Source organism: Salvelinus namaycush, unplaced genomic scaffold, assembly GCF_016432855.1.
Source record: "Salvelinus namaycush isolate Seneca unplaced genomic scaffold, SaNama_1.0 Scaffold725, whole genome shotgun sequence".
Classification (NCBI taxonomy): domain Eukaryota; kingdom Metazoa; phylum Chordata; class Actinopteri; order Salmoniformes; family Salmonidae; genus Salvelinus; species Salvelinus namaycush.
In genome coordinates this window covers 71164-127632 of record NW_024061448.1, presented here as the reverse complement: position 1 = coordinate 127632, position 56469 = coordinate 71164, and the positions used below count along the sequence as shown (strand labels likewise).

General features: G+C 46.8%; 3 protein-coding genes and 3 non-coding genes across 7 annotated transcripts in view; 2 read left to right on the top strand and 4 right to left on the bottom strand.

The window, feature by feature from the left end:
• Positions 1-1454: 1454 nt before the first annotated feature.
• Positions 1455-1526, bottom strand: trnae-uuc. Its single transcript has one exon. It is a non-coding gene; the product is annotated as a tRNA-Glu (tRNA).
• A 9311-nt stretch (positions 1527-10837) lies between these two features.
• On the top strand, positions 10838-27395 carry LOC120042595 (general transcription factor IIF subunit 2-like). Of its 2 annotated transcripts, XM_038987419.1 has the most exons (10): positions 10838-11021; positions 11205-11278; positions 11413-11431; positions 11571-11715; positions 12173-12184; positions 15842-15901; positions 19749-19830; positions 21403-21502; positions 21857-22000; positions 26428-27395. In XM_038987419.1, exons 1-10 carry the CDS (start codon positions 10956-10958, stop codon positions 26557-26559), a joined length of 834 nt encoding a protein of 277 aa, XP_038843347.1. In that variant the 5' UTR covers positions 10838-10955; the 3' UTR covers positions 26560-27395. The 2 variants fall into 2 exon arrangements, with proteins under 2 accessions (XP_038843347.1, XP_038843348.1); XM_038987420.1 differs by lacking the exon at positions 15842-15901.
• Positions 27396-29663: 2268 nt separating this feature from the next.
• LOC120042597 (translationally-controlled tumor protein homolog) lies at positions 29664-36955 on the bottom strand. Its single transcript, XM_038987421.1, has 6 exons — positions 36823-36955; positions 36276-36349; positions 35845-36032; positions 34857-34962; positions 34274-34390; positions 29664-30141 (listed from the first exon to the last, which is right to left on the bottom strand). Exons 1-6 carry the CDS (start codon positions 36848-36850, stop codon positions 30139-30141), a joined length of 516 nt encoding a protein of 171 aa, XP_038843349.1. The 5' UTR covers positions 36851-36955; the 3' UTR covers positions 29664-30138.
• Positions 32058-32193, bottom strand: LOC120042602. Its single transcript, XR_005476176.1, has one exon. It is a non-coding gene; the product is annotated as a small nucleolar RNA SNORA31 (small nucleolar RNA).
• On the bottom strand, positions 34557-34634 carry LOC120042600. The gene has a single exon (XR_005476174.1). It is a non-coding gene; the product is annotated as a small nucleolar RNA SNORD58 (small nucleolar RNA).
• Positions 36956-47346: 10391 nt separating the features above from the next.
• The window catches only part of LOC120042593 (RNA-binding protein 26-like), a 21188-nt gene continuing 12065 nt past the window's right edge, over positions 47347-56469 (top strand). Inside the window, exons 1-8 of the mRNA XM_038987416.1 lie at positions 47347-47729; positions 48034-48152; positions 48487-48635; positions 48914-49002; positions 49987-50273; positions 50517-50813; positions 54342-54579; positions 54839-54987. Of these exons, the coding sequence (XP_038843344.1) occupies positions 47671-47729; positions 48034-48152; positions 48487-48635; positions 48914-49002; positions 49987-50273; positions 50517-50813; positions 54342-54579; positions 54839-54987 (1387 nt within the window). The 5' untranslated portion in view covers positions 47347-47670. The remainder of the gene's footprint in view (positions 47730-48033; positions 48153-48486; positions 48636-48913; positions 49003-49986; positions 50274-50516; positions 50814-54341; positions 54580-54838; positions 54988-56469) is intronic.

The following is a 56469-nucleotide window of genomic DNA, read 5'->3' as shown; positions in this document are numbered from 1 at the left end:
CTGGAGACTAGACCAAGATGTCTACTGACCCGGAGACTAGACCAAGATGTCTACTGACCCGGAGACTAGACCAAGATGTCTACTGACCCGGAGACTAGACCGAGATGTCTACTGACCCGGAGACTAGACCGAGATGTCTACTGACCCGGAGACTAGACCGAGATGTCTACTGACCCGGAGACTAGACCGAGATGTCTACTGACCCGGAGACTAGATGTCTACTGACCCGGAGACTAGATGTCTACTGACCCGGAGACTAGACCGAGATGTCTACTGACCCGGAGACTAGACCGAGATGTCTACTGACCCGGAGACTAGACCGAGATGTCTACTGACCCGGAGACTAGACCGAGATGTCTACTGACCCGGAGACTAGATGTCTACTGACCCGGAGACCCTAGATTGTCTAACTTGACCCGGAGGACTAGACCGAGATGTCTACTGGACCCGGAGACTAGACCGAGATGGGTCCTACTGACCCGGAGACTAGACCGAGATGTCTACTGACCCGGAGACTAGACCGAGATGTCTACTGACCCGGAGACTAGACCGAGATGTCTACTGACCTGGAGACTAGACGTCTACTGACCCGGAGACTAGATGTCTACTGACCCGGAGACTAGACGTCTACTGACCCGGAGACTAGACCGAGATGTCTACTGACCCGGAGACTAGACCGAGATGTCTACTGACCTGGAGACTAGACGTCTACTGACCCAGAGACTAGATGTCTACTGACCCGGAGACTAGACCAAGATGTCTACTGACCTGGAGACTAGACCGAGATGTCTACTGACCCGGAGACTAGACCAAGATGTCTACTGACCCGGAGACTAGACCAAGATGTCTACTGACCCGGAGACTAGATGTCTACTGACCCGGAGACTAGACCGAGATATCTACCGACCATTAGTTGTCAAAATGACTTTGTCTTTCTCTCTCCTCTCTGTTAGGAAACCAAGCGTGGCGAGTCTCTGATCAGTCTCCACGAGAAGCAGATGAAGAAGAGGAAACTGGACGAGGGAGCCAAGCTGGTGGAGAGACGAGCGTTTGACCGGGACCAGGACTTGCAGGTCAACAAGTTTGATGAGGCTCAGAAACAACGTCTGTTGAAGAAGTCCCAGGAGCTCAACACACGCTTCGGACACAGCAAGGAGAAAATGTTCCTCTGAGACAATCCACACAGGATTGGGCATTTCTGGTCACCTGACCCAGTCAATTATGATGGGAACGTTCCAGGTTGACTTTTATTGCAGTCCAATTGCTCAGATGATCAGAACACATTGTACTGAATATGATCTGAGCTGAACAGAGGTAGTTCAGGTATAAAGTGTATGTATTTTGATAAGTGTGAATATCAGTTTGATAGTTAAATTTTAGTAGTCACTCTTATCCAGAGCGACTTACAGTAGTGAGTGCATATATGTTCTTACTTATTACTTCTCTGTGCTGGTTTCCCCGTGGGAATCGAACCCACAACCCTGGCGTTGAAAGCTCCAATGCTCTACCAACTGAGCCACACGGGACCTCCCTCATCCTTTTTAGTTTTTAAAGGTCCGATGCGCAGCTGTTTTTTAAAATCTTAATAGCAAATCATTTCTGGAGAACAGTTAAGTACATTACTGTGATTTTGTTTTCAATTAAAACGCAAAAGAGTCATTTTTCAAGCAAGTATTTTGCTAGGACTATCTGGGAGTGGTCTGAGTGGGGAGAGGACAACTCTCTGTTATTGGCAGAGAGGTTTGGAACTCTCTTTCTTATTGGTCTACTAACTGGTCAAAACTCCACCCCCACCAAAACAGGCAGACATTTCAGGAAGTCTTTACAAACAGCTCTTACACTAAAATGGCATTGTCATATTTTGTCACAATTTCACAGTATAATTCCAACCTCCATATTGGTAGAACTATATAAAACACTAGAAATCATGTTTTTGATTGGACTGGGCCTATTGTTTGAGGAGCATACACAATAACAAAACTTAAATCATGGAAACTGGTTTGTTTATTCCTGGGAGTGTGTAAACTTAAATTGTTTTATTACCATATCATTGTTGTATGTTCTCTATAGTTATGTACTTGAAACTGTATCAATTGACCCGATTCAGCACATTTGGGCAGACTCGATACAACATTTTGAACAGTCATGCAATGTTTCATTGGATCAGTCTAAAACGTTGCACATACACTGCTTCCATCTAGTGGCCAAAGTCTAAATTACGCCTAGACTCCTGAGTCATAATGGCTCTTCTCTTGCATTTCAAAGACGGAACAAAAAAAAATGTTTAAAAAGCATTTCCTTCCCCCCCCCTTTGTATTATCTTTTACCCGATCTAATCTGTTATATTCTCCTTTACATTAATTCACATTTCCACAAACGTCAAAGTGTTTTCTTTTGGGGGGGGGGGGGGGGGGGGTCCGATCCTTAAGAGGTTTTAAGTGTTTGTCACTGAACCTTTTCTCTAAAGGCTATGTAGGCTAGTGCTGCCCCTTTTATATGGTGCTGCCATGTTTTTAATTGTGAAGATTTTTCATGTAGCCAATATTTTGTGAGATACATGTTTTTTTTCATAGGTTTGCAGGGGCGCCGCCAGGGATTTTGGGCCCCATGGAAAGATATCACATTGGGGCCCCACCACCACAGGCCACACCAACCCTGCGCAATTACCTGTAACCGCACACCTCCAGAACCCAATCGACCCGTTCAAAGCTTTAAATAACTCTCTACCTGTAACCGCACACCTCCAGAACCCAATCGACCCATTCAAAGCTTTAAATAACTACCTGTAACCGCACACCTCCAGAACCCAATCGACCCGTTCAAAGCTTTAAATAACTCTCTACCTGTAACCGCACACCTCCAGAACCCAATCGACCCATTCAAAGCTTTAAATAACTACCTGTAACCGCACACCTCCAGAACCCAATCGACCCGTTCAAAGCTTTAAATAACTCTCTACCTGTAACCGCACACCTCCAGAACCCAATCGACCCATTCAAAGCTTTAAATAACTACCTGTAACCGCACACCTCCAGAACCCAATCGACCCATTCAAAGCTTTAAATAACTACCTGTAACCACACACCTCCAGAACCCAATCGACCCATTCAAAGCTTTAAATAACTCTCTACCTGTAACCACACACCTCCAGAACCCAATCGACCCATTCAAAGCTTTAAATAACTCTACCTGTAACCACACACCTCCAGAACCCAATCGACCCATTCAAAGCTTTAAATAACTACCTGTAACCACACACCTCCAGAACCCAATCGACCCGTTCAAAGCTTTAAATAACTACCTGTAACCACACACCTCCAGAACCCAATCGACCCATTCAAAGCTTTAAATAACTACCTGTAACCACACACCTCCAGAACCCAATCGACCCATTCAAAGCTTTAAATAACTACCTGTAACCGCACACCTCCAGAACCCAATCGACCCATTCAAAGCTTTAAATAACTACCTGTAACCACACACCTCCAGAACCCAATCGACCCATTCAAAGCTTTAAATAACTACCTGTAACCACACACCTCCAGAACCCAATCGACCCATTCAAAGCTTTAAATAACTCTCTACCTGTAACCACACACCTCCAGAACCCAATCGACCCATTCAAAGCTTTAAATAACTCTACCTGTAACCACACACCTCCAGAACCCAATCGACCCATTCAAAGCTTTAAATAACTACCTGTAACCACACACCTCCAGAACCCAATCGACCCGTTCAAAGCTTTAAATAACTACCTGTAACCACACACCTCCAGAACCCAATCGACCCATTCAAAGCTTTAAATAACTACCTGTAACCACACACCTCCAGAACCCAATCGACCCATTCAAAGCTTTAAATAACTACCTGTAACCACACACCTCCAGAACCCAATCGACCCATTCAAAGCTTTAAATAACTACCTGTAACCACACACCTCCAGAACCCAATCGACCTATTCAAAGCTTTAAATAACTACCTGTAACCACACACCTCCAGAACCCAATCGACCCATTCAACGCTTTAAATAACTGTCTGTAACCACACACCTCCAGAACCCAATCGACCTATTCAAAGCTTTAAATAACTACCTGTAACCACACACCTCCAGAACCCAATCGACCCATTCAAAGCTTTAAATAACTACCTGTAACCACACACCTCCAGAACCCAATCGACCCATTCAAAGCTTTAAATAACTACCTGTAACCGCACACCTCCAGAACCCAATCGACCCATTCAAAGCTTTAAATAACTACCTGTAACCGCACACCTCCAGAACCCAATCGACCCATTCAAAGCTTTAAATAACTACCTGTAACCGCACACCTCCAGAACCCAATCGACCCGTTCAAAGCTTTAAATAACTACCTGTAACCACACACCTCCAGAACCCAATCGACCCATTCAAAGCTTTAAATAACTCTCTACCTGTAACCACACACCTCCAGAACCCAATCGACCCATTCAAAGCTTTAAATAACTCTCTACCTGTAACCACACACCTCCTGAACCCAATCGACCCATTCAAAGCTTTAAATAACTCTCTACCTGTAACCACACACCTCCAGAACCCAATCGACCCATTCAAAGCTTTAAATAACTCTCTACCTGTAACCACACACCTCCAGAACCCAATCGACCCATTCAAAGCTTTAAATAACTCTCTACCTGTAACCACACACCTCCAGAACCCAATCGACCTATTCAAAGCTTTAAATAACTACCTGTAACCACACACCTCCAGAACCCAATCGACCCATTCAAAGCTTTAAATAACTACCTGTAACCACACACCTCCAGAACCCAATCGACCCATTCAAAGCTTTAAATAACTACCTGTAACCACACACCTCCAGAACCCAATCGACCCATTCAAAGCTTTAAATAACTACCTGTAACCGCACACCTCCAGAACCCAATCGACCCATTCAAAGCTTTAAATAACTACCTGTAACCACACACCTCCAGAACCCAATCGACCTATTCAAAGCTTTAAATAACTACCTGTAACCACACACCTCCAGAACCCAATCGACCCATTCAACGCTTTAAATAACTGTCTGTAACCACACACCTCCAGAACCCAATCGACCTATTCAAAGCTTTAAATAACTACCTGTAACCACACACCTCCAGAACCCAATCGACCCATTCAAAGCTTTAAATAACTACCTGTAACCACACACCTCCAGAACCCAATCGACCCATTCAAAGCTTTAAATAACTACCTGTAACCGCACACCTCCAGAACCCAATCGACCCATTCAAAGCTTTAAATAACTACCTGTAACCGCACACCTCCAGAACCCAATCGACCCATTCAAAGCTTTAAATAACTACCTGTAACCGCACACCTCCAGAACCCAATCGACCCGTTCAAAGCTTTAAATAACTACCTGTAACCACACACCTCCAGAACCCAATCGACCCATTCAAAGCTTTAAATAACTCTCTACCTGTAACCACACACCTCCAGAACCCAATCGACCCATTCAAAGCTTTAAATAACTCTCTACCTGTAACCACACACCTCCTGAACCCAATCGACCCATTCAAAGCTTTAAATAACTCTCTACCTGTAACCACACACCTCCAGAACCCAATCGACCCATTCAAAGCTTTAAATAACTCTCTACCTGTAACCACACACCTCCAGAACCCAATCGACCCATTCAAAGCTTTAAATAACTCTCTACCTGTAACCACACACCTCCAGAACCCAATCGACCTATTCAAAGCTTTAAATAACTACCTGTAACCACACACCTCCAGAACCCAATCGACCCATTCAAAGCTTTAAATAACTACCTGTAACCACACACCTCCAGAACCCAATCGACCCATTCAAAGCTTTAAATAACTACCTGTAACCACACACCTCCAGAACCCAATCGACCCATTCAAAGCTTTAAATAACTACCTGTAACCGCACACCTCCAGAACCCAATCGACCCATTCAAAGCTTTAAATAACTACCTGTAACCACACACCTCCAGAACCCAATCGACCCATTCAAAGCTTTAAATAACTACCTGTAACCACACACCTCCAGAACCCAATCGACCCGTTCAAAGCTTTAAATAACTACCTGTAACCACACACCTCCAGAACCCAATCGACCTATTCAAAGCTTTAAATAACTACCTGTAACCACACACCTCCAGAACCCAATCGACCCATTCAACGCTTTAAATAACTGTCTGTAACCACACACCTCCAGAACCCAATCGACCCATTCAAAGCTTTAAATAACTGTCTGTAACCACACACCTCCAGAACCCAATCGACCCATTCAAAGCTTTAAATAACTCTCTACCTGTAACCACACACCTCCAGAACCCAATCGACCCATTCAAAGCTTTAAATAACTCTCTACCTGTAACCACACACCTCCAGAACCCAATCGACCCATTCAAAGCTTTAAATAACTCTCTACCTGTAACCGCACACCTCCAGAACCCAATCGACCCATTCAAAGCTTTAAATAACTCCTACCTGTAACCGCACACCTCCAGAACCCAATCGACCCATTCAAAGCTTTAAATAACTCCTACCTGTAACCACACACCTCCAGAACCCAATCGACCCATTCAAAGCTTTAAATAACTCTCTACCTGTAACCACACACCTCCAGAACCCAATCGACCCATTCACAGCTTTAAATAACTCTCTACCTGTAACCACACACCTCCAGAACCCAATCGACCCATTCAAAGCTTTGAATAACTCTCTACCTGTAACCACACACCTCCAGAACCCAATCGACCCATTCAAAGCTTTAAATAACTCTCTGTCTGTAACCACACACCTCCAGAACCAAATCGACCCATTCAAAGCTTTAAATAACTCTCTACCTGTAACCACACACCTCCAGAACCCAATCGACCCATTCAAAGCTTTAAATAACTCTCTACCTGTAACCACACACCTCCAGAACCCAATCGACCCATTCAAAGCTTTAAATAACTCTCTACCTGTAACCACACACCTCCAGAACCCAATCGACCCATTCAAAGCTTTAAATAACTCTCTACCTGTAACCGCACACCTCCAGAACCAAATCGGCCCGTTCAAAGCTTTGAATAACTCTCTACCTGTAACCACACACCTCCAGAACCCAATCGACCCGTTCAAAGCTTTAAATAACTACCTGTAACCACACACCTCCAGAACCCAATCGACCCATTCAAAGCTTTAAATAACTACCTGTAACCACACACCTCCAGAACCCAATCGACCCATTCAAAGCTTTAAATAACTACCTGTAACCGCACACCTCCAGAACCCAATCGACCCATTCAAAGCTTTAAATAACTACCTGTAACCACACACCTCCAGAACCCAATCGACCCATTCAAAGCTTTAAATAACTCTGTCTGTAACCACACACCTCCAGAACCAAATCGACCCATTCAAAGCTTTAAATAACTCTCTGTCTGTAACCACACACCTCCAGAACCCAATCGACCCATTCAAAGCTTTAAATAACTCCTACCTGTAACCACACACCTCCAGAACCCAATCGACCCATTCAAAGCTTTAAATAACTCCTACCTGTAACCACACACCTCCAGAACCCAATCGACCCATTCAAAGCTTTAAATAACTCCTACCTGTAACCACACACCTCCAGAACCCAATCGACCCATTCAAAGCTTTGAATAACTCTACCTTTGCAGGCTTGCAACTCTCTTGTCGTCCCAATATTTACTGTATGATATTTACTGACAGTGAGCTGTGATAATATAACACTGCAGACAGACATGCATGCAACATTCTGCATACAGTGGAATTCACTATTCGATGCAGGACTGATACCTTCTATAAGAAATGTGCTAAAGGACTTTTTTTTTTTACAGTCTAAATGTCTTTTTAAATGGTCAAATTCTTGAATGGAAAATTCTCTTAACGTTAATGAATAACGTAAAAATAAATATAACTGAAATATACATTATAACCTCTTCAAATAAAATAAATGAACATTATCATCTATTGAATGATATAAAAATGAAAATAATACAATCAGCAGCAAATTTTTTTTTAGTAAGTATAGATACCAACGAGACAATAAGCAGCTGGAAAAGGAAAATGGGAAAACAAAATGGAAATGAAAATCAAATCAAAGTGTATTTGTCACGTGTGCCGAATACAACAGGTGTAGTAGACCTTACAGTGAAATGCTGAATACAACAGGTGTAGTAGACCTCACAGTGAACTGCTGAATACAACAGGTGTAGTAGACCTCACAGTGAAATGCTGAATACAACAGGTGTAGTAGACCTCACAGTGAACTGCTGAATACAACAGGTGTAGGTAGACCTCACAGTGAAATGCTGAATACAACAGGTGTAGTAGACCTCACAGTGAAATGCTGAATACAACAGGTGTAGTAGACCTTACAGTGAACTGCTGAATACAACAGGTGTAGTAGACCTCACAGTGAAATGCTGAATACAACAGGTGTAGTAGACCTTACAGTGAAATGCTGAATACAACAGGTGTAGTAGACCTTACAGTGAAATGCTGAATACAACAGGTGTAGTAGACCTCACAGTGAAATGCTGAATACAACAGGTGTAGTAGACCTCACAGTGAAATGCTGAATACAACAGGTGTAGTAGACCTTACAGTGAAATGCTGAATACAACAGGTGTAGTCGACCTTACAGTGAAATGCTGAATACAACATGTGTAGACCTTACAGTGAAATGCTGAATACAACAGGTGTAGTAGACCTTACAGTGAAATGCTGAATACAACAGGTGTAGTAGACCTCACAGTGAAATGCTGAATACAACAGGTGTAGTAGACCTCACAGTGAAATGCTGAATACAACAGGTGTAGTAGACCTCACAGTGAAATGCTGAATACAACAGGTGTAGTAGACCTCACAGTGAAATGCTTACTTACAGGCTCTAACCAATAGTGCAAAAAAAGGTATTAGGTGAACAATAGGTAGGTAAAGAAATAAAACAACAGTAAAAAGACAGGCTATATACAGTAGAGAGGCTATATACAGTAGAGAGGCTATAAAGGTAGAGAGGCTACATACAGACAGATTCAGGGGTATGGGGATGTGGAGATAGGGCAGGTTCAGGGGTATGGGGATGGAGAAACAGGGCTGGTTCAGGGGTATGGGGATGGAGAAACAGGGCTGGTTCAGGGATAGGGGGATGGGGAGACAGGGCTGGTTCAGGGGTATGGGGATGGAGAGACAGGGCTGGTTCAGGGGTATGGGGAGACAGGACTGGTTCAGGGGTATGGGGAGACAGGACTGGTTCAGGGGTATGGGGATGGAGAGACAGGGCTGGTTCAGGGATATGGGGATGGGGAGACAAGGCTGGTTCAGGGGTATGGGGAGACAGGACTGGTTCAGGGGTATGGGGAGACAGGGCTGGTTCAGGGGGATGGAGAGACAGGGCTGGTTCAGGAGTATGGAGAGACAGGACTGGTTCAGGGGTATGGGGATGGAGAGATAGGGCTGGTTCAGGGGTATGGGGATGGAGAGACAGGGCTGGTTCAGGGGTATGGGGATGGAGAGACAGGGCTGGTTCAGGGGTATGGGGATGGAGAGACAGGGCTGGTTCAGGGGTATGGGGATGGAGAGACAGGGCTGGTTCAGGGATATGGGGATGGGGAGACAAGGCTGGTTCAGGGGTATGGGGAGACAGGACTGGTTCAGGGGTATGGGGAGACAGGGCTGGTTCAGGGGGATGGAGAGACAGGGCTGGTTCAGGGGGATGGAGAGACAGGGCTGGTTCAGGAGTATGGAGAGACAGGACTGGTTCAGGGGTATGGGGATGGAGAGATAGGGCTGGTTCAGGGGTATGGGGATGGAGAGACAGGGCTGGTTCAGGGGTATGGGGATGGAGAGACAGGGCTGGTTCAGGGGTATGGGGATGGAGAGACAGGACTGGTTCAGGGGTATGGGGATGGGGAGACAGGGCTGGTTCAGGGGTATGGGGATGGAGAGACAGGACTGGTTCAGGGGTATGGGGATGGGGAGACAGGGCTGGTTCAGGGGTATGGGGATGGAGAGACAGGGCTGGTTCAGGGGTATGGGGAGACAGGGCTGGTTCAGGGGTATGGGGATGGAGAGACAGGACTGGTTCAGGGGGATGGGGAGACAGGACTGGTTCAGGGGTATGGGGAGACAGGACTGGTTCAGGGGTATGGGGATGGGGAGACAGGACTGGTTCAGGGGGATGGGGAGACAGGACTGGTGAGCCTGAAGCTGCATCTGTTGGGCCTGGCACCAGACAGGGACAACTGATTTAGTATGAATAGCTTGCTAAAAGTTTGCCTGCATTGATTAAATGTTGGTTAAAAGAGGAGCGAAATTGTAAACACTCAGAATTATCTGTGAATATATTAAGTAACTAATGTTAGGGGAGCAAAAGTAGCCTTTTCACTACGGACTAAGCTGACAGGATAATTTCCACCACTGACTACACCCTCCTTCCTTTGTGAAAAATTGTCTTTATTTTCTTTCGTTTAGTTTTTGGAAGCCAGATTTTTCTTTAGGAATTTGAGACATGATGCTCACACCAGCACTCCTCACTCGCAATTCAATTTATTTACATTGTAAATAAAATATTATATTAATGATGATAGGTTAATAATTTAATATAGATTTTTTTTAAACCTAATGTTCTAATAATTTTTTAGGGCCCCTGTCAGTCACAGGTCCTTAGAATCGGCGCCCCTGTAGGTATGAATATGAGTTATTTGATTAAAATATATTCGAACAATACATTTTTTCATTGACCACCGAACTTCGAGTTCTTGTATTTTTTGTTTCGCGCGTCCTTTCTGTCTCTCTTGCGCCTCCGTAGTTATGGTTTGTTCATTTTACCGGACCGTGTGTTGTTTAGGTAACGTTAGCTAGCCTACCTCATAACGCCAAACGAATTGTAATGGTAACGTGTAAGAGGTGATTTCAACGTTTTAAACATGTCAGAGAAAGGCGAAGTGGATTTAACTGGTGCTAAACAGAACACGGGCGTGTGGCTGGTCAAGGTACGTTGGAAATGTAGGGTATAAACAGTAGCTAGCTAGCGGCTAACACGTTAGCAAGCTAGTGGCAGCGCGGATGGATGAGGACGAGACAAGCGATCTATTGAAGTAGACTACAGTAACTATCATTATCATCACACTGCACAAGTTGGCTAGCTAGCTAACAACCAGTGTCTGTGCCCACAGGTGCCCAAATACCTGTCCCAGCAATGGGCCAAAGCATCAGGCAGGGGAGAGGTGGGGAAGCTCCGGATCGGCAAGTATGTAGAATTGGCTCGTTCCTGTATTATTGTTTGTTGGTAATCACCATCGTTGTTTACTTTCTCTGCTGGCTAAAAAGAAGTAGCTAGCTTAGGGGATTTAGCTAATCAGTTGTTTTCTTCTTTTGCGTTAGGAACCAAGGGAAAGCAGAGGTAATAATACTGACTATGGTGTCTGACGAGTCAATGCACAGACACGGATGAATTGCATTTCTATGGAATATTGATCCCAACTCAGTCAACAGTGTCCTGGCCCCAAACTGATATAACTTACACTCTGTTGTGGCACCAGGTGGAATTCACTCTGAACGAAGACCTGACGATGATTGACGGCCTGGGGGACAAGCCATCGGGGGTGCAGGCACCCAGGGACCACCCGTTCACCATGCAGACTGTAGGAGGACAGACCCTGGCCGTGTTCACCGAGACCCAGTCAGGTAAGGAACAGTTCCCTGGCCTCCAGTTGTAAACATGATGATGATGATGATGATGAAGAAATGTTGGTCTATTTTGGTGCACCCAGGAGCTGTGTGCTAAATGGCGCCATACCATCTAAGTGTGCGTGCCGCCTGTGTGCGCGGGGCGCCGTGCCGCCTAAGTGTGCGCGGGGCGCCGTGCCGCCTAAGTGTGCGCGGGGCGCCGTGCCGCCTAAGTGTGCGCGGGGCGCCGTGCCGCCTAAGTGTGCGCGGGGCGCCGTGCCGCCTAAGTGTGCGCGGGGCGCCGTGCCGCCTAAGTGTGCGCGGGGCGCCGTGCCGCCTAGGTGTATGGGGGTAAAGTGCTGTTTGAGTGACCATAACCTGAAAGCCATGTTGTTTGAGTCATAACCTCTATTTGAATGTGTAGTCAGATAATATTCACTGTCTAAATACCTTGTGTTGTCCTTTCACCCATTAGAGTCATCTAAGGGTAAGTAGTTCTGTGTGTATCCCTCCGCCTCGGGGTAAGTAGTACTGTGTGTATGTGTGTATCCCTCCGCCTCAGGGTAAGTAGTACTGTGTGTATCCCTCCGCCTCTCTCTCCTTCTCCATCTCTCTCTCTGCCCCTTCCCGTCTCTCTCTCTGCCCCTTCCCGTCTCTCTCCATCTTTCTCTCTGCCCCTTCCCATCTCTCTCTCTGCCCCTTCCCATCTCTCTCTCTGCCCCTTCCCGTCTCTCTCTCTGCCCCTTCCCGTCTCTCTCTCTGCCCCTTCCCGTCTCTCTCTCTGCCCCTTCCCGTCTCTCTCTCTGCCCCTTCCCGTCTCTCTCCATCTCTCTCTCTGCCCCTTCCCATCTCTCTCTCTGCCCCTTCCCGTCTCTCTCTCTGCCCCTTCCCGTCTCTCTCTCTGCCCCTTCCCGTCTCTCTCTCTGCCCCTTCCCGTCTCTCTCTCTGCCCCTTCCCGTCTCTCTCTCTGCCCCTTCCCGTCTCTCTCTCTGCCCCTTCCCGTCTCTCTCTCTGCCCCTTCCCGTCTCTCTCTCTGCCCCTTCCCGTCTCTCTCCATCTCTCTCTCTGCCCCTTCCCGTCTCTCTCCATCTCTCTCTCTGCCCCTTCCCGTCTCTCTCCATCTCTCTCTCTGCCCCTTCCCGTCTCTCTCCATCTCTCTCTCTGCCCCTTCCCGTCTCTCTCCATCTCTCTCTGCCCCTTCCCGTCTCTCTCTCTCTGCCCCTTCCCGCCTCTCTCCATCTCTCTCTCTGCCCCTTCCCGCCTCTCTCCATCTCTCTCTCTGCCCCTTCCCGCCTCTCTCCATCTCTCTCTCTGCCCCTTCCCATCTCTCTCCATCTCTCTCTCTCTGCCCCTTCCCATCTCTCTCTGCCTCTTCCCATCTCTCTCCATCTCTCTCTGCCCCTTCCCGTCTCTCTCTGCCCCTTCCCATCTCTCTCCATCTCTCTCTCTGCCCCTTCCCATCTCTCTCCATCTCTCTCTCTCTGCCCCTTCCCATCTCTCTCTGCCTCTTCCCATCTCTCTCCATCTCTCTCTGCCCCTTCCCGTCTCTCTCTGCCCCTTCCCATCTCTCTCCATCTCTCTCTGCCCCTTCCCGCCTCTCTCCATCTCTCTCTCTGCCCCTTCCCATCTCTCTCTATCTCTCTCTGCCCCTTCCCATCTCTCTCCATCTCTCTCTGCCCCTTCCCGTCTCTCTCCATCTCTCTCTCTGCCTCTTCCCATCTCTCTCCATCTCTCTCTGCCCCTTCCCATCTCTCTCTGCCCCTTCCCATCTCTTCCCATCTCTCTCTCTGCCCCTTCCCATCTCTCTCTGCCCCTTCCCATCTCTCTCTGCCCCTTCCCATCTCTTCCCATCTCTCTCTCTGCCTCTTCCCATCTCTCTCCATCTCTCTCTGCCCCTTCCCATCTCTCTCTGCCCCTTCCCATCTCTTCCCATCTCTCTCTCTGCCTCTTCCCATCTCTCTCCATCTCTCTGTCTTTGTTGCGGGCTGCGTGTTTAATTTATGTTGCCACAGCAGAACAGATGAAGGTCCTCTGCTTGTCTCAGTAACTCCGCTGGCTGTCTCTCTGCTCGGATCAGTAACTCCGCTGGCTGTCTCTCTGCTCGGATCAGTAACTCCGCTGGCTGTCTCTCTGCTCGGATCAGTAACTCCGCTGGCTGTCTCTCTGCTTGTCTCAGTAACTCCGCTGGCTGTCTCTCTGCTTGTCTCAGTAACTCCGCTGGCTGTCTCTCTGCTTGTCTCAGTAACTCCGCTGGCTGTCTCTCTGCTCGGATCAGTAACTCCGCTGGCTGTCTCTCTGCTTGTCTCAGTAACTCCGCTGGCTGTCTCTCTGCTCGGATCAGTAACTCCGCTGGCTGTCTCTCTGCTCGGATCAGTAACTCCGCTGGCTGTCTCTGCTTGTCTCAGTAACTCCGCTGGCTGTCTCTCTGCTTGTCTCAGTAACTCCGCTGGCTGTCTCTCTGCTTGTCTCAGTAACTCCGCTGGCTGTCTCTCTGCTTGTCTCAGTAACTCCGCTGGCTGTCTCTCTGCTTGTCTCAGTAACTCCGCTGGCTGTCTCTCTGCTTGTCTCAGTAACTCCGCTGGCTGTCTCTCTGCTCGGATCAGTAACTCCGCTGGCTGTCTCTCTGCTTGTCTCAGTAACTCCGCTGGCTGTCTCTCTGCTCGGATCAGTAACTCCGCTGGCTGTCTCTCTGCTCGGATCAGTAACTCCGCTGGCTGTCTCTCTGCTTGTCTCAGTAACTCCGCTGGCTGTCTCTCTGCTTGTCTCAGTAACTCCGCTGGCTGTCTCTCTGCTTGTCTCAGTAACTCCGCTGGCTGTCTCTCTGCTCGGATCAGTAACTCCGCTGGCTGTCTCTCTGCTCGGATCAGTAACTCCGCTGGCTGTCTCTCTGCTTGTCTCAGTAACTCCGCTGGCTGTCTCTCTGCTTGTCTCAGTAACTCCGCTGGCTGTCTCTCTGCTCGGATCAGTAACTCCGCTGGCTGTCTCTCTGCTCGGATCAGTAACTCCGCTGGCTGTCTCTCTGCTCGGATCAGTAACTCCGCTGGCTGTCTCTCTGCTTGTCTCAGTAACTCCGCTGGCTGTCTCTCTGCTTGTCTCAGTAACTCCGCTGGCTGTCTCTCTGCTCGGATCAGTAACTCCGCTGGCTGTCTCTCTGCTTGTCTCAGTAACTCCGCTGGCTGTCTCTCTGCTTGTCTCAGTAACTCCGCTGGCTGTCTCTCTGCTCGGATCAGTAACTCCGCTGGCTGTCTCTCTGCTCGGATCAGTAACTCCGCTGGCTGTCTCTCTGCTTGTCTCAGTAACTCCGCTGGCTGTCTCTCTGCTCGGATCAGTAACTCCGCTGGCTGTCTCTCTGCTTGTCTCAGTAACTCCGCTGGCTGTCTCTCTGCTTGTCTCAGTAACTCCGCTGGCTGTCTCTCTGCTTGTCTCAGTAACTCCGCTGGCTGTCTCTCTGCTTGTCTCAGTAACTCCGCTGGCTGTCTCTCTGCTTGTCTCAGTAACTCCGCTGGCTGTCTCTCTGCTCGGATCAGTAACTCCGCTGGCTGTCTCTCTGCTCGGATCAGTAACTCCGCTGGCTGTCTCTCTGCTTGTCTCAGTAACTCCGCTGGCTGTCTCTCTGCTTGTCTCAGTAACTCCGCTGGCTGTCTCTCTGCTCGGATCAGAACCACTGTTAATCGATCAGCTCAGCAGTGTGGATATGATCTACTGCTGAATGATATGTGGAGCTCGTTAATAACGTAAACAAACCAATCAATATGATGGTATTGATCTGGTGTGGAGTGCTTGGTTTGACGTCATGATTTGTGCATGATCTTGATGCCTCTTCTAATGTGCACGTCCCCGTCCTCTCCGTCCTTCCTCTCTCCTCTCCCTCCCTCGAGGGTGTGTCAGTGTGTCAGTGTGAAGCTCATGGTTTATCCTTGTATGTGAGTTGTAGACAGTTTCTAAAGTTCTGTTTGAGATACTTCCTGGTTTGAGTGTGAAGTCTGGCCACCGTCAGATGTGTTGTTCCGCAACGCGTTGAAGACCAACCGTCGTTGCCGGGCAGTTCATCTCCGTGGTTACTGCCTCTTCGCCAGAAAGCGGCTAGTCTAAACCCTGGTGTTGTTTCTTATTGGCCCACCCTCTCCTCCCTCCCTCCCTGTAGGCCAGTCAGAAGAGAGATCTGATGGCAGCATCTCAGTTTCGCGGGCGGGGACAGGCCCAGGTGAGTCCCTTCAGTCTCTTCCCCACTGAGAGGTGTGGAGCCTGGGCATGAGGCTGGAGGTTGGGCCTCTGTCTGGTGGAGGTTAGGCCTCTGGCTGGTGGAGGTTGGTGAGAGGTGTGGAGCCTGGGCGTGAGGCTGGAGGTTAGGCCTCTGTCTGGTGGAGGCTAGGCCTCTGTCTGGTGGAGGCTAGGCCTCTGTCTGGTGGAGGTTAGGCCTCTGTCTGGTGGAGGTTGGTGAGAGGTGTGGAGCCTGGGCATGAGGCTGGAGGTTAGGCCTCTGTCTGGTGGAGGTTGGTGAGAGGTGTGGAGCCTGGGCATGAGGCTGGAGGTTAGGCCTCTGTCTGGTGGAGGTTAGGCCTCTGTCTGGTGGAGGTTAGGCTTCTGTCTGGTGGAGGTTGGTGAGAGGTGTGGAGCCTGGGCATGAGGCTGGAGGTTAGGCCTCTGTCTGGTGGAGGCTAGGCCTCTGACTGGTGGAGGTTGGTGAGGTGTGGAGCCTGGGCATGAGGCTGGAGGTTGGGCCTCTGTCTGGTGGAGGCTAGGCCTCTGTCTGGTGGAGGTTGGTGAGAGGTGTGGAGCCTGGGCATGAGGCTGGAGGTTAGGCCTCTGTCTGGTGGAGGTTGGTGAGAGGTGTGGAGCCTGGGCATGAGGCTGGAGGTTGGGCCTCTGTCTGGTGGAGGCTAGGCCTCTGACTGGTGGAGGTTGGTGAGAGGTGTGGAGCCTGGGCATGAGGCTGGAGGTTGGGCCTCTGTCTGGTGGAGGCTAGGCCTCTGTCTGGTGGAGGTTAGGCCTCTGTCTGGTGGAGGTTAGGCCTCTGACTGGTGGAGGTTGGTGAGAGGTGTGGAGCCTGGGCATGAGGCTGGAGGTTAGGCCTCTGTCTGGTGGAGGCTAGGCCTCTGTCTGGTGGAGGTTGGTGAGGTGTGGAGCCTGGGCATGAGGCTGGAGGTTAGGCCTCTGTCTGGTGGAGGCTAGGCCTCTGTCTGGTGGAGGTTGGTGAGGTGTGGAGCCTGGGCATGAGGCTGGAGGTTAGGCCTCTGTCTGGTGGAGGTTAGGCCTCTGACTGGTGGAGGTTGGTGAGAGGTGTGGAGCCTGGGCATGAGGCTGGAGGTTAGGCCTCTGTCTGGTGGAGGCTAGGCCTCTGTCTGGTGGAGGTTGGTGAGAGGTGTGGAGCCTGGGCAGGAGGCTGGAGGTTAGGCCTCTGTCTGGTAGAGAATGTTGATCGGTTAGACGACCCTAGTGATCAGTTGGTCTCTCTTCTCCCGTTAGACGACCCTAGTGATCAGTTGGTCTCTCTTCTACCGTTAGACGACCCTAGTGAACAGTTGGTCTCTCTTCTCCCGTTAGACGACCCTAGTGATCAGTTGGTCTCTCTTCTCCTGTTAGACGACCCTAGTGATCAGTTGGTCTCTTCTCCTGTTAGACGACCCTAGTGATCTGTTGGTCTCTTCTCTCGTTAGATGACCCTAGTGATCAGTTGGTCTCTCTTCTCCCGTTAGACGATCCTAGTGATCTGTTAGACGACCCTAGTGATCAGTTGGTCTCTTCTCCCGTTAGACGACCCTAGTGATCAGTTGGTCTCTTCTCCCGTTAGACGACCCTAGTGATCAGTTGGTCTCTCTTCTCCCGTTAGACGACCCTAGTGATCAGTTGGTCTCTCTTCTCCCGTCAGACGACCCTAGTGATCAGTTGGTCTCACTTCTCCCGTTAGACGACCCTAGTGATCAGTTGGTCTTCTCCCGTTAGACGACCCTAGTGATCAGTTGGTCTCTCTTCTCCCGTTAGACGACCCTAGTGATCAGTTGGTCTCTCTTCTCCCGTCAGACGACCCTAGTGATCAGTTGGTCTCTTCTCCTGTTAGACGACCCTAGTGATCAGTTGGTCTCTCTTATCCTGTTAGACGACCCTAGTGATCAGTTGGTCTCTTCTCCTGTTAGACGACCCTAGTGATCAGTTGTTCTCTCTTCTCCCGTTAGACGACCCTAGTGATCAGTTGGTCTCTCTTCTCTCGTTAGACGACCCTAGTGATCAGTTGGGCTCTCTTCTCCCGTTAGACGACCCCAGTGATCAGTTGATCTCTCTTCTCCCGTTAGACGACCCTAGTGATCAGTTGGTCTCTCTTCTCCAGTTAGACGACCCTAGTGATCAGTTGGTCTCTCTTCTCCCGTCAGACGACCCTAGTGATCAGTTGGTCTCTTCTCCTGTTAGACGACCCTAGTGATCAGTTGGTCTCTTCTCCCGTTAGACGACCCTAGTGATCAGTTGGTCTCTTCTCCCGTTAGACGACCCTAGTGATCAGTTGGTCTCTCTTCTCCCGTTAGACGACCCTAGTGATCAGTTGGTCTCTCTTCTCCCGTCAGACGACCCTAGTGATCAGTTGGTCTCACTTCTCCCGTTAGACGACCCTAGTGATCAGTTGGTCTTCTCCCGTTAGACGACCCTAGTGATCAGTTGGTCTCTCTTCTCCCGTTAGACGACCCTAGTGATCAGTTGGTCTCTCTTCTCCCGTCAGACGACCCTAGTGATCAGTTGGTCTCTTCTCCTGTTAGACGACCCTAGTGATCAGTTGGTCTCTCTTATCCTGTTAGACGACCCTAGTGATCAGTTGGTCTCTTCTCCTGTTAGACGACCCTAGTGATCAGTTGTTCTCTCTTCTCCCGTTAGACGACCCTAGTGATCAGTTGGTCTCTCTTCTCTCGTTAGACGACCCTAGTGATCAGTTGGGCTCTCTTCTCCCGTTAGACGACCCCAGTGATCAGTTGATCTCTCTTCTCCCGTTAGACGACCCTAGTGATCAGTTGGTCTCTCTTCTCCAGTTAGACGACCCTAGTGATCAGTTGGTCTCTCTTCTCCCGTCAGACGACCCTAGTGATCAGTTGGTCTCTTCTCCTGTTAGACGACCCTAGTGATCAGTTGGTCTCTCTTATCCTGTTAGACGACCCTAGTGATCAGTTGGTCTCTTCTCTTGTTAGACGACCCTAGTGATCAGTTGTTCTCTCTTCTCCCGTTAGACGACCCTAGTGATCAGTTGGTCTCTCTTCTCTCGTTAGACGACCCTAGTGATCAGTTGGGCTCTCTTCTCCCGTTAGACGACCCCAGTGATCAGTTGATCTCTCTTCTCCCGTTAGACGACCCTAGTGATCAGTTGGTCTCTCTTCTCCAGTTAGACGACCCTAGTGATCAGTTGGTCTCTTCTCCAGTTAGACGACCCTAGTGATCAGTTGGTCTCTCTTCTCCCGTTAGACGACCCTAGTGATCAGTTGGTCTCTCTTCTCCCGTTAGACGACCCTAGTGATCAGTTGGTCTCTTCTCCAGTTAGACGACCCTAGTGATCAGTTGGTCTCTCTTCTCCAGTTAGACGACCCTAGTGTTCAGTTGGTCTCTCTTCTCCCGTTAGACGACCCTAGTGTTCAGTTGGTCTCTCTTCTCCAGTTAGACGACCCTAGTGATCAGTTGGGCTCTCTTCTCCTGTTAGACGACCCTAGTGATCAGTTGGTTTCTCTTCTCCTGTTAGACGACCCTAGTGATCAGTTGGTTTCTCTTCTCCTGTTAGACGACCCTAGTGATCAGTTGGTCTCTCTTCTCCCGTTAGACGACCCTAGTGATCAGTTGGTCTCTCTTCTCCCGTTAGACGACCCTAGTGATCAGTTGGTCTCTTCTCCTGTTAGACGACCCTAGTGATCAGCTGGTCTCTTCTCCCGTTAGACGACCCTAGTGACCAGCTGGTCTCTCTCCTCCTGGCTGTGTGGCGTCGTACTGCCACTGAGGAATATCACATTAAAACAGATGAAATGATGTTGCCAAGTGAGAGAGTCAACAACACACAGTGACGTCACTGGTTCTCCCTTCTACAGACAGAATCTCCCTGGAGGGCCTGGTGGTGCAGAGAGCAGAGTGTAGACCTGCTGCCAGCGAGAACTACATGAAACTCAAGAGGTACGTACCTACACACACACACACACACACACACACTCTCTCTCTCTCGCTGACTCACTCTCTCTCTCGCTGACTCTCTCTCGCTGACTCTCTCTCGCTGACTCTCTCTCGCTGACTCTCTCTCTCTCTCGCTGACTCTCTCTCTCTCTCGCTGACTCTCTCTCTCTCTCGCTGACTCTCTCTCTCGCTGACTCTCTCTCTCTCTCGCTGACTCTCTCTCTCTCTCGCTGACTCTCTCTCTCTCTCGCTGACTCTCTCTCTCTCTCGCTGACTCTCTCTCTCTCTCGCTGACTCTCTCTCTCTCTCTCGCTGACTCTCTCTCTCTCTCTCGCTGACTCTCTCTCTCTCGCTGACTCTCTCTCTCTCTCTCGCTGACTCTCTCTCTCTCTCTCGCTGACTCTCTCTCTCTCTCTCGCTGACTCTCTCTCTCGCTGCCTCTCTCTCTCTCTCTGACTGACTCTCTCTCTGACTGACTCTCTCTCTGACTGACTCTCTCTCGCTGACTCTCTCTCTCGCTGACTCTCTCTCTCGCTGACTCTCTCTCTCGCTGACTCTCTCTCTCTCGCTGACTCTCTCTCTCGCTCGCTGACTCTCTCTCTCGCTCGCTGACTCTCTCTCTCGCTCGCTGACTCTCTCTCTCGCTCGCTGACTCTCTCTCTCTCTCGCTGACTCTCTCTCTCTCTCGCTGACTCTCTCTCTCTCTCGCTGACTCTCTCTCTCTCTCGCTGACTCTCTCTCTCTCTCGCTGACTCTCTCTCTCTCTCTCGCTGACTCTCTCTCTCTCTCTCGCTGACTCTCTCTCTCTCTCGCTGACTCTCTCTCTCTCGCTGACTCTCTCTCTCTCTCGCTGACTCTCTCTCTCGCTGACTCTCTCTCTCTCTCGCTGACTCTCTCTCTCTCTCGCTGACTCTCTCTCTCTCTCGCTGACTCTCTGACTCTCTCGCTGACTCTCGCTGACTCTCTCTGACTCTCGCTGACTCTCTCTCTCTCTCTCGCTGACTCTCTCTCTCTCTCTCGCTGACTCTCTCTCTCTCTCTCGCTGACTCTCTCTCTCTCTCTCGCTGACTCTCTCTCTCTCGCCGACTCTCTCTCTCGCCGACTCTCTCTCTCGCCGACTCTCTCTCTCTCTCTCTCTCTCTCTCTTGCTGACTCTCTCTCTTGCTGACTCTCTCTCTTGCTGACTCTCTCTCTCTCTCTCTCTCTCTTGCTGACTCTCTCTCTTGCTGACTCTCTCTCTCTCTCTCTCTCTCTCTCTCTCTCTCTCTCTCTTGCTGACTCTCTCTCTCGCTGACTCTCTCTCTCGCTGACTCTCTCTCTCTCTCGCTGACTCTCTCTCTCTCTCGCTGACTCTCTGACTCTCCCCTGACTCTCGCTGACTCTCGCTGACTCTCTCTCTCTCTCTCGCTGACTCTCTCTCTCTCTCTCGCTGACTCTCTCTCTCTCGCCGACTCTCTCTCTCGCCGACTCTCTCTCTCGCCGACTCTCTCTCTCTTGCTGACTCTCTCTCTTGCTGACTCTCTCTCTTGCTGACTCTCTCTCTCGCTGACTCTCACTGCTGTCTCGTGTCCCCAGACTGCAGATAGAAGAGTTATCCAAGCCAGTGAGATTGTCTCAGCAACTAGAAAAGGCTGTTACCACCAACTACAAACCAGTGGCCAACCATTCCTACAACGTAAGGAGCCTTGGCTGGCTGCACGAGCGGTCGTTTCTCTGTTACGACGATGTGCGCTGTCTGTACACATTTTATGCCCCTTCAACAACAACAAAAAAAACAGCCAGACATTCCCTCCCTCTCTCTTTCCCTCCCTCCCTCCCTCTTTCCCTCCCTCCCTCCCTCCCTCCCTCCCTCCCTCTTTCCCTCTCTCCCTCTCTCCCTCCCTCTTTCCCTCTCCCTCCCTCTCTCCCCCTCCCTCTCTCCCCCTCCCTCCCTCTCTCCCCCCTCTCTCCCCCTCCCTCCCTCCCCCCCTCCCCCTCCCTCCCTCCCTCCCCTGAGTTGGACTAATACAGTGTGTGTGTGTGTGTCCAGCTGGAGTATGACAGGAAGAAGAAGGACGAAGGTAAAAGAGCGAGGGCCGACAAGCAGCAGGTGTTGGACATGTTGTTCTCGGCTTTTGAGAAACATCAATATTACAACATCAAGGACCTGGTGGACGTCACCAAACAACCTGTGGTGAGATACTACTATATACTGTTTACTACTAGAAACACCCGGTATTACAACATCAAGGACCTGGTGGACGTCACCAAACAACCTGTGGTGAGATACTACTATATACTGTTTACTACTAGAAACACCCGGTATTACAACATCAAGGACCTGGTGGACGTCACCAAACAACCTGTGGTGAGATACTACTATATACTGTTTACTACTAGAAACACCCGGTATTACAACATCAAGGACCTGGTGGACGTCACCAAACAACCTGTGGTGAGATACTACTATATACTGTTTACTACTAGAAACACCCGGTATTACAACATCAAGGACCTGGTGGACGTCACCAAACAACCTGTGGTGAGATACTACTATATACTGTTTACTACTAGAAACACCCGGTATTACAACATCAAGGACCTGGTGGACGTCACCAAACAACCTGTGGTGAGATACTACTATATACTGTTTACTACTAGAAACACCCGGTATTACAACGTCAAGGACCTGGTGGACGTCACCAAACAACCTGTGGTGAGATACTACTATATACTGTTTACTACTAGAAACACCCGGTATTACAACATCAAGGACCTGGTGGACGTCACCAAACAACCTGTGGTGAGATACTACTATATACTGTTTACTACTAGAAACACCCGGTATTACAACATCAAGGACCTGGTGGACGTCACCAAACAACCTGTGGTGAGATACTACTATATACTGTTTACTACTAGAAACACCCGGTATTACAACATCAAGGACCTGGTGGACGTCACCAAGCAACCTGTGGTGAGATACTACTATATACTGTTTACTACTAGAAACACCCGGTATTACAACATCAAGGACCTGGTGGACGTCACCAAACAACCTGTGGTGAGATACTACTATATACTGTTTACTACTAGAAACACCCGGTATTACAACATCAAGGACCCGGTGGACGTCACCAAACAACCTGTGGTGAGATACTACTATATACTGTTTACTACTAGAAACACCCGGTATTACAACATCAAGGACCTGGTGGACGTCACCAAACAACCTGTGGTGAGATACTACTATATACTACTAGAAACACCCGGTATTACAACATCAAGGACCTGGTGGACGTCACCAAACAACCTGTGGTGAGATACTACTATATACTGTTTACTACTAGAAACACCCGGTATTACAACATCAAGGACCTGGTGGACGTCACCAAACAACCTGTGGTGAGATACTACTATATACTACTAGAAACACCCGGTATTACAACATCAAGGACCTGGTGGACGTCACCAAACAACCTGTGGTGAGATACTACTATATACTGTTTACTACTAGAAACACCCGGTATTACAACATCAAGGACCTGGTGGACGTCACCAAACAACCTGTGGTGAGATACTACTATATACTGTTTACTACTAGAAACACCCGGTATTACAACATCAAGGACCTGGTGGACGTCACCAAACAACCTGTGGTGAGATACTACTATATACTGTTTACTACTAGAAACACCCGGTATTACAACATCAAGGACCTGGTGGACGTCACCAAACAACCTGTGGTGAGATACTACTATATACTGTTTACTACTAGAAACACCCGGTATTACAACATCAAGGACCTGGTGGACGTCACCAAACAACCTGTGGTGAGATACTACTATATACTGTTTACTACTAGAAACACCCGGTATTACAACATCAAGGACCTGGTGGACGTCACCAAACAACCTGTGGTGAGATACTACTATATACTGTTTACTACTAGAAACACCCGGTATTACAACATCAAGGACCTGGTGGACGTCACCAAATAACCTGTGGTGAGGAATGATACTTACTGTGGGGGGGTGAGGCGCCGTGGGGGGGGGAGTGAGGCGCCGTGGGGGGGGAGTGAGGCGCCGTGGGGGGGGGGGAGAGGGGCGCCGTGGGGGAACCTTGATTTGGCCCAAACATTGACGTCTATAAATGACTTATTTTCAACTTTCATTCAGAACCAAAAATGAACCTGATATCAACATCTGGAAAATACGTATTTTTAACGTCAGAAAGACGTTGTGCTTACTGGGGTGTAGCCAACCATGTCGCCCCTCAATTGTATGAATGTCCATCCATGTGGCAGACACACTGTTTGTAAAACAGGCCGCTGCATTGGCTTTATTAGTCCTGATTCCTGTGACTAATCAATTTCGTCTATTTTAAACTCTGAATATCAGCTACCCAACTTTATTAGGAGTTATCGCAAGCTTATTTTACAATGTGTTTACACAGCGGGAAATGCAGACGTATTTAATTTTCTCTATAAATCAACTTGTCAAAAATAATTTGACAGATACAAACTTGAAGCCACTGATCATGACAATGGGCTGAAACTCCTGGACAACAGTTGTGATTGTCCATTTTAACTTGTTTTTTCGTTGCCATTTTAGGTACAGGCTATTTTTCAGAGAAACGTGTAACGGATGTGAAATGGCTAGCTAGTTAGCGGGTACGCGCTAGTAGCATTTCAATCAGTTACGTCACTTGCTCTGAAACCTAGAAGTAGTGTTGCCCCTTGCTCTGCAAGGGCCGCGGCTTTTGTGGAGCGATGGGTAACGACGCTTCGTGGGTGTCAGTTGTTGATGTGTGCAGAGGGTCCCTGGTTCGCGCCCGTGTCGGGGCGAGGGGACGGTTTAAAGTTATACTGTTACACATGCAGGATTTAAAAAGTGTCCGTCTCTCGTGAAACATTGTCATCCATTTTATGTCCAGCCTATTGACTACAGAAAAGAGAGACAGCTGTCTAATGAACGGGTCGACTGTGGTGGCCTCGTCAATCTGCCGCCGTAGAGACGGCTGTCTAATAAACGGGTCGTCTGTGGTGGCCTCGTCAATCTGCCGCCGTAGAGACGGCTGTCTAATAAACGGGTCGTCTGTGGTGGCCTCGTCAATCTGCCGCCGTAGAGACGGCTGTCTAATAAACGGGTCGTCTGTGGTGGCCTCGTCAATCTGCCGCCGTAGAGACGGCTGTCTAATAAACGGGTCGTCTGTGGTGGCCTCGTCAATCTGCCGCCGTAGAGACGGCTGTCTAATGAACGGGTCGACTGTGGTGGCCTCGTCAATCTGCCGCCGTAGAGACGGCTGTCTAATAAACGGGTCGTCTGTGGTGGCCTCGTCAATCTTCCGCCGTAGAGACGGCAGTCTATTGAACGGGTCGTCTGTGGTGGCCTCGTCAATCTGCCGCCGTAGAGACGGCTGTCTAATAAACGGGTCGTCTGTGGTGGCCTCGTCAATCTGCCACCGTAGAGACGGCTGTCTAATAAACGGGTCGACTGTGGTGGCCTCGTCAATCTGCCGCCGTAGAGACGGCAGTCTATTGAACGGGTCGTCTGTGGTGGCCTCGTCAATCTGCCGCCGTAGAGACGGCTGTCTAATAAACGGGTCGTCTGTGGTGGCCTCGTCAATCTGCCGCCGTAGAGACGGCTGTCTAATAAACGGGTCGACTGTGGTGGCCTCGTCAATCTGCCGCCGTAGAGACGGCTGTCTAATAAACGGGTCGTCTGTGGTGGCCTCGTCAATCTGCCGCCGTAGAGACGGCTGTCTAATAAACGGGTCGTCTGTGGTGGCCTCGTCAATCTTCCGCCGTAGAGACGGCAGTCTATTGAACGGGTCGTCTGTGGTGGCCTCGTCAATCTGCCGCCGTAGAGACGGCAGTCTATTGAACGGGTCGTCTGTGGTGGCCTCGTCAATCTGCCGCCGTAGAGACGGCAGTCTATTGAACGGGTCGTCTGTGGTGGCCTCGTCAATCTGCCGCCGTAGAGACGGCTGTCTAATAAACGGGTCGACTGTGGTGGCCTCGTCAATCTGCCGCCGTAGAGACGGCTGTCTAATAAACGGGTCGACTGTGGTGGCCTCGTCAATCTGCCGCCGTAGAGACGGCTGTCTAATAAACGGGTCGTCTGTGGTGGCCTCGTCAATCTGCCGCCGTAGAGACGGCTGTCTAATAAACGGGTCGACTGTGGTGGCCTCGTCAATCTGCCGCCGTAGAGACGGCTGTCTAATAAACGGGTCGACTGTGGTGGCCTCGTCAATCTGCCGCCGTAGAGACGGCTGTCTAATAAACGGGTCGACTGTGGTGGCCTCGTCAATCTGCCGCCGTAGAGACGGCTGTCTAATAAACGGGTCGACTGTGGTGGCCTCGTCAATCTGCCGCCGTAGAGACGGCTGTCTAATAAACGGGTCGTCTGTGGTGGTTTGTTTCAATCAGGTGGATTTTTGTCAAGTTAGTGATGTAATAATTTCTACACAATATTTCCTTTTTGTAGAAGATTCAACAGGGAATTCTAGACTGGAAACTCAACGCTCTTTCCGGCTCCCTATTCCTGTCTGATCGCAGTCTATATTATAATACAACACCTCTTAACTCTCGCTTGTCTCTCCTCCTCCGCCCTCATTCAGAGTTACCTGAAAGAGATTCTGCGTGACATCGGCATCTACAACGTGAAGGGAACCCACAAGAACACGTGGGAGCTGAAGCCAGAGTACCGACACTACCAGGGAGGAGAGGAGGAGAAGGAGACTGACGACTAGCCTGGTCTGGAGCTCTCTAGGAGGCTGGAGCCCCACCACTAGGAGGAGGACGACTAGCCTGGTCTGGGAGATCCAGCCTCCTAGAGAGTTCACCACTAGGAGGAGGACGACTAGCCTGGTCTGGGAGCTCCAGCCTCCTAGAGAGTTCGCCACTAGGAGGAGGACGACTAGCCTGGTCTGGGAGCTCCAGCCTCCTAGAGAGTTCGCCACTAGGAGACTGACGACTAGCCTGGTCTGGGAGCTCCAGCCTCCTAGAGAGCTCACCACTAGCCTGGTCTGGGACCTCCAGCCTCCTAGAGAGCTCACCACTAGCCTGGTCTGGGACCTCCCTAGAAAGCTCACCAGTAGATTGGAGTGTCGTTTTGTTTTTTTATAGACTTCAAAAATGTTTTTTTTAATGATGCAGAGAAGTTGTCAAGCTACTGATGTGTTTAGTTGGCCAGTTAGGACCGGATCACTGGCCCTATACTACATGTCGGTGAAGTCCCAAGTGGCACCCTAATCCCTATATAGTGCACTACTTTAAACCAGGACCCTGGTCAAATTTAGGGCACTATTTAGAGAATAGGGTGCCACGTTTTGAAGGATTCCTACTATTCTGAGCAGTGAGGTGCTTTAGGTTCATCTCACCTGGGATTCCTACTATGAGCCGGTTTGACTGACGTCTATTCCTGTGTTTGTGTGATCTGACCGTTACTTTCAATCAGGGATCCTTCAGACGTGTTCAGCTTACAGACACACGGCTTGTAACACGGCAACCACGGGTCAATAGCTACAAGTTGTTTTTAAAATGGGATTTAATGACTGTTGGAATAAACATTTTTTGTAAAAATGTACTAGTCTGCTTTCCTTTTGAAATGAGGTGTTACCCCAGTCACAACACACCCCTACTAAAACACTTAGGTTACCCCAGTCACAACACACCCCTACTGAAACACTTAGGTTACCCCAGTCACAACACACCCCTACTAAAACACTTAGGTTACCCCAGTCACAACACACCCCTACTGAAACACTTAGGTTACCCCAGTCACAACACACCCCTACTAAAACACTTAGGTTACCCCAGTCAGATGACAAATCCATGTGCAGTAGGATACCTGTGGAATGACTTGGTGTGTGCAGTAGGATACCTGTGGAATGACTTGCTGTGTGTGCAGTAGGATACCTGTGGAATGACTTGCTGTGTGTGCAGTAGGATACCTGTGGAATGACTTGGTGTGTGCAGTAGGATACCTGTGGAATGACTTGGTGTGTGCAGTAGGATACCTGTGGAATGACTTGGTGTGTGCAGTAGGATACCTGTGGAATGACTTGGTGTGTGCAGTAGGATACCTGTGGAATGACTTGGTGTGTGCAGTAGGATACCTGTGGAATGACTTGGGGTGTGCAGTAGGATACCTGTGGAATGACTTGGTGTGTGCAGTAGGATACCTGTGGAATGACTTGGTGTGTGCAGTAGGATACCTGTGGAATAACTTGGTGTGTGCAGTAGGATACCTGTGGAATAACTTGGTGTGTGCAGTAGGATACCTGTGGAATGACTTGGTGTGTGCAGTAGGATGCCTGTGGAATAACTTGGTGTGTGCAGTAGGATACCTGTGGAAGGTCCTGGGCAGTAGGATACCTGTGGAATGCCTTGCTGTGTGTGCAGTAGGATACCTGTGGAATGACTTGGTGTGTGCAGTAGGATACCTGTGGAATGACTTGGTGTGTGCAGTAGGATACCTGTGGAATGACTTGGTGTGTGCAGTAGGATACCTGTGGAATGACTTGGTGTGTGCAGTAGGATAACTGAACTGTTCCTGATAGAAAATCCACCAATAGAACGCAGGTCATCTGTATGAAGTGTCTCAGTAGGAGCGCTGACCCAGGAACAGATCCCACCTATCCGTGGAAATCTGAAACTGATCCGAGACCAGCCGTCCTACTGAGACGTTGGTAAATACAGCCCCCGGATGGGATTCCTTCATGTCAGATGTTTTAAAAACTATAGATTTATGTCTGGTTGAACCCAGCCCAGAGTGAATGGCCGTGTTTGAGAGCATCAAAACTGATGTATCATGGGTAAATCGGGACTGACCGATGTACAAATAATCGAGCAGTTATACACACGATGCAAAGTGATCAGTCAGCGCCATGCCGAACGCACCCAATGTTAAATCAACACAGTATGGACCCAACCAGAACAGGGTTTCCTGACCCTCTGCTCAGGGACCAGACCCCATCAGAACAGGGTTTCCTGACCCGCTGCTCAGGGACCAGAACCCATCAGAACAGGGTTTCCTGACCCCATCAGAACAGGGTTTCCTGACCCGCTGCTCAGGGACCAGACCCCATCAGAACAGGGTTTCCTGACCCTCTGCTCAGGGACCAGACCCCATCAGAACAGGGTTTCCTGACCCGCTGCTCAGGGACCAGACCCCATCAGAACAGGGTTTCCCGACCCTCTGCTCAGGGACCAGAACCCCATGTTAATCAACACAGTATGGACCCAACCAGAACAGGGTTTCCTGACCCTCTGCTCAGGGACCAGACCCCATCAGAACAGGGTTTCCTGACCCACTGCTCAGGGACCAGACCCCATCAGAACAGGGTTTCCTGACCCGCTGCTCATGGACCAGACCCCATCAGAACAGGGTTTGCTGACCCTCTGCTCAGGGACCAGACCCCATCAGAACAGGGTTTCCTGACCCACTGCTCAGGGACCAGACCCCATCAGAACAGGGTTTCCTGACCCGCTGCTCATGGACCAGAACCCATCAGAACAGGGTTTCCTGACCCTCTGCTCAGGGACCAGACCCCATCAGAACAGGGTTTCCTGACCCGCTGCTCAGGGACCAGAACAGGGTTTCCTGACCCCATCACAACAGGGTCTCCTGACCCGCTGCTCAGGGACCAGAACCCCATGTTAATCAACACAGTATGGACCCAACCAGAACAGGGTTTCCTGACCCTCTGCTCAGGGACCAGACCCCAATGTTAATGGACCCAAACAGACCCCATCAGAACAGGGTTTCCTGACCCGCTGCTCAGGGCCCAGAACCCAACGTTAATCTGGGGAGGTACTGTATCAGAGTGAACGTAGACTGCACAGAGGACGGTTGTATTTCGGCCAATAGGCCCATTTATTTCACAACATAGTGTCAATGAGTCCTTTACAATTGTGTGAGAGAGCAAGGTGGGAGCTTAATGTCGCTGGACATCTGATGGGAAGTCGCCACACGCACACAGCAGCCAAGCCGGTTCAATCCATCCATCCATGGTGGTGAGAGGGGGACGGTCCTGACCCGGCGACCGTCCGTTTAGAAACAGAGGCCTGGCGTCTCCCTCGGAGGCCAGATGCGGGGGACGAAGAGAAGGTGGTGGTTGGTTAAAACTTGATTACAGAAAGTCTGTTCCAGGTGTTGGGGCGGGATACAGGCAGGGTCAGTCTGTCCATGATCAGGGCGGAGGTCGCTACGGTAACAAGCAGGCGGGGTCGGGTCAGTCTGTCCATGATCAGGGCGGTTGTAGCTATGGTAACAAGCAGACACGCTCCCTCCCGATCCAGGCACTTCTGTTAGACGTCCAGATGGTTTACTACAGAGGAGACAGAGGAGAGACTATTACACACGTGGAGATGGATAGAGACACAGGAGAGACTATTACCCACCCCACGTGGAGATGGATAGAGGAGAGACTATTACCCACGTGGAGATGGATAGAGGAGACACAGGAGAGACTATTACCCACGTGGAGATGGATAGAGGAGACACAGGAGAGACTATTACCCACGTGGAGATGGATAGAGGAGACACAGGAGAGACTATTACCCACGTGGAGATGGATAGAGGAGACACAGGAGAGACTATTACCCACGTGGAGATGGATAGAGACACAGGAGAGACTATTACCCACGTGGAGATGGATAGAGGAGACACAGGAGAGACTATTACCCACGTGGAGATGGATAGAGGAGACACAGGAGAGACTATTACCCACGTGGAGATGGAGAGGAGAGACTATTACCCACGTGGAGATGGATAGAGGAGACACAGGAGAGACTATTACCCACGTGGAGATGGATAGAGGAGACAGAGGAGAGACTATTACCCACGTGGAGATGGATAGAGGAGAGACTATTACCCATGTGGAGATGGATAGAAGAGACACAGGAGAGACTATTACCCACGTGGAGATGGATAGAGGAGAGACTATTACCCACGTGGAGATGGATAGAGGAGACTATTACCCACGTGGAGATGGATAGAGGAGATAGAGGAGAGACTATTACCCACGTGGAGATGGATAGAGGAGAGACTATTACCCACGTGGAGATGGATAGAGGAGAGACTATTACCCACATGGAGATGGATAGAGGAGAGACTATTACCCACGTGGAGATGGATAGAGGAGACACAGGAGAGACTATTACCCACGTGGAGATGGATAGAGGAGACACAGGAGAGACTATTACCCACGTGGAGATGGAGAGGAGAGACTATTACCCACGTGGAGATGGATAGAGGAGACACAGGAGAGACTATTACCCACGTGGAGATGGATAGAGGAGACAGAGGAGAGACTATTACCCACGTGGAGATGGATAGAGGAGAGACTATTACCCATGTGGAGATGGATAGAAGAGACACAGGAGAGACTATTACCCACGTGGAGATGGATAGAGGAGAGACTATTACCCACGTGGAGATGGATAGAGGAGACTATTACCCACGTGGAGATGGATAGAGGAGATAGAGGAGAGACTATTACCCACGTGGAGATGGATAGAGGAGATAGAGGAGAGACTATTACCCACGTGGAGATGGATAGAGGAGAGACTATTACCCACGTGGAGATGGATAGAGGAGAGACTATTACCCACGTGGAGATGGATAGAGGAGAGACTATTACCCACGTGGAGATGGATAGAGGAGAGACTATTACCCACGTGGAGATGGATAGAGGAGAGACTATTACCCACGTGGAGATGGATAGAGGAGACAGAGGAGAGACTATTAGGTGTGTCTGATTGGTCCCTAGTCAAAAGTAGTCAACTAGAAGGTGAATAGGGGTGCCATTTGGGACAAATCCCCTAATCAACGTGCACGTGTGGCTCCTGCCTCTGTCGGGGGCAGTACCGCCTCTGTCGGGGGCAGTACCGCCTCTGTCGGGGGCAGTACCGCCTCTGTCGGGGGCAGTACCGCCTCTGTCGGGGGCAGTACCGCCTCTGTCGGGGGCAGTACCGCCTCTGTCGGGGGCAGTACCGCCTCTGTCGGGGGCAGTACCGCCTCTGTCGGGGGCAGTACCGCCTCTGTCGGGGGCAGTACCGCCTCTGTCGGGGGCAGTACCGCCTCTGTCGGGGGCAGTACCGCCTCTGTCGGGGGCAGTACCGCCTCTGTCGGGGGCAGTACCGCCTCTGTCGGGGGCAGTACCGCCTCTGTCGGGGGCAGTACCGCCTCTGTCGGGGGCAGTACCGCCTCTGTCGGGGGCAGTACCGCCTCTGGTAAACACCTTTGTGTGTTCCTCTTCTCTATCCGTACAGCCACTCAGTCAGGCAGTCGGGGAAAGTCAAGGGAAGATTTCATTTAGCATCCAATTGCAAACCCAGAAGTCACGGTGGAGAACTTCAGGTCTATCAGATGAATGCGTGGGCTTAGTAGACAGAGCGTGGTGTGACTGGTATCTTAAATAGCACCCTATAGAGTGCACTACTTTAGACCAGGGCCCTATATATAGTGCATTACTTTAGCCCAGGGCCCCATAGAACCCTATATAGTGCACTACTTCAGACCACTGGTGTGCCATTTGGGACAAAGTGATTCAAAAACATTCTGATCGTTGCAGATAGAAATAGAATGACTAGAACAGACAAATCCCTGGGTTCTACACACCAGATAAATCTCCCACAACCCATTTCTATCGGAACTCTGTAACGTTACATATCCCCCATTAAAACACTCTGGCTCTGCCTGCCTAGTGAGTGGGGTTGGGAGTTTAAAATGCCTCATGACAATGAAACGCCAACACCCACGGGCACAGCCACGCCAGTCAGAGGGGAAGAATGCACAGGGTGTGGCATGTACATCCACTATTACTGCGTCAGGAACACAGAGGGGGTCACGGGTGGTTGAATGGTACTTTTACCCTCAGCTTTAAGGGAGGGGTTCACAGGTGGTTGAATGGTACTTTTACCCTCAGCTTTAAGGGAGGGGATCACGGGTGGTTGAATGGTGCCTTTACCCTCAGCGTTAAGGGAGGGGATCACGGGTGGTTGAATGGTGCCTTTACCCGTAGCTTTAAGGGAGGGGATCACGGGTGGTTGAATGGTGCCTTTACCCTCAGCTTTAAGGGAGGGGATCACGGGTGGTTGAATGGTACTTTTACCCTCAGCTTTAAGGGAGGGGATCACGGGTGGTTGAATGGTGCCTTTACCCTCAGCTTTAAGGGAGGGGGTCACGGGTGGTTGAATGGTGCCTTTACCCTCAGCGTTAAGGGAGGGGATCACGGGTGGTTGAATGGTGCCTTTACCCGTAGCTTTAAGGGAGAGGATCACGGGTGGTTGAATGGTGCCTTTACCCTCAGCGTTAAGGGAGGGGATCACGGGTGGTTGAATGGTGCCTTTACCCTCAGCGTTAAGGGAGGGGATCACGGGTGGTTGAATGGTGCCTTTACCCGTAGCTTTAAGGGAGGGGATCACGGGTGGTTGAATGGTGCCTTTACCCTCAGCTTTAAGGGAGGGGATCACGGGTGGTTGAATGTTGCCTTTACCCTCAGCTTTAAGGGAGGGGGATCACGGGTGGTTGAATTGTGCTTTTACCCTCAGCTTTAAGGGAGGGGGTCACGGGTGGTTGGATGGTGCCTTTACCCTCAGCGTTAAGGGAGGGGATCACGGGTGGTTGAATGGTGCCTTTACCCATAGCTTTAAGGGAGGGGATCACGGGTGGTTGAATGGTGCCTTTACCCTCAGCTTTAAGGGAGGGGATCACGGGTGGTTGAATGGTGCCTTTACCCTCAGCTTTAAGGGAGGGGATCACGGGTGGTTGAATGGTGCCTTTACCCTCAGCTTTAAGGGAGGGGATCACGGGTGGTTGAATGGTTCCTTTACCCATAGCTTTAAGGGAGGGGATCACGGGTGGTTGAATGGTGCCTTTACCCGTAGCTTTAAGGGAGGGGATCACGGGTGGTTGAATGGTGCCTTTACCCTCAGCTTTAAGGGAGGGGGTCACGGGTGGTTGAATGGTGCCTTTACCCTCAGCTTTAAGGGAGGGGGTCACGGGTGGTTGAATGTTGCCTTTACCCTCAGCTTTAAGGGAGGGGGTCACGGCAACATTCAACCACCCGTGTCCCCTCAAAGCTAAGGGTGGTTGAATGTTGCCTTTACCCTTAGCTTTAAGGGAGGGGGTCACGGGTCTCAGCTACAACTACTTTAGAGGAACGTGGTCCCATCAGCACTAGAAACAGCCATAGAACATGTAACTATGGGCTCTGGTCTAAAGTAGTGCACTATATAGGGAATAGGGTTCTATAGGGCCATGGTCTAAAGTAGTGCACTATATAGGGAATAGGGTGCTACTTATGTCATTTCAGTGGTAACTACACCCCATATAGAGAACTACAGTCCATCATCATGGTAACTACATCCCCTATAGAGAACCACAGTCCTCCATCGTCATGGTAACTACATCCCCTACAGAGAACCAGACAGTCCTCCATCGTCATGGTAACTCACGTATTTCTCAATCTCGATGCCGTCTTTGAAGAAAACGAAGAACGGTGTGACTCCGTCCTCGCGGTAGTCTAGCAGGCCGATGGCGCCGTCACAGTTCATGGACTCACCGGTGAAAAACTGGAAGGAGAAGCGGGGCAACGTGTTCAAGAGGACATACAAGGGAGACACTGTTCATTCATAGTTTCACACAAATGAGGAAGACGAGCGGCCTTCTTTTGGAACAAACCACACACACACCGTCCTTCTATTCCAAAAGTCAAAGTGTAAGCCAGTGACTTGACAACGTACTCAGGTTAAATTACAGATGTTAGTTTCATAGGTCACAGCCTCTAAAGGTGTCCTAAGATTGTCATCACTGTACGTTCCAGCGGCCATTTTAACTCGCCCTCATTCATCCAATATAAAAACGGGAGTGTGTTCATAACATACACGTCCATTTTCACACAGCACAGGCCGTTGGCTACATCCCAAATGCCCCCCCCCCCCATTTCCCCTTTATAGTGCACTAAATATGGACCTTGGACAGGGGAAAAGGGATACATTTGGGACTCGGACATGCGATCAGGGGGGAGGTTTCTCTCACCTGATATTTATCGAGGTTACCCAGGATCATCTTAACAGCTGCTGGAGCTCCAGCCACGAAGGCCTGGACCCTCTTAGAATTCTGCTCCTCCAGCTTTGCCTTGACTCTGGGGGGGGACGGACAGACATGTTACATTCACAACATTCCCCAACGGGCTTCCTGATACTCCCAGAAAACAGAACCCTGCTTGTGCACTTGTTCATTTCATTACCCATATTTTATCTGGGTCAAGTTGACTGAGAACACATTCTCATTGACAGCAACGACCCGGGAAATAGTTACAGGAGAGACTGGAAATGGACCATATAGACTCCATGTGGTTTAACACCCATTTAGACTGGACTGATCCATATCGACTCCCCGTGGTTTTAACAGGTATTTACACCCATTTAGACGGGACTGATCCATATCAACTTCCTGTGGTTTAACAGGTATTTACACCTATTTAGACTGGACTGATCCATATCGACTTCCTGTGGTTTAACAGGTATTAACACCCATTTAGACTGGACTGATCCATATCAACTTCCTGTGGTTTAACAGGTATTTACACCCATTTAGACTGGACTGATCCATATCGACTCCCCGTGGTTTTAACAGGTATTTACACCCATTTGAGACCCATAATGGAACACCTTCCCTATTCAATCCGAGATGTCCTAGCAGGCCGTGTAGAAAGTGCAAGGGACATTTGATGCCACTAGTATCACAGAGTTACCAAAACCCCCTGGGTGTCACCAGAGAGAAGGTGCCCAGGTTGTCAACATGCATTTTATTGGCCTGACAGTTAAGTTTTATTTGCGGTTTAAATATCACTCTCGCCCTGTTACTGACGTTGGGCCCATAACTGAAAGGTTGCTGGATCGAATCCCAGAGTTGACATGGTAAATAAAAGTGTCGTTCTGCCCCTGAACAAGGTAGTTAACCCGATAGGCCGTCGTTGTAAATAAGAAATGTAAAAACAGATTATATGACAAAAGACACTTACGCCTTCATATAGCCCTTGATGTAGCTCTGGTAGGCCTTCTTGTTGTAGGCTGAGGTCTCCTGCAGTTTGCTGTTGAGCACAATGTCAACTCCACTGACTGTGGCTGCTTCACTGCCCTCATCTCCGCCCTCTGCAGAGGCGTTGGCACCGATCAAAGCACCGTCGACGTCCTCCGATCTTGAAGTGAGCTGAAAGGGGGGGAGAGATTCTGGTTAGGCTAGCAGGCTAACGTTACAACGGTATCAACACGTCATCATAGTTACCTAGCAGGTCCGTTTAACAAGCCGAAATTGCCAAACGTGTTTCATAACCCTCCTGTATTTTTTTTAAGTTAGTGAAATAAATGGAATAGCTAGCCAAGATGCTAACAGCTAAGGAAGATAACTGTATTGAAACGGTAAAGTAACTTAGTGGACGTTAGTTTAACGTACCTTTCCCTGTACCTCGTACAGCATACCGTCGCAGATCTCCGTGATTTTGTAAACCTCGGTGAATAGCTCATCTCCTGAAATACATCATTATTAGCCAACGCATACCCAAACTTGAAGTTGAAACGGTAGATAACTATTGTGTGAGTTAGTAGGCTAACTAAAAAAATCAGCTGTTTACAATAGAAACAGGGCAGTTAGTATAGCTTGTTACCTAGCTAGCCAGTTAATGCTAGCTAGTTAGCCAAATGCCGGTAGGCCTCGCTAACTAGCAGGGAAATGCTAACTCTTCGGTAAACCTAAACACAGTCTACCGGTTTACTCCGTTATACAGTACATATAAAATATAAATTGGATAGATCACGGTACAGAATACCACGGGGACTACGACGAAGTTTAAAAAGTAATTTCCACCACATCGTTGGCACAAAAGGCCGTAGAACTTCCGGTAGGCCCCAATAAACACACTACAAATGCAGCCCAACAACAAAAAAAGTGATATTTATGAAAAAATAATAACAAAGTACTGATAATAAAAACGTTAGTTTACCGGTGATGATATCCTTGTAGATTATCATTTTTGTTGGATTGTAGATGTGACGTTCAAGGGAAGATGGTTTTGGATCCCTACCCGTCTCAGGACTCGTATGGAAAAGGACAGAAAACAGCGGTTCCCCAACTTAGATAGCAGCGGTACTAGTGACGTCACGCCGAACGGTCTGCAAATATGGGTCACAGTCGCCCCCTTGAGGACATGTTGCGCGGTGCCGCTTCTCCGGGTGCGTTCCAGCCTGCACTTATTTAGTCTCAGGTTTTAAGCAGTCGAGGAGTCGGGCGGGTTGACGTTGTGTTGGCCACCCCTTTTTTATATATTTTATATATATTATATATTTATTATATATATATATATATATAAATTTCACCTTTATTTAACCACGTAGGCTAGTTGAGAACAAGTTCTAATTTACAACTGCGACCTGGTCAAGATAAAAACAACAACACAGAGTTACACATGGAATAAACAAACATAACACAATATAAAAATCTACCCTGCAGTACTCTCCCAGTCAGGTTTTGTTGTGCTGCCGGGAAGCGTCGCCACCCCATTTTTTTTTCCAATTTGAGAAAGTTTTACCAGCTCAGTGCTATTTCTGAAATTTGTATTCGGATACATTTTAAATTAATTATATTTAAGGCCAGGCACCACAGGATAATAGGGATTTTTTTCTTTACTCTCATCAGACTGAAACTTTACCAGTTGAAAGTATACATAAATACAAGATATTTAAAAATTAAAATATGCAAATGAGGCAAACAGTCCTTAAATATGCGCGAATTTGCATATTATGAGAATCTGTTTTTCAACACATTGCTTCAAGGCAGAATTTTTTTGTTTTGTTTTATTGTGATAAGACACTCAATGGTCAGACTTCTACAGATCAGTTTATCAAAATATTGTAATTTCATGGAATTATTTAAAAACACTATTCACATGTATGACGGATGCATATTTTGCATATATTTACACATAAAATGACACTTAAAATCAAAACGACACAAGATATTTAAAAAAAAGCCTCTGTAAAAGTCTGACTATAAGACCTAAGAACCTTTGTGTGGAATAATGGGAATGTACGTACTTTGAAGACTGAGAAAAATGAATTGGCGCACCGGGAACATGTCATTTTGAGAAAATGGCCGATAAAGATAGTGCAATTAAAATGTGCTTACCATAAATATGACCATTTATGTCACATTAATTATGTACCTCGATCGGTGGATCAGGCACATTTTTTCTTTCATTCACTGATTTTCTTCGCATCGCTAATTTTTATTCACATACTGTCGGTATATTCTTCGAGATTTTCTCATTTTGTCTCTCTTTACTTTGATTCTTCGCGGGGAAAATGATCAAACAAGGAAGTGCAGTGCGCGGGACATGAGGCATTTTAACCAATCAGGTTCCCGGAAAGGGCATTTAAATGCCAGTAACCAATCGGATGTCAGGAAATGACTAATATTTCAGCACGAAGCGCGACGTCTACAAAAGGATATAGCCATATATGGACGAGCTAACGATGTGGTCCGGAAAACGAGCGTTTTGAATGATCGATGATTCAACATGGAGAGTTTTAAAAAATAGCGGATGAAGTTCTACATGAAACATGAAATCAAGAACGACATTTACGGAAGATGTAGTTGACGGAGTTGGAATAAAATGATACAAAATAAAGTATTTATATACATTATTGCCGTTGCAAGTATGGTTGCAAAATATCCCAAAGTCTGAAAATTGACAGATGGAAGCAAAATCACTTTTTTTTGCCTGTAGTGCCTGGCCTTAATTACCACTAAAATTTAATGAAAAATGACAAATAGAATGACAAATCAAAAACCTATGTACAGTCGTGGCCAAAAGTTTTGAGAATGACACAAATATTAATTTCCACAAAGTTTGCTGCTTCAGTGTCTTTAGATATTTTTGTCAGATGTTACCATGGAATACTGAAGTATAATTACAAGCATTTCATAAATGTCAAAGGCTTTTACATGAAGTTGAGTCAATATTTGCAGTGTTGACCCTTCTTTTTCAAGACCTCTGCAATCCGCCCTGGCATGCAGAATATCAGTCTGTCCCTGATGTTTTTCCTGGAGAGAAGTGGCTTCTTTGCTGCCCTTATTGACACCAGGCCATCCTCCAAAAGTCTTCGCCTCACTGTGCGTGCAGATGCACTCACACCTGCCTGCTGCCATTCCTGAGAAAGCTCTGTACTGGTGGTGCCCCGATCCCGCAGCTGAATCAACTTTAGGAGACGGTCCTGGCGCTTGCTGGACTTTCTTGTGCGCCCTGAAGCCTTCTTCACAACAATTGAACCGCTCTCCTTGAAGTTCTTGATGATCCGATAAATGGTTGATTTAGGTGCAATCTTACTGGCAGCAATATCCTTGCATGTGAAGCCCTTTTTGTGCAAAGCAATGATGACGGCACATGTTTCCTTGCAGGAAACCATGGTTGACAGAGGAAGAACGATGATTCCAAGCACCACCCTCCTTTTGAAGCTTCCAGTCTGTTATTCGAACTCAATCAGCATGACAGAGTGATCTCCAGCCTTGTCCTCGTCAACACTCACACCTGTGTTAACGAGAGAATCACTGACATGATGTCAGCTGGTCCTTTTGTGGCAGTGCTGAAATGCAGTGGAAATGTTTTTGGGGGGATTCAGTTCATTTGCATGGCAAAGAGGGACTTTGCAATTAATTGCAATTCATCTGATCACTCTTCGTAACATTCTGGAGTATATGCAAATTGCCATCATACAAACTGAGGCAGCAGACTTTGTGAAAATTAATATTTGTGTCATTCTCAAAACTTTTGGCCACGACTGTATATCAGCATAGTGGTACACTCTTAGAAAAAAAGGTGCCATCTAGAACCTCAGTTGTACCCCATAGGAGAACCCTTTGAAGAACCCTATTTGACTCCAGGTAGAATAGAACCCTTTTGGTTCCAGGTAGAACCCTTTTGGTTCCATGTAGAACCCTTTCCACAGAGGGTTCTTCATGGAATCCAAAAGGGTTCTACCTGGAACCAAAAAGTGTTTTACCCGGAGCCAAAAAGTGTTTTACCCGGAGCCAAAAATGTTTGTCCTCTGGGGAGTGTCGGTAAATGGTGGTTTCTTCCCAGTGTTCTCTCTGGCCGTGGCGAGAATGATGAAGAACTGTCTGCTACGTTCGTGTTGCGCTGCGGAGGCCTGTCAGAGGCTTGACCACTTGGGCCAATCAGAACGTTGAAAAAAAAATAATCACCAGCAGTTCCCATCCAGCATTATAAACAACATGTCCACAACCACAAGCTTTAAAAGGCACGTCCGCAGCGGAACAGACCAGAGTGGCCATTGCAAAGCCCAAGGAGCCTGACCCTCTCTGGAAGTTGCTGTAGGGATATGTAGCCTCTACTGGCTATTGGTTGAGACGCAGGGTCCAGTCTAGCTTGATATGTTAGGGTGGACAAGTGGACAATGTGAATTGTCCCAAGTTAAAGGTTATAATGCATTCAGGTTATAGTTTATTGAGATAAATGAATACACCAACACCAAAAGATTGATTTTATGGCAGTTTTACAATGAATTTCCTGCAATTCTACTTCAGTAATGACTTATGTCCACTACTTGGTCTATTGATTAGATAGCAGGTTAAATTTATGCAAATAAATTCTATGAATTGATAGTTCACCTCTGTATTTTGTCACTCCCTGATCTGTTTCACCTGTCTTGTGTTTGTCTCCACCGCGCCCACCAGGTGTCTCACATTTTTCTCCGTTATCTCCTGTGTATTTATACCTGTGTTTTCTGTTTGTCTGTTTCCTGTTTGTCTTGTCAGGTCATACCAGTGTGTTTCCTGTTTGTCTTGTCAGGTCATACCAGTGTGTTTCCTGTTTGTCTTGTCAGGTCATACCAGTGTGTTTCCTGTTTGTCTTGTCAGGTCATACCAGTGTGTTTCCTGTTTGTCTTGTCAGGTCATACCAGTGTTTCCTGTTTGTCTTGTCAGGTCATACCAGTGTTTTCTGTTTGTCTTGTCAGGTCATGCCAGTGTTTCCTGTTTGTCTTGTCAGGTCATACCAGTGTGTTTCCTGTTTGTCTTGTCAGGTCATACCAGTGTGTTTCCTGTTTGTCTTGTCAGGTCATACCAGTGTTTCCTGTTTGTCTTGTCAGGTCATACCAGTGTGTTTCCTGTTTGTCTTGTCAGGTCATACCAGTGTTTCCTGTTTGTCTTGTCAGGTCATACCAGTGTTTTCTGTTCTCAAGTTTTGTTTCTAGTCTCCCCCGGTTACAGCTGTATAAACCTATGATAGAGTTATCAGAAGGTCAGGGGTTACAGCTGTATAAACCTATGATAGAGTTGTCAGAAGGTCAGGGGTTACAGCTGCATAAACCTATGATAGAGTTGTCAGAAGGTCAGGGGTTACAGCTGTATAAACCTATGATAGAGTTGTCAGAAGGTCAGAGGTTACAGCTGTATAAACCTATGATAGAGTTGTCAGAAGGTCAGGGGTTACAGCTGCATAAACCTATGATAGAGTTGTCAGAAGGTCAGGGGTTACAGCTGTATAAACCTGTGATAGAGTTATCAGAAGGTCAGGGGTTACAGCTGTATAAACCTATGATAGAGTTATCAGAATGTCAGGGGTTACAGCTGTATAAACCTATGATAGAGTTATCAGAATGTCAGGGGTTACAGCTGTATAAACCTATGATAGAGTTATCAGAAGGTCAGGGGTTACAGCTGTATAAACCTGTGATAGAGTTATCAGAAGGTCAGGGGTTACAGCTGTATAAACCTATGATAGAGTTATCAGAATGTCAGGGGTTACAGCTGTATAAACCTGTGATAGAGTTATCAGAATGTCAGGGGTTACAGCTGTATAAACCTGTGATAGAGTTGTCAGAAGGTCAGGGGTTACAGCTGTATAAACCTGTGATAGAGTTATCAGAATGTCAGGGGTTACAGCTGTATAAACCTGTGATAGAGTTATCAGAAGGTCAGGGGTTACAGCTGTATAAACCTGTGATAGAGTTATCAGAAGTTCAGGGGTTACAGCTGTATAAACCTATGATAGAGTTATCAGAATGTCAGGGGTTACAGCTGTATAAACCTATGATAGAGTTATCAGAAGTTCAGGGGTTACAGCTGTATAAACCTATGATAGAGTTATCAGAAGGTCAGGGGTTACAGCTGTATAAACCTATGGTAGAGTTGTCAGAAGGTCAGGGGTTACAGCTGTATAAACCTATGATAGAGTTATCAGAAGGTCAGGGGTTACAGCTGTATAAACCTATGATAGAGTTGTCAGAAGGTCAGGGGTTACAGCTGTATAAACCTATGATAGAGTTGTCAGAAGGTCAGGGGTTACAGCTAATATAAACCCATGATGAGTTATCAGAAGGTCAGGGGTTACAGCTGTATAAACCTATGATAGAGTTATCAGAAGGTCAGGGGTTACAGCTAATATAAACCCATGATGAGTTATCAGAAGGTCAGGGGTTACAGCTGTATAAACCTATGATAGACTTGTAGGAATAGTATTTTTTGTTATTGACTATTTCTAGAGATTTTATTAAATATTTGATTTCAAGTAAAAAATATATTGCATTTAGGGGACAGATTTCAAACACTTGTTTCTGTGTATGTTAAATTTACCCGAGAGAATGAAGACATGAACCACTAATTCAATAGTCCTGTTTTCATTTAAATAATAACATATTACATATTTCATTGTAAATTCATGGGTCTTATTAATGAAATTAAAAATGTAATTACTTTTTTTCTCTCAAGATAATGTCAGAGTCACAATCATAAAAAAAAACGTGTACAATAGTTTCCACTTTATCAACAAAAAATAAATATGTCCTTTAAGTTCATACATTTAGACAAGTTATTACAAGGGTATATATTGAGCAAGATTTTTTTTAAAGAGAATAAATGTTACTTTATTTTATATACAAAATTTGTGAGGAAGCAACCGAGCGTTCTTTCATTCGATTTCAGTAATATGTGCGTTCCAGAAGAGTTTCCCTGTAGGAGAGAAAAAGTTCCCTTATTAAGAATGTGTAATTACATGTCTTATCCAGCAGGGGGCGACCTTCTAACATAAAGTGTGCATCGATCTTGAAAATGGTCTCCAAAACACGAATGAGATTTCATTAATTGAGTAACGCCAGAAGGTATTGCGATCTTTTATAATGTATTGGGAAGTTATATGTAAAGCAGACCGCTGCACCGTTCAGGAGCACTGAAAAAATCGAACGCAAATATATTATTTCTATCAAACCACTTAGGGAAGAATAAGAAATAGTTTTTAACAATAATATCTTTGTTTTTTCCATAGAAGTGTTTTGTATGAGGTTATGGACATAACATAGTTTCCAGGCTAAAAGGTTTGTTAGTGAAATTTGGACCGTTTCCTTCCAGTTCTCTGCTGCCAATGACTGGAACGAACTACAAAAATCTCTGAAACTGGAAACACTTATCTCCCTCACTAGGGTAGAGTTATCAGAAGGTCAGGGGTTACAGCTAATATAAACCCATGATGAAACCCATTTAAGCACCAGCTGTCAGAGCAGCTCACAGATTACTGCACCAGTACATAGCCCATCTATATTTTAGCCCAAACAACTACCTCTTTCCCTACTGTATTTATTTATTTATTTTGCTCCTTTGCACCCCATTATTTCTGTCTCTACTTTGCACATTCTTCCACTGCAAATCAACCATTCCAGTGTTTTACTTGCTATATTGTATTTACTTGTATTTACTAGTTAACAACTGGTTAACTAGTTGCACTAGTAACCTAGGTAGTGAATAACAGGTTAACTAGTTGAACTAGTAACCTAGGTAGTGAATAACTGGTTAACTAGTTGAACTAGTAAGATAGGTAGTGAATAACTGGTTAACTAGTTGAACTAGTAAGGTAGGTAGTGCATAACTGGTTAAGTAGTTGAACTAGTAACCTGGGTAGTGAATAACTGGTTAACTAGTTTAACTAGTAAGCTAGGTAGTGAATAACTGGTTAACTAGTTGAACTAGTAAACTAGGTAGTGAATAACTGGTTAACTAGTTGAACTAGTAACCTAGGTAGTGAATAACTGGTTAACTAGTTGAACTAGTAAGATAGGTAGTGTGGATTAGAAACAGGTTTAACATAGAGCTCCAGTCAGTTTTAGAACGGGTAACTAGAAACAGGTTTAACATAGAGCTCCAGTCAGTTTTAGAACGGGTAACTAGAAACAGGTTTAACATAGAGCTCCAGTCAGTTTTAGAACGGGTAACTAGAAACAGGTTTAACATAGAGCTCCAGTCAGTTTTAGAACGAGTAACTAGAAACAGGTTTAACATAGAGCTCCAGTCAGTTTTAGAACGGGTAACTAGAAACAGGTTTTACATAGAGCTCCAGTCAGTTTTAGAATGAGTAACTAGAAACAGGTTTAACATAGAGCTCCAGTCAGTTTTAGAACGGGTAACTAGAAACAGGTTTTACATAGAGCTCCAGTCAGTTTTAGAATGAGTAACTAGAAACAGGTTTAACATAGAGCTCCAGTCAGTTTTAGAACGGGTAACTAGAAACAGGTTTAACATAGAGCTCCAGTCCAGTCAGTTTTAGAACGGGTAACTAGAAACAGGTTTAACATAGAGCTCCAGTCAGTTTTAGAACGGGTAACTAGAAACAGGTTTAACATAGAGCTCCAGTCAGTTTTAGAACGGGTAACTAGAAACAGGTTTAACATAGAGCTCCAGTCAGTTTTAGAACGGGTAACTAGAAACAGGTTTAACATAGAGCTCCAGTCAGTTTTAGAACGGGTAACTAGAAACAGGTTTAACATAGAGCTCCAGTCAGTTTTAGAACGGGTAACTAGAAACAGGTTTAACATAGAGCTCCAGTCAGTTTTAGAACGGGTAACTAGAAACAGGTTTAACATAGAGCTCCAGTCAGTTTTAGAACGGGTAACTAGAAACAGGTTTAACATAGAGCTCCAGTCAGTTTTAGAACGGGTAACTAGAAACAGGTTTAACATAGAGCTCCAGTCAGTTTTAGAACGGGTAACTAGAAACAGGTTTAACATAGAGCTCCAGTCAGTTTTAGAACGGGTAACTAGAAACAGGTTTAACATAGAGCTCCAGTCAGTTTTAGAACGGGTAACTAGAAACAGGTTTAACATAGAGCTCCAGTCAGTTTAGAACGGGTAACTAGAAACAGGTTTAACATAGAGCTCCAGTCAGTTTTAGAACGGGTAACTAGAAACAGGCTGGTGCTAAATAAATAAAAACCTATAATCATAATTTTTGGGACAAATCCCTCGCTCAACGCTAAACCTCGTTTAGATCTAGTATTGAATAATGTGGCTTTTGAGCAAGTTGAGGAGACTAAACTGCTGGGTGTAAAAAAATAAAATAATATGAATGTATGTACTTGTAAGTCGCTCTGGATAAGAGCGTCTGCTAAATGACTTAAATGTAAATGTAAATGTAACCCTAGATAGCAAGCTGTCATGGCCAAAACATATAGACTCAATGGTTGATAAGATGGGAAGAGGTCTGTCCATGTTAGGCCGTTGCTCTGCCTTCTTGACGTCTCAGTCGACCAGACAGGTCCTACAGGCCATCGTTTTGTCACTCCTGGACTACAGGCCCAGCTGTGTGGTTATGTGCAGCAAAGAAGGACATCGGTAAATTGCAGTTGGTCCAGAAACAAAGCAGCACGTATCACACTTAGATGTACATGGAGGGTAAGTGTCAGTAACCTCACACTCAACGTCAACAAAACAAAGGAGATGATTGTGGACTTCAGGAAACAGCAGAGGGAGCACCCCCCTATCCACATCGACGGGACAGTAGTGGAGAAGGTGGAAAGTTTTAAGTTCCTCGGTGTACACATCACGGACAAACTGAATTGGTCCACCCACACAGACAGCGTTGTGAAGAAGGCGCAGCAGCGCCTCTTCAACCTCAGGAGGCTGAAGAAATTCGGCTTGTCACCAAAAGCACTCACAAACTTCTACAGATGCACAATGGAGAGCATCCTGTCGGGCTGTATCACCGCCTGGTACGGCAACTGCTCCGCCCACAACCGTAAGGCTCTCCAGAGGGTAGTGAGGTCTGCACAACGCATCACCAGGGGCAAACTACCTGCCCTCCAGGACACCTACACCACCCGATGTCACAGGAAGGCCATAAAGATCATCAAGGACAACAACCACCCAAGCCACTGCCTGTTCACCCCGCTATCATCCAGAAGGCGAGGTCAGTACAGGTGCATCAAAGCAGGGACCGAGAGACTGAAAAACAGCTTCTATCTCAAGGCCATCAGACTGTTAAACAGCCACCACTAACATTTATTGGCCGCTGCCAACATACTGACTCAACTCCAGCCACTTTAATAATGGGAATTGATGGAAATTATGTAAAAATGTACCACTAGCCACTTTAAACAATGCCACTTAATATAATGTTTACATACCCTACATTACTCATCTCATATGTATATGTATATACTGTACTCTATATCATCTACTGCATCTTGCCATCTTTATGTAATACATGTATCACTAGCCACTTTCAACTATGCCACTTTATGTTTACATACCCTACATTACTCATCTCATATGTATATACTGTACTCTATACCATCTACTGCATCTTGCCTATGCCGTTCTGTACCATCACTCATTCATATATCTTTATGTACATATTCTTTATCCCTTTACACTTGTGTGTATAAGGTAGTAGTTGTGGAATTGTTAGGTTAGATTACTTGTTGGTTATTACTGCATTGTCGGAACTAGAAGCACAAGCATTTCGCTACACTCGCATTAACATCTGCTAACCATGTGTATGTGACAAATAACATTTGATTTGATTTGATCAGTAACAGACATGTCTGTCTCTCCTGGCTCAAAGTAGAGGAGAGATGGACTATGGGTCACTATGGGTCTTTGTGTGTGAGGTGTTGATGTGTTGAAGGTATCGAACTGTCTGTTCAAGCAGTTGGCACACAGTTAGGCCACTCATTGGTAACACAAGACATGCAACCAGAGATCTCTTCACAGTCCCCAGGTCCAGAACAGAGGCTGGGAAACACACTGTATTAAATAGAGCCATGACTACATGGACCTCTCTGCCACTCCAGGTAACTCAAGCAAGCAATACAACCAGTTAAAAAAACACATAAAATAACACCTTACTGCACAAAGGTGACTGTGTAGAGACACCGCCATTTTATATATCTTGTATTGTAATTTGCACTGTACTATGTATTAGACCTATATATCGTGTGTATGTACTGATATGGAGGCTATGTGTGACATTTTAAATGTATGTATTTGACTAATAATGTTATGTACTATGTATTATGTCATGTTTCATGTGGACCCCAGGAAGAGTAGCTGATGCTTTCGCAGCGGCTATTTGTGATCCTAATAAATACCAACTACGCCAAGTTACAAATGTGACATGTCCGTTCTTATTCTCGCGATATCCGTCAACGAGAATACACGGGAGTAAATATTCTCCATTTATTTGCAATGAGGGAAGGCCTGCATTGCCTGAGCATTCAAACTAGTTGAGGGAATAGTTTAACAGTGAACAAATTGTCTTCCCCCTTTGTATTGCAAGAATTTAAAAAGCAAGAAACACACTCAAGACAATCTAGCTAGCTACAACAAGTCGTTGGGCCTTTTGTGTTGAATAGTCATGCAGGTTTGAGAGAGAAGGCGGTAACTAACAGCTAACGTTAGCTTGTTGACTTCTTGTCTTTGGACTTACAGTATCTTGTCATTAAGAGACATTCCCGAGGGAGAATTAACCCTGGCTACTGAGTGGAACAGAAGTTGACCGGTGTCTGAAAATGATCATTGAAAACCTAGATTCCTTGAAAACGTGGCTTTTCAAAACCCTCGAACCCATGTAAGTAGCTAACTTAGATGGCTAACCGTTTAGCAACATTAGCTTGCCAGCATCAGATGCAACAACATGACTTAAGACAAGGCTAGCATCGTTTGGATGCTAACTGACTAGCTCGTTAATGTTTCTATCGTGTGACTAGATATTTCAAAACAAAATAGCAGTTTATAGTTGATAAATTGTCTGAAATCTTGTCATCGATTGGTCTTCTTAGTATGGTAAGGATATATTCTAGCTAATTTGTTGTTGTATAGCAAGAGTTGGCATGGCTAACTGTGTGTTTGTGTTGACACTGTCCCTGTTATAGTTGTGATGCGGATCCTTCTGCCCTCGCTAAATACGTCGTTGCCTTGGTGAAGAAAGACAAAAGTGAGACGGAACTCAAAGCCCTATGTATCGACCAGTTGGACGTATTTCTACAGAAAGGTAACGTTACTTATTTAAAACACATTTTTATAGTTGTGACAATAAGTGGTGGTGACGTTGCCGTCATCTGCCTCGAAGTCAAGAACAGCAGAGGTACTTTTTTCATAGACTGTGACTGGGGATGCATCCTATTCTCTTTTTATAGTGCATTACATTGGTTAAAAGTAGTGCACTAAATTGGTCATAGTGTTCCATTTGGAACTATACACACAGTGACTGATACTCATTGGTTACCTAATATGCAATGTGTTGGTGTCAGCCCCACTATTCATGCCCCCTTGTCCTCCTCCCCTTCATCAACCACCCCTCGTTCCCTGTCCTGTCTTCTCCCCAGAGACGCAGACCTTTGTCGATAGACTGTTTGAAGCTGTCAACACCAAAAGCTACTACCTACCTCAGCAGCAGGACCATCAGCCAGGCCCCGCGGCCAAAGCGGCGGTACACCTGACCAGGACGGACAAAGACGACCAGAGGAAAGACGAGGTGACTGGCAGAGTCATGTTTAAAGGCACCGACACTTAAAGGGAATGTTTACTCATGTTTACCTTAACAGTGATGCTACAGGAAACAGCTGTGGTAGAGTTTAGTGCCTCCACACAACTGGCATGGAAGGTTACACACCACAGTCTGACAGTAGACTATCTATTGTCCAATCGTATTCTTTGTAAACAGCAAGTAGGATATTTGTAAACAGGATGAGATCAATGCAGTTTATCTACTGTTACTTTCAGGATCTTAGAGTTCAAACTTGTGTTTTCCAGCCAAGTCGTGAGGAGGACTGGGGCAAGAAGTTCTCCAGGAGAGTGAACTACAGCCCCCCGTCCAGCTCCCGCTACAGCAGAGACAGCAGGTCAGTGTGAACTACAGCCCCCCGTGCAGCTCCCGCTACAGCAGAGACAGCAAGTCAGTGTGAACTACAGCAGAGACGGCAGGTCAGTGTGAACTACAGCAGAGACAGCAGGTCAGTGTGAACTACAGCAGAGACGGCAGGTCAGTGTGAACTACAGCAGAGACAGCAGGTCAGTGTGAACTACAGCAGAGACGACAGGTCAGTGTGAACTACAGCAGAGACAGCAGGTCAGTGTGAACTACAGCAGAGACAGCAGGTCAGTGTGAACTACAGCAGAGACAGCAGGTCAGTGTGAACTACAGCAGAGACAGCAGGTCAGTGTGAACTACAGCAGAGACAGCAGGTCAGTGTGAACTACAGCAGAGACAGCAGGTCAGTGTGAACTACAGCAGAGACGACAGGTCAGTGTGAACTACAGCAGAGACGACAGGTCAGTGTGAACTACAGCAGAGACGACAGGTCAGTGTGAACTACAGCAGAGACGACAGGTCAGTGTGAACTACAGCAGAGACGACAGGTCAGTGTGAACTACAGCAGAGACGACAGGTCAGTGTGAACTACAGCAGAGACGACAGGTCAGTGTGAACTACAGCAGAGACAGCAGGTCAGTGTGAACTACAGCAGAGACAGCAGGTCAGTGTGAACTACAGCCCCCCATTGACAACATGTGAGGGACATAGTTCCCTTTTAAATTGCTCTACTGGACCTGGTCAATAGTAGTACACTATCTATATTATATAGGGTGCTATATGAGACGGATCCTTAAATGTTCCTGTCTACCGGTCTCTGTCCTCCACTACTGTTCACTGGGATGTTGGCTAAGTGACTTCTCTCTCTCCACCCTTCTCTCTCTCTCTCCACCCTTCTCTCTCTCTCTCCACCCTTCTCTCTCTCTCTCCACCCTTCTCTCTCTCTCTCCACCCTTCTCTCTCTCTGTCCACCCTTCTCTCTCTTCCCCTTCTCCCCTTCTCTGTCATTTGTCAGACGAGGGGATGGCCGTAAAAGGGAGGACCGTACCAGGAAGCGAAATGATTACGACCGCATCCCCCCGAGACGGGACTCGTACCGGGACCGTTACAACCGGAGGAGGGGTCGTAGCGGTAGCTACAGCCGCAGTAGGAGCAGGAGCAAGGACCGGGCCAGGGACCGGGAGAGAGACCGAGACCGCAGTAGCAGGAGTCACAGCAGGAGCAAGGACCGGGCCAGGGACCGGGAGAGAGACAGAGACCGCGGTAGCAGGAGTCACAGCAGGAGCCACTCCAAGAGCAGAGGTGAGAGGGAGACAGAACAACGCTGGTTGTGTGCAGGTTTTTGTTCCTGCCCAGCACACCTGATTCAAATAATCAAGGTTTACACATAAGACTATAATTTGTTGATTTATATTGTAAGTCAGTATGTCCGGCTGTTAGACTAGTGTTGGGGTGGAACAAAAGCATGCACATCCAACAGCTCTACACCTGCTCTAGATATCATGACTGTTTCCTGTTTCCTGCCACTAATCCTTCTGATCACAGAGCGGGATGCTGGGAAGTCAAAGTATGAGCCCGACCGAGGAGACCGGGGGACGGAGGTTGGAGCTGGCGAAGGCCTCCTGCCGATCCCCACGGCAACCACCACGTTCCCCGTGCCGACCCTCAGCAGCACCATCACGGTGATCGCCCCTCAGGGTAACCACAGCAACAGCATCACCTCGGTGACGGACAGCTGGTCGGACTTCCACCCGGATCAGTCACTGGACCGGCCTCTTCCGCCACCGCCCTTCAACCGGGGTCCGCCCCCTCAGCAAAGGAAACGTTGCCGTGACTACGACGGTAAGCAGGAAGGAAGTTGACGCGCCTGAGATGTTTTTTTTTTTAGTTTTTACAGCGAGGCTTGTCTTTTAGTGTCCCGGGATCAGTATGACTGACAGATGTGCAGGACAAGGAGGATGTTTGGAGGGATTTTTGTATTCTTTCTGTCTGTCTGTTCCTGGAAAAGGCCTTCTGTATCTAACTCTATTTGTGCTTCTTCACAATGGGTTGTTGTGTATGTGTGGAGATGTAACAGCTGGTGTCTAACAGATGGTATCTAACTGTCCTTTAGCTGTGTTACTATATATTATTGCTGTGTTACTATATATTATTGTTGTCTTCCAGAGAAGGACTTCTGTATGTATGGAGATATAACAGATGGTATCTAACTGTCCTCAATCTGTTTAATGTACAGTACCAGTCAAAAGTTTTGACACACCTGCTCATTCAAGGGTTTTTCTTTATTTTTTACTATTTTCTACATTGTAGAATAATAGTGAAGACATCAAAACTATGAAATAACACATTATGGAATCATGTAGTAACCAAAAAAAGTGTTTAACAAATCAAACCTATATATTTGACATTTTTCAAAGTAGCCACCCTTTGCCTTGATGACAGCTTTGCACACTCTTGGCATTCTCTCAACCAGCTTCATCTGGAATGGTTTTCCAACAGTCTTGAAGGAGTTCCCACATATGCTGAGCACTTGTTGGTTGCTTTTCATTCACTCTGCGGTCCAACTCATCCCAAACCATCTCAATTGGGTTGAGGTCAGGGGGATTGTGGAGGTTTAGGGGATTGTGGAGGCCAGGTCATCTGATGCAGCACTCCATCACTCTCTTTCTTGGTCAAATAGCCCTTACACAGCCTGGAGGTGTGTTGGGTCATTGTCCTGTTGAAAAACAAACGATAGTCCCACTAAGCGCAAACCAGATGGGAGTGGTTTAGTAGTGGTTTCTTTGCAGCAATTCGACCATGAAGGCCTGATTCACAGTCTCCTCTGAACAGTTGATGTTGAGATGTGTCTGTTACTTGAACTCTGTGAAGCATTTATTTGGGCTGCAATTTCTGAGGCTGGTAAACTCTCATGAACTTGTCCTCTGCAGCAGAGGTAACTCTGGGTCTTCCTTTCCTGTGACGGTCCTCATGAGAGCCAGTTTCATCATAGTGCTTGATGGTTTTTGCGACGGCACTTGAAGAAACGTTCAAAGTTCTTGAAATGTTCCGTATTGACTGACCTTCATGTCTTAAAGTATTGATGGACTGTCGTTTCTCTTTGCTTATTTGAGCTGTTCTTGCCATAATATGGACTTGGTCTTTCACCAAATAAGGCAATGTTCTGTATACCACCCCTACCTTGTCACAACACACCTGATTGGCTCAAATGCATTAAGAAGGAAAGAAATTCCACAAATGTACTTTAGACAAGGCACACCTGTTAACCTTTTCTCAATAGGGGGGGGCGCTGTTTTCACTTTGTAAAAAATCGTTCCCAAATTAAACTGCCTCGTACTCAATTCTTGCTCGTACAATATGCATATTATTATTACTATTGGATAGAAAACACTCTAGTTTCTAAAACCGTTTGGATTATATCTGTGAGTAAAACAACTCATTTTGCAGCAAACTTCCTGTCAGGAAGTGAGAAATCTGAAATCGGGGGCTCTGTTCCAGGGTCAGCCTATTAATTTGCATGGAATCTATGGGTCTACATGCACTGCATACGCCTTCCACTAGATGTCAGTAGGCAGTGAGAGTTGGAATGGGGTGTATAGCTCTATCTGAGGCCGAACAAGACCTCTTGGAACGGTGGGTCTAGTCTTTTCACCGTTCAGCTTGGCGCGAGAGGGACCTCAGGATTGCGTTCTGAAAAGCTTTCGTTATAGACGTTAGATATATCCGGCTCTGATTTTATTTGATATATGTGTTAAAAACATCATAAACTAGTTATATTAAACCGACTTATATCAGTTTATTGCGATTTTCTGGATTTTCTTTGTTATGCGTTATGGTGAGTTGGACACTTCTGTGCTGCATGGCCAGCTTTGTTAGCTAAATCGACAGATGAAGACGACATTCTACAACCGAACAACGATTATTCTGGAAAAAGGACACCTTGTACAAGATTCTGATGGAAGCTCATCAAATAGTAGGAACCATTTATGATATTTCGTATTTCTGTCAAATGTTTAGACGTATATTCCGCCCCGATTTTGGGCGCTGTCTCGCTATAACGTAAGCTGTATGTCGTACTAAAGTTATTAAAAAAAATCTAACACAGCGGTTGCATTAAGAACTAGTGTATCTTTCATTTGCTGTCTAACCTGTATTTTTTAGTAAAGTTTATGATTAGTTATTTGATTAGATGATGTGAGTGTCAGAAATATATCCGGATAATTTTGTGCAGTTTGGCTACGTATTCACATTGTTCAACCACGATTTGTGCCGCTAAATATGCACATTTTCGAACAAACCATATATGTATTGTGTAATATGATGTTATAGGACTGTCATCTGATGAAGTTTGAGAAGGTTAGTGAAAAAAATTATATATTTTGCTGGTTTATTCGCTATCGCTAACGTTGCCTTGAATGAATGCGGTTGTGTGGTAGGCTATTGTAGTAAGCTAATATAATGCTATATTGTGTTTTCGCTGTAAAACACTTAAAAAAATCTGAAATATTGGCTGGATTCACAAGATGTTTGTCTTTCATTTGCTGTACACCGTGTATTTTTCATAAATGTTTTATGATGAGTATTTAGGTATTTCACGTTGGTCTCTGTAGTTATTCTAGCTGCTTTGGTTAGATTTGTGATGGTGGCTGCAATGTAAAACTATGATTTATACCTGAAATATGCACATTTTTCGAACAAAACATGCTATACAATAAATATGTTATCAGACTGTCATCTGATGAAGTTGTTATTTGGTTAGTGACTATTTATATCTTTATTTGGTCGAATTTGTGATAGCTACCTATGCGGTAAAAAAATTGTGAAAATATGCGGTTGAGTCTTTTGCTATGGTAGTTAGCTAATAGAAATACATATTGTGTTTTCCCTGTAAAACATTTTAAAAATCAGAAATGATGGCTGGATTCACAAGATGTGTATCTTTCATCTGGTGTCTTGGACTTGTGATTTCATGATATTTAGATGCTAGTATTTACTTGTGGCGCTATGCTAGGCTATGCTAGTCAGCTTTTTTACTGATGAGGGTGCTCCCGGATCCGGGATGAGTACCAAGTAGATTAATTGAAATGCATTCCAGGTGACTACCTCATGAAGCTGGTTGAGAGAATGCCAAGTGTGCAAAGCTGTCATCAAGGCAAAGGGTGGCTACTTTGAAGAATATAAAATCTAAAATATATTTCGATTTGTTTAACACTGTTGTTGGTTACTACATGATTCCATATGTGTTATTTCATAGTTTTGATGTCTTCACTATTATTCTACAATGAAAATAGTAAAAAAATAAAGAAAACCTCTGGAATGAGTAGGTGTCCACACTTTTGACTGGTCCTATATATTATCGATGTGTTCCAGAGAAGGGCTTCTGTATGCGCGGAGACATCTGCCCGTTCGACCACGGCATCGATCCAGTGGTGGTGGAGGACGTTAATCTACCAAACATGTTCCAAGCCCCTCCCCCTATCCCGGGGGTCGCCCAGCCCCCGCCCGGCCTACCGCCCCCCCCAGGACCTCCCCCTCTCATGACCCCACCGCCCGTCAACCTCCGTCCCCCCGTGCCCATGCCATCCAGCCTGCCACCCAGCCTGCCACCCAGCCTGCCACCAGGTAGGAATTCAGTAGATCCATCTTGTCATAACGAGTCCGTGACTTAAGACACGTTTGTTGGCATTCCAAATGGAACCCTCTTCCCTATAGGGCGAGCTGCTATTGACCATAGCCAATAGGGTGTTAGCCTTCCTTTTTTAAAGATCTCCCTAGAGACTATAATTCACTGGAGTGTGTTGATGTCGTTCTAGAATGTTGTGATAATGGCAGCCATCTTGGTCAGGAACCATTCTGGTGTTTTATTTAATTCTGTGTCCCCCCCCCCAGGTCCCTCTCTCCAGGCATCAGGGGATGGACGCTCCTCCTAACTCCATCACCAGCTCTGTTCCCACTATTGTAACCACAGGGACACGACCCTCCATCCCCCAGCCTCCACCTCCTCTCTTCTCACCAGGTAGGGATGAGACGGAGCTGTGTGTGTGTGTGTGTGTGTGTGTGTGTGTGTGTGTGTGTGTGTGTGTGTGTGTGTGTGTTGACAACCAGAGGGGTTGTCTCTAAGTATCAAATCCTAGGTGCAATCTCCTGCCGTTGTGCCCTTGAGCAAAAGCATTTAGTCCTCTTAAAACTTCTTATGGCTGCAGTCCCGATATCGGGACCGATATGACAACAGCCAGACATTCACGTGTCTTATATCATTTTAAAGGTAATCTTGTTGTTAATCCCACCAAGTGTCCGATTACAAATAGGCTTTTCAGCGAAAAGCACCACAAACGATTATGTTAGGTCACCACAAAACCACAGAAAAATTCAGCCATTTTTCCAGCCAAAGAGGAGTCACAAAAAGCACAAATAGAGATAAAATTAATCACTAACCTTTGATGATCTTCATCAGATGACACTCATAGGACTTCATGTTACACAATACATATATGTCTTGTTCGATAAAGTTCATATTTATATCCAAAAAACCTCAGTTTACGTTGGCGCCATGTTCAGAAATGCCTCCAAAATATCCGGAGAAATTGCAGAGCCACGTCAAATAACATAAATACTCATCATAAACTTTGATGAAAGATACATGTTTTACATAGAATTAAAGATACACTTGTTTTTAATGCAACCGCTGTGTCAGATTTCAAAAAGCTTTATGGCAAAACACAATATTCAATCATCTGAGAACAGCGTTCAGCCACAAAAGGAAGCAATACAGTTACCCGCCAAATTGTGCAGTCAGCAAAACTCATAAAAGCATAATAAATCTTACCTTTGCTGATCTTCGTCAGAATGGACTCCCACTTCCACAAGAAATGTTCGTTTTGTTCGGTAATGTCCATCATTTATGTCCAAATAGCTATTTTTGTTTGCGTGTTTGGTAAACAAATCCAACGTCAGGAAGCGCGTTCACTAAAAGCAGACGATATGTCCAAAAGTTCCGTAACAGTCAGTAGAAACATGTCAAACAATGTATTAAATCAATCTTTAGAATGTTTTTAACATAAATCTTGAATAACGTTCCAACCGGAGAATTACATTGACTTCAGATGAGCGATGGAACAGAGCTCCCTCTCATGTGAACGCGCATGGTGAAAGCATGGTCAGGTCATGGCAGACCTGACTAATTCCCCTCTCATTCGGCCCCCCTTCACAGTAGAGGCATCAGACAAGGTTCTACAGACTGTTGACATCTAGTGGAAGCCATAGGAAGTGCAAACTCATCCGTATCTCGCTGTAATTTCAATAGGATCTTGGTTGAAAATCGTCCAGCCTCAGAGTTCTCACTTCCGGTTTGGATTTTTTCTCAGATTTTTGCCTGCCATATGAGTTCTGTTATACTCACAGACATAATTCAAACAGTTTTAGAAACATTATAGTGTTTTCTATCCAATACTAATAATAATATGCAAATATTAGCAATTATGACTGAGGAGCAGGCTGT

Coding starts and splice junctions, on each gene's coding strand:
- LOC120042595 (XM_038987419.1), top strand. CDS start 10,956: ATGTCAGAGAAAGGCGAAGTGGATTTAACTGGTGCTAAACAGAACACG. Junction 15,902..19,748: donor GCGGGCGGGGACAGGCCCAG/GTGAGTCCCTTC, acceptor TCCCTTCTACAG/ACAGAATCTCCCTGGAGGGC. Junction 21,503..21,856: donor TGGCCAACCATTCCTACAAC/GTAAGGAGCCTT, acceptor GTGTGTGTCCAG/CTGGAGTATGACAGGAAGAA.
- LOC120042597 (XM_038987421.1), bottom strand. CDS start 36,850: ATGATAATCTACAAGGATATCATCACCG. Junction 34,963..35,844: donor ATCAAGGGCTATATGAAGGC/GTAAGTGTCTTT, acceptor GTCCCCCCCCAG/AGTCAAGGCAAAGCTGGAGG. Junction 34,391..34,856: donor GTAACCTCGATAAATATCAG/GTGAGAGAAACC, acceptor TTCTCCTTCCAG/TTTTTCACCGGTGAGTCCAT.